At 45.8% G+C, this 59681-nt stretch overlaps 1 long non-coding RNA gene and 1 pseudogene across 1 annotated transcript; both read left to right on the top strand.

Moving 5' to 3' along the window:
* Positions 39393-40351, top strand: Gm6553 (predicted gene 6553; annotated as a pseudogene).
* On the top strand, positions 53120-58391 carry Gm36458. The gene is made up of 2 exons (XR_385166.3): positions 53120-53219; positions 58196-58391. It is a non-coding gene; the product is annotated as a predicted gene, 36458 (long non-coding RNA).
* Positions 58392-59681: the final 1290 nt, after the last annotated feature.

Genomic DNA, 59681 nt, shown 5'->3' with positions numbered 1-59681 from the left:
ATTAAGGGGTTAAGATAGTCTGGGGTTAGTTGATTCCAGATGAGAAATAATTCTCCACAATCATGGAAATGCTGATCAATCAGCCTGATAGGCTTTTAATGTGGATGTGGATATTCTTCCCCCTGGGGTCTCGAGTTCACAATGACAGCCAGTCTCAGTATGGCTATGACCTTTGCGGCTAAACTAAAGTACAACCCGAGCTTTCTTTATGTCTGAACACTAGAAGCGTGGAACTTTTGCTCACTGACTTATGGATTGCTGTCTCAAGGATTAGTGCCCGGTGTGCTCCATACTGAAATATAATCGTTGTAGGAAATCTTAGCTCAGATACTTACCAAAGCCTTCCTGGAGTTTTCCAAGAAGAATCGTTTGGAGATTAAAGATGCCGTCCTCCTCTGGTTGGTAAATGCCCTCCTCCCTATTCCCTTTCTTCAAATCCTTCCAAAAGTGAGAAACACAGACTCTCCTAACCCACAGAAGCAGTTCTGCCCACATTTCCGTAGTAAATATGTGTGGCTGGTAGGCACAGAAAACTGCTATACCAGACAGACCTATTCTCAACGGAATGGGGTGAATACAAAGGGGACAGGCATTGACTTAATTATGTTCAAGGACTGCAGCTGTGGTGTGGGGTCTTTGGTTTGTGACACAGATGGCTTCAGAATATAACCTGAATGAGGAACTGGGACCTGGAGATTTAATCTGCATATCAGGTGGCTTGGTTATGTCTGATTACGTTTTTAATCTACTGTGGTTTGAATCTCTGGTATTTTTTAATATAAGAACAAAACAAAACAAAACTATCTTAAGCATTTCTCTGTGGACAGACACTGTCCTGGATAGTTTTATGTCAACTTGACACACAAATTAGAGTCATCTGAAAGGGGAGAACCGCGACTGAGAGCACGCCTCCATAAGATCAGGCTGTAGAGCATTTTCTTCTTCTTTCTTTTTATTGATTCTTCATGAGTTTCATATCATGCACCCAATCCCACTTATCTCCCTGTCCCCTCACATCTCCCTGTCCCCTCACATCTCCCTGTCCCCTCACATCTCCCTGTCCCCTCACATCTCCCTGTCCCCTCACATCTCCCTGTCCCCTCACATCTCCCTGTCCCCTCACATCTCCCTGTCCCCTCACATCTCCCTGTTCCCTCACATCTCCCTGTCCCCTCACATCTGCCCTTTGCCCTCGCAACCTCCCCCTAAAAGAAAACTGAAAACACACAAAGAAACAAACAAACAAAATAAAAAGCATAGAAAACATCTTGTCGTGGAAGCTGTAGCATGTTACAGTGTGTCCCACGGTCTACCACTCTGTCCAAACATCTTCACTTGTAAATGTTCATTGCATTGAGTCATTGGTCCAATTCAAGGACTCACTGGGACTCCTCTCAGTTATCCTGTGGTTGCCCCGTGTCATGAAGATCCTGCAGCTTTGGATCAGCAGATTGGCCCTTTCCCATGCTCCAACAGTTCACAGAGGATATAAACTTTAAGGTGGGCCAACTCAGAGCCCTGGATTTAGGCCTGAGTGGAGGCTGACCTGAGCAGCCTGCCAGCTTTCCTGAATCTACACAACCAGGGCAAGCTCTCCAGCTTTGCTCTGGCTAAGCCACCCAGTGCTGCCATCAGCAGGAGGCAGGGTCAGCTCTCCTGCTCTCATGTACTAGGGACCAGCTCACCGGCACCCACCCCTCCAAAGCTGTGGGACAATGGGCTATGCACAGACAGCCTAGTCTCCAGTTGAGCTGAGGTCTTGAACTCCAGTGGTATCTGATTGGTGGTACCTACATGGGACAGAAGGCGTTCAGTCATGTCTCCTGAACTCCTGGCTCCTGTCAAAGCTACCCCCACAGCCCCCACAAGAGAGGCATGTGGCTAGCAGTCACTAGACAATGGCCTTCTGGCTAGACTCCTCCGAACAGTTACCTAGCAACAGCAAGATAACAAAGCCCACTATAAGAGGGGCTGTTTGGCCCCTCCTCACTCTCTTTAAGCTTTCTTACTCTCTAGCTCTCCTTCTCTCTCTCTTTCCCTTCCCACCTCTCTCTCTCTCTAAGCTTTTACCTCTCTTACTCTCTAGCCTTTCCCCCCCCCCCTCTTTTCCCCCTTCTCTCCTCATGGCCATGGCCAGCCTCTCCCTCTCTCTTTCCACCTTCTCTCTTTCCCCCTGCCTTTCTACAATAAAGCTCTAAAACTATAGACTGTCTCTGTTCATCAAGGCCCTCCATGCTTGAATGATGGAATAGGCTCAGAAATCAGCCTGCCTCTGCCTCCCAAGTGCCGGGATTAAAGGAATATGCCACCACTGCCCCGCAGGATAGGCTTTTTCTTAACTAGCGGTGTCTAACCTCCCGCCAGGAGGCCTTCCTACATTGTGGCCATGAACCAGACTAAGGACTCTTGCCTGTGTGGGAACCACCCAGCACCCCCTCTCCCTCTCCCTCTGCCTTCTCCTCCTTTCCCCTCTGGGGCGAGTGCTGCCCCGGGGCCCCTATTCTGTTCTCAGCTGCCATATCCAGCGTGGGATGCCGGAGACTGAGAACCTGGTACCTGGGGCTGCCCCTTGTCCACCACTTGCCGTGTGGGGCCAGTGGCCTAACACACCCGGGGCCGCATGGAAAGCGTCCGTCCAACAGTTCTCCCGCATCTGGCGAGACATGGGCACTCTCCTACTCTCCAATTCCCACACACCCATGGCCCCCCGCAGAGAGCCAGCTCCACTGTGCTGCCCATTTGAGGTTTGGAGCCCACTCTCCCAAGTGCTGCGGCCAGGAAGGGGCTAGGCCAGCTCTCCAGCTCACACACCCTCAGGGCTGGCTCACCTGTGCCTTTGGCATCAGGGCCAGCTCCACTGTGTTACCCCATGAGACACAGGGCCCACTCTCCTGGGTGCTAGCTCTCTCCTTCCCATGACCTCAGGGCCAGCTCTCCTAACCACAGGTGGAGGAGCAGATGGAAGGGTATCGCCCCCACTCCCACTCCATCCCACAGTAAAAGAGTGGCTGGGAAGAGACAAGTATATTTTTTAGTTTCCAAGATATGGCGATGTTGTAGAGCTCTTTCTGTTATTGATGTCAAATTCAATTCCACTGGGTCAGAAAACATGTGTAACTAGAATCCTCTATGATGTATGGAGGCTTCTTTTCTAGGCTTGTGCATGGGTTGTCTTAATAAATGTTGTCTGCGACAAGAATGTGTACGATCCTGTTGCTGGGTGGATCATTCTGTAGATGTCAAAACCAAGTTGCTTCTTGGTGTCGCTCAGCTCTTCTCCATGCCTGTGCCAGCTTTTCCCTCACCTGCATCTGTTCATTTCTGAGAAGAGTAAATTGAGGTCTCTGACAGGACCATGGTGAGTCTGTTCTTCCTTCCACATCTGTCAGTTTTTAGATTATGTGTTCCAAGGCTCCCTCTTCCGGATGCTTTAATAGTCATGGTTAAATAGACCTTTTGATAAACTGGTCCCTTTATGATTATGACATTATGTACTTCAGTTCACTGACTTCATTCTGAAATGTACTTTGATATCTATGCAGCCACTTCAATGAGTATGATAGTTTGCAAACATTTTACTCCTATTTGGTCAAATCTAGAAGTCTTCTGATCTTCCCTCCCTCACTCCATCCCTCCCTCTTTCTTCCTTAACCTTGATCTAAAAGACAGACTGACATTGGTCTCCTGTAGTTCAGCTACATGAGACACAGTGGCAGCAAGACAGACTTTTCCAGTCATGGAGCTGCATCTCTGCTGCATATCAACTAGAGGAAGTGGAGATGGCATGTGTGTCTTTAGCTTCACTGAACCCCAAATTATCTTCTTCAAGGGCAGTGAGGCTCTGCAGCTATATAAATGTTCACCCCAATGTCCCACCCATGATTCTGACTATCCCCTAGCCAGGCTGGATCTTTATAGGTATTTTTGGACCATGGTATATTTACAAATTTTAAATATGACCGTGAAAACATGAAATTGCAGCATATACTGGAAAAATCAGAACCTCTGGCAACACTGGACCAGCTTATCTCATGGCAACTGGCTGTTGTATGGCTGGGATCTATCTGTCAACAGCCTTCACATATCTCGTCTGTTCATTTCCATAGTCATGAAGTACAGACCATGAGGACAGCACTCACGATTGAGCAGTGAGAAGTCCCACACTAAGCTGTCTGCTTTAGGCTCCTCACCTGCCTTAACTCTGAAAACCACGATGCAACTTACTGCTTGCTCCTCATAATGGTTTAACTTTTAAAATATTTGTTGAGGACATTTGTATACTGACAAATTAAGAGATTTGAGCCGTAGGATTATAAATCAAGATGGTATGGAAAAAAAAACCTCTCGAGGTAATTTTGAACCTTAAGAAGAATTCCATTTTGACACATGTTTCCCATTAGTTTGGAATGAATTGGAAGCTATGGAGACCAGGTTTGGCATTGTGAGGACTCGGCCTGGTGACCTTCTCCACAGTTTACATCAACCACACAAGCCAACCTCCTGAGCAGTGTTCTAAGGTCATGTGGCCCAACCCAGACTCTTTACAAAGAGAGGAAAGTATGTATTATGAGCCCGCCCCTCCTGCTCAGGCCCCAGTGAATAAATCAGGATATGAGTTGCAGATGCTTTCTTTGTTCCAGACATTTCATCCCCCAGGTGCCAGCTGCCTGTCTACCATCTTCTGGCTTTCATTCTTCATTGGAAACAAAATGGCAGATTTGAACAAACTTTCCCTTGTTCTGTACATGTTGCCTGTGAGAGATGGTTTACTTTGAACACCTGCCTAGATGAATAGCCACATTTCCTAAGCGGAAGGTGCATTGTTGTTTGCTAGTCAGATATAGTGTGTATTTCAACTGAGTAGCAGGAGAGATGCAGGAAGGAGTTGAATTGGTGTGTTCCAGAGAGATTCCAAAGTCAACTTTTTAAATGAATAGACTCCTGACCATGTCTCAAGAGACCTGACAATGGCACACAAATATTCAGGGACTGGGTCAAGAAGGACTCACAAGCCCCTCCATTCAGGTCCCAAAAGCTTCTTTTATCCAGTTTGATATGCACTTATACAGAAATGCTAAAAGGAAAACAAACTGGCACACTCGGGCATAGCTCCGTGGTAGGGCATTTGCCTAACAGACACAAAGTCCTGGCTTCCAACCCCAACATCTCAGAGAATAAAAAGAAGTGGGAGACAATGGGGGTTGGGCAAAAAGGAGAAGTGGCGGGAGGAAGAAGGTGGGAAGGGAAGAGGAAGAGGAAAAGGAAAGATGGGGGGACTGGGTTCTCTAGAGGAACAGAACTTGTAGAATGAGTGTGTGTGTGTGTGTGTGTGTGTGTGTGTGTGTGTGTGTGTATGGATTTATTAGACTGACTTACAGGCTGTGGTCCTGCTAATCCAACAATGGCTTTCTACCAATGGAACGTCCAAGAATGAATTCATTGTTCGGTCCACAAGGCTGGATGTCTCAGCTGCTTTCAGTATATTCTGAAATCGTGAAGGTGTTAGCTCTAATGCCAGTGAAAGAATCAAAGGCAAGCAGTCAAAGAGAGGGCAAACATCCTTCTTTCATGTCTTCACCTAGACTTCCAGCGGAAAGTATGGCCCAGATGAGATGTGGGTCTTCCCACCTCAAAAGATCTGGGTTAAAAGTGTATCTCCCCACCTTAAAGATCTGGATTAGAAATAGAACTTCCCACTTCAAATTAAGTAAAAATCCCTCACAGGTGTGCTCCTCCATTTTTGGGGTTTTAGTTAATTCCAGATGTACATAGATTTAACAACCAAGAATAGGCATCACAGTTGGTGTAAGCCCCCATGACTACAACTCTACTGCTCTGCGTGCTTGCAAAGGTAACACCCCACGGACAATTCCACTGTCAGCTAAAGATAGCAGAATATTTGTGGAGTCCAGAACACTTGTACTACAGATGTAGTAACTGAACTGATTAAATAAATAAATAAACAAATAAATAAATAAATAAATAAATACCTTTACCGGGCAGCCCCGCTAAATCAGAACAGCGCTGCGACTCTCTTCAAGTGGAAAGTCTTCCTCATGGGTTTGCATTTTTTTCTCTTGGGAAGGTTCCACGTGGCTCTGTGACCTTGCCTATGGTCATAGTTCAGAGCATACAGCTTCTCTCTAATAATGTTCTCACAGTTACAACCACTTTGCTTTGTCTGTGTTAAACACACTTTTCCTATCCAAACATCTTTTTCTTCTTCTTACTGCTCTTTGTTTCATAATTCTTAGTATATCCCTGGCTCAAAGCAGTCACAAATAGCCTGTTAAGCTGTCTTGAAATTCTCACTGACAATTACTAGTCTGTTACTTTTTAATCCAGAATGACTTCATTTTCAGGGCATGGTCCAGAGGCAGGCTGATAGTGATGGAGTTAAAATGACCTCCAGTTTAGTTCCTGGTAGTCATTGTTCCTGTGTGATACCTCAAGAGCGGTCTCTCCTGTCTACACTTCCATCCTAGTTTGTTTCCTGTTGCCAAACACCACAACCAAAAGCCATGTGGGAAGGAAAAGGCTCATCTCAGCTTACAGGTTACAGTCCGTCAAGGGAAGCCAAGGCAGAGACACAAGGCAGAAGCCTGGAGATAGGAACTGAAGCAGAGAGCATGGATGAATGCTGTTTACTAGCTTGCTCCAGACTCACATTCAGCTCAGGCCCACCTTCATAGGGATGGAAACGCCCACAGTGAGCTGGACACTCATGTGTACCCATGGAGCATCAGACAAGAAAACGTCCCACAGATAGGCCACAGGCCAATCTAACAGTGACAATTCTTCAACTGAGGTTCCCTTTTCCTAGGAGGGTCAAGTTGACAGTCAAGATCAACCATCACAACCTCCATCAGCGTCCCAGTCTGAACTCCCACCAGAATGGCTCACTAAGCTCAGCTTACAGCATTCTCAAGCTTCTCTGGCTCAAATCTCTAAACTCTTCAACATTCTTCTAAAAGCGGCTTCCAAAGTCCTAAGAAGCAGATAGCTGGGTTTGTGAGCATGGCCCTACCTCTGTCGAACCAACTTTCTGTGTTATTTTTGTTTGTGTCGCTGTGACCAAAATACCTGAGAGAAACAACCTTAGAGAGAAAGAATTTATTTGGGCTCATGGTTTCAGAGGGACTTCAGTCACAGTAGGGATCCCTCGGGACACCAGCGAAGGTAGTAGGTCTTCACGTGGCTGGAGGAGAGAGCTAGGTTGGAATTAGAACCAGGCACTAACACCAAAGACCTATCTCCCTACAGCCAGGTCCTACCTCCTAAAAGCCCCACAGCCTTCACATTAGCACCAAGTGACCAAGAACTCAAGACACAAACAAGCCTATGAGGTACTTTTATTCAAATCCCAGCATTGTCCTTTCAAGCTTGGGGTACAGACACAAGGGGAGTTGCTTTCTCTCGCACCTATGAAAGAAAATTCAAGGGGAAGGAAGAAAAAAGGAGAGAGGAAAGAGGAGGGGAGCAAGGGAGAGAGAGGAACAAAGGGAAGGAGGAAGAAGAAAGGGAGAGAGAGGGGAAGAGAGGGAAAGAGGAAGGCAGACAGGGAAATGGAGTTGGCTTGTGAGGCTTTTAGAAGGAGCTTATTTCAAATTGTCTATTTATATGTAACTTGGAATATATGTACATATTCTGAAGGGATAAGCAGATGTTGGTTTGGCAAATTTGCCATTTTAAAAACCTTAGTCCTGTATGGAGTTCTCTTTAAAGATACAAACATATAAGTAGTACATGGTATTCAAATTCTATAATCCTGGCACCCAAAACGTGAAGGAGTCCAAGACTAGCCTGGGCTACAAAAGACTGTCTCCAAGGGAAAAAAAAAAAAAAAAAAAAAGACATACGCATGAACTGGGACCTAATTTGGAATGCATTGGCCAGAACATTAAAATAAAGGTAGAACTTTTTTCTGAACACAAAGAAAATATTTAGAATAATAAAATTATACTTAGAACAGACAAAAAGAGCCCAGCTGTTACAAATTCAAATTTGAAACACATTACTACTTTAGGATTTTGTTCTTATTGAAGTTCGTAAATTATTTAAAAACCCACGACTAATTACCATTCTCTTTGACAGTGACTTTCTTGCTGGGTTAAAATACAAGTTTGGAGTCATTAAGATGTCTGCAGCAGAGCAGCCAACTCCTGAGAGTTGGGTCTCCCCGCGCTGGCTCCTAGTAGCAGAGGGATCAGCATGCAGTTAGCTAACAAAGCAACCATTGTCCAAACTCCTTCCCCAGTGCTGAGTGAGACAGAGAAAAGCAGCCTGTGCTTCCTACTAGGGCTGCCCTGAGAAGCCCAGGGGTTAGCCTTCTTTGTCAGGCACACAGCGACGCCGTACATGATAGAGATTGTTTACCCTACTGCAACTGGCTGGTACTATTTTAAAATTCTGTAATATCACTCACAGCATCGAAATAAGTCAAAATTTTGTTTCTAAAAAAATGTTTAGACGAGATTGCTGTAGAGGCTGGGAGAATAGTCAAGGTGTTGGCTCTGGCCAGGGCCCTCTTGCTGGGACATCCCAAGGTGGAAGGCATTCCACAGCAGAGGTGAGGGCAGCAGAAAAACTCCTTGTTTTATAAAGGATGTATTGTCACAATAACAGCATGAAGCTATTCATGAGGAAGAGTCCCAATAACCCAAATTATGCCCATTAGATGCCACCTCCGAGGACAACAGGGCTCTGAGGGCATAGTTTCTGGCACATATCTTCAGGGTCACAGTCAAGCCGGCACACGTACTGTGAAACTTTCTGCATTTGCACAAGTCTCTCCTGCCTGCTTGCACAGAAGCACTATGGCTCTCCATGAAAGGAAAAGGAAAGGGGAAGAAAATAAATACTTAAGATGAAGCAAAAGCCAGACTAGGTGCTGCATGTTTTTAATGCCAGTACCTGGGAGGCAGAAGCAGGGGGATCTCTGAGTTCAAGGCCAGTTTGGTCTACAGGGTGAGCTCCAGGAGAGACAGGGCTACACAGAGAGACCTTCTCTCAAAAATGCAAGTGTTTGATATTTGGTTGCATAAAAAGAAAAACCACATACAGTCTTTGGTTTCTCCCCCACCAACCAGAATTGTGGTGCAGCACTTTGGATTCAAGCAACACAATTTGTCATGAAATCTTCAGGTCCCTTCACCAGCGTGTGGCCAGGGCAGGGCAGGGCGGGGCAGGGGCGGGGGCGGGGGCAGGGGCAGGGGCAGGGGGTTGACTTCCACACATTCTGAAGAACTTGAGGGACCCTGAAAACAAACAAGTGAAAAAGCTATAGAGAAGATCGTATTGATATGTATTGATTGATACATATTGATACATATTGATAAGGAGGCAGGATAGATGTCAAGTCTAGGCTCCTTGGACCGCTGCCTCCTGGGACTCTGCACATGGCCCTCAGTCCTTGCCTGTGTAATCTACACAGTGACCCCTAGCTAAAATAAAATATGGGGAAATGGGCATGCAGGATGCTTCCCGCTTTTAATAATATTTACAATAGAAAAAATTGAAACAACCAGCATACAGTATCTCACAGTATCTGAATAAGGTTATTTCCAGGACCTCACAGATACCAAAGTCTAAAGATGCTTGAATCCCTTTCTATAAAGCATGTGTAAGCTGGGCAGTGGTGGTACACACCCTTAATCCCAGCACTTGGGAGGCAGAGGCAATCAGATTTCTGAGTTCAAGGCCAGCCTGGTCTACAGAGTGAGTTCCAGGACAGCCAGGACTACACAGAGAAACCCTGCCTCAAAAAACCAAAATAAATAAATAAATAAATAAAGCAAATGTAGCATTCATATGGAGTCCATGGGCATCGTCCCATGCTCTTTAAGTCACCTCTACTGTTTGTCATACCTAACTGTGGTGGTTTGAATAGGAATGGCCCCATAAATTCAAGTGTTTGAATGCTTGGCCATAGGGAGTGGCACTATTAAGAGGTGTGGCCTTGTTGGTGGAAGTATGCCACTGTGGGGTCGGGTTTTGAGGTCTTACATTTCAAGCTATGCCCAGTGTTACACACAGACTCCTGCTGCCTGCACATCAAGATCTAGAACTCTCGGCTCCAGCACCATGTCTGCCCGCACACTGCCATGTTTCCTGCCATGCTGACAGTGGACTGAACCTCTGAACCTGCAACCCACCCCCAGTTAAATGCTGTCCTTATAGAAGCTGCCTTGGTCATGGTGTCTCTTCACAGCAATGGAAAACCTAAGACACTGATATATAATGTAAATGTTGTGTAGATAAGCTCAACTGCTTAAGGAAAAATGACAAAAAAATATACATTCTTACGATCTTTTTTCAAATACTCTGGATTCACAGCATCTTGAATCTGAGGATGTGGATGGCTAACTCTGTATAAAAATTAAGAAATAATTCAAATGCGCCACACCACCCCGATAAAATATAGGATGTTTGGAATGATGGTGAGCAAAGGCTCTGGGGAGTGGGGAAACCAGAGCATCTGAAGCCTTGAGCAGTGGTGGTCAGTGTAGAAACACAGGGAAGTAGACAGGTGAAAGCCGACATAGCATGCCATGTCCCACGTGCCTTTTGTCACCGTTACCGGTTACAGTGAGCTCAAAGTAGGATTAGCTCCTACATCTGTTCCTGAAGCCACAATGTGCCACCTCACACCGTCTACATTGTTTATTTTCTTCTGATAAATCTGTGCATGTCCCAGGAGTCATGGAGGGCACCCAGCGAGCAAGGAGCCCACTCTCCTTGGTCACAGCACTGCTCATCCTTATGAGCTCTCTAGACTGTATTGACTAAGTGGAGAAGGCACAGTCTGACTGTGCGCGGCTCTATCCCACAGGCTGAAGACCTGATGAGATGCAAGAGGGGAAAGAACAACTGACTAGACTTGTTTCTCCCCCACTCCCTTCCCTTTCCCCCTCTCCTCCTCCCCTCTCTCCCTCTCCCTCCCTGCTTCCTGGCCAGCATGATGTAAATGTCTCAGCTGAGCCACATCCTCTCAGCCAGGATGGATTGAAACTACTAAAACGAGGTATGAGATAAATTCTGGTTGTTCCCTTAGGTTTGTGTCACAGCAGGGAAGTAGACACTCAGCCCCTGCACCTTACATCCTGTGACAACGAGGAATGATGAGCAGATGTCTCTGAAGAGGCACCTGTCAGAATCACCAGGTCTGGACCTGCGGGGATTAGTGCATTTCAGGAAGGAGCTTGAGTTCTGGGGAGACACACTGCCTGTCTATCTATCTGTCCAGCGAGCGAGCAAGCGAGTGCCTGTCCCAGGCCACAGGGTTATTTCTTGCCCCACCCCAGCTCCTCCCCTTCACCCCGGGCCTGTTTAGGCTTTATGTATCTATAGCGGCTGAAGTGACCCCTGGATGCTTTCCTGTGAAATGGAGTGAGTATAAAAACAGGCAGAAAAGGCTTCCTTTCCACTATGGAAAAAAGACATGGGGAGTCATGGCCCCTTGGATCCCTGAAATGAGACGCTTCTGAGTGGTGGGGGGAGGGGTGGTGATGGTGATGGTGGTGATAGAGGAGAGTGAGAGGTGCCAGTGGTGGCGCTGGTGTGCAGATGTGTACATGGTAAAGGACATAACACACACGCCATTTCTATGCAGCTATGTACCCACATGGAGGCACAGGAGGACTTCAAGCTTATCACTGTATAACTCTCCACACTATTCCTTTGAGACAAGGTCTCTCTCTCTCACTGAACCTAGAGCTAGACTAGCTGCCAGCAAAACCCAGCGACCCTCTGTCTCTGCCCCCAGGGCCCCAGGGTTACAGGCACTTGTGCATCATACATGCCTGGCTTTTAGCATGGATGCTGAGGGATGGAACTCAGGTCCTCATGTTTACCCCACAAGCACCCTACCCAACTGATTCATGGCCCCAGGCCCCTGTGGTTTTAATCATCTACAAAGTAGCTATGATGTTCTAGCCATTCCTGGATTTGGGACCAGGAAGCAAACTGTAAACCCACAGAAGGAGTAAAAACAGACTGGTCGGGGAGGGAATTAATAGGCCACAAGATTTTCCCTGGGCAATTTTGAATTCGTGTTTACAGCAAAGCCAGCCCAAGAGGTAGTCGTCTAACTTGCAGCTCCATTGGTCTGGTTGTCAAATTCCTCCTTGTGGTAGGTTGTTCCCAGTATTCAGAGCGGACTTTCCTGCAGGCATGTTCCAGGGTCTTGGGCTACAGGAAGTAACTGGAGCCTCTCCTATGAACATTAGCCACAGGTCATCAAGCTGGCACGGGGCTGCTCTGGGTGCCTCCTGTAAGCTTTCCATGTTCCCCACTTTTTCCAAACTCCAAGTCAAGATTGTCCTGCTCCTCTCGGCTTTCTCCAACATATGGGTTTGGAAATGTAATAAAAAGAAAGGCTGAGGAGACTTTTTTTTTTAAACTGGGGCCCAGCAAGAGCCAGAGGAAATGGAAGGTCGCAGCGTGTTCTGCTCCAGCACGGCTGCGTTACCGTGTCCAAATTAGTCTTTGGCGCTCATAGTATTTAGCTCATTCCCCTGGCCATATTCCGTAGACTCACAGACCTGACTTGTCGACTTGGCGGAAACAACCTACTCTATTCTCTGCTCTCTGCGCCCTCTCCCTCTCCCTCCCCTTCTCCCTCCCCTCCCACTCCTGCTCCTCTCCCCCCTCCCCTTCCCTCTCCTCCCCCCTCTCCAGGGTGTTGTTCAAAGATAATTTGTTTTATTATTCTTTTGTTGTTTTCTCATTTGGGTAAGTAGTCTGGTTGGTGGGTGGGTTGGTTACTTGGTTGGTTTTGAGAACAAACCCTAGTACCCCAGGCACTCACTAACAGAGGCTGACCTTTGAACTCCTGCCCTCCCACTTGCACCTGTCAGAGGCTGGGATTCCACACATGCACCACTGTATGGAGCCCCAGTTGGGTTTTCGTTTGGTTCTGGTTCGTCCGCTATCAGCCAGAGTTAACTACCTCTTCTTCCGCAGGTTTCCTCCTACCTGCAAGGTGTGTAATATATCTCAATTCCTCTTCTGTATAATTAATAAGCTGTCATATTATTGGGCTCCTGGAGAGACATACTTGACTATTCTCCCTAGACCACAACCATGTGGTGCTCAATAGCAATAGTAAGTGTTGTTGCAACACGTCAAAGGTGCAAAAGCTAAGCTTTAGAAAAGCTAAATAGCTCACCTGATTCCATCCAGCTGCGGCCCTAACAGATCTACCACCGTCTTCCTCAGAATTCAACCTCAGGAATAAAACTTGATGTCTTTTCCGTGTTTATTTTTTTATCCTATTCCTGTTTATGGCTTTTCAAAAAAAAAATGAGGAAAAACATAGATCTATCCCAAATAATAGATCTACCCCCTCACAGTGGGAGCAGCCATCCAGCCGTGATTGACTGATTGACGAGAGTGGATTAGTGGTAATCCTGCTCTGCCAAGAGGAAATGACTTGGACACATTTGCTTTTCCAGGCCACTGGGCCTGCTGTAATCTAGATCTGGAAGGTTCCTTAATAGCTCATGTGTCTCAAAAAGACAAGGAATGAATTCCATTTGTTTGTTTGTTACACTAGCATTATCTAACATGCTAAGGGAAAGGAAAAGAACCATCTCAACTCAGCTGGCAATGAGGAAAGTGCAGAGAAGCCAGGAGAGTCAGGCCGGCCTTGGAGGAGTTAGGAGGAGGAGGTGGCTAAGATCAAAATTTGTAGTATACAAGTATGAAGGTCTCAAAGAATTAATAAAATTTTCATATTATTTTTAAAGTAGGAGAGCACTTGACTTGTCACCTATGTGACAAGGAGAGATGGCTCCATAATTAAGAGCACTGTCTGCTCTTCCAAGAGGTCCTAAGTTCAATTCCCAGCAACCACGTGGTGGCTCACCACCATATATAATGGGATTTAATGCCCTCTTCCAGTGTGCAGGCATACATGCAGACAGAACATTGTATACATAAGTAAGTTTTTAAAAAGAAGAGGAAAAAGAGGAGGAAGAAGAAAGAGATAAACACTATGGTCCATACAAGCTGAAGCAGGATGTGCTTGAATGATCCACGCTTTGAGGTACTTAGAGGTCCCCATCTGGTTCCCTTTTGTGTTGTTTAAGTCACCTCTTACCACACTCCTGTGAGTAACCACAGTAAATTCACTGGTTTACTCAGCTAGGCTTGGGTAGAATAATTTCTTTGGTTTACTATGAGCACTCTCTCTACCTTAGGGTTAAAAGATGTTTGCTAATGCCTCCTCCAGAAAACTCACTCCAATGTGCAGAAAGTGAGAGCCATAAGTGGGATGTCTTTATCACACCCCTCCCTTCAAGGCTCAGGAATCTCTGTTTGTTCTGTTGCTATGTATTGAAATGCTAAGTGTGAGCCCCCAAGGCCTGGCTGCCCCAGAGAGTCCACACTAGACCCAAGTGATGCTATGTGACCTTGCCCCCAAGTTATTTCTGATTGGTGAATAAAAATGGCTACAGCCTATAGCTGGGCAGAATTTAGATAGGCAGAGCTTGGAGTTCCCAGGCTTAAGGGTCAGAGGAAACTACAAAGGGAGAGAGAAAAGGGGGAAGAGGCAAGAAAGACACTATGCGTTAGAAGTCATGAAAACATGGCCCTGAGGGCTCCCAGTTAGAATTAAGAACAGCCCACGCCGGGTGTGGTAGCACACGCCTTTAATCCCACACTCCGGAGGCAGAGGCAGGCGGATTTCTGAGTTCGAGGCCAGCCTGAGCTCCAGGACAGCCAGAGCTATACAGAGAAACCCTATCTTGAAAAACCAAAAAAAAAAAAAAAAAAAAAAGAACAGCCCAGATGAAACATAGTAAGTAAGAACTTGGGGTTATCAATAAGACAGATCTTAATAGCATGAAGAGTAGATATCTGCCCAGCATTAGTGATAATAGAGGCTTATTATAAATATAAAGGCCATGTGTGTGTTTTATCCAGGAACTGAATGATCAAAAGAGGGGTAGAAGCCCCTGGTTGAGATTAAATATTTTCTAAAACCAATGACTTCAAGGAAACAGCTTTTTCCAGATGCAAAAGGGTTGATGCACATATGCCAGGAATTCACAGACACTATGAATATCACGGCACACTCAAGGCCTGCACAGCTTCAGACCAGATGGGGTCCCAGCACTGAGAGGCAGACATGGACACAAAATCCCCTCAACAAGAAGCTTTTTGCAATGATGCCTTCTAGGGAAAATAAATCCGTGCTCTCTAATGAAGTCTCACAGAGCCTCATGCTCAGAAGCAGCTGTCAACACAAAACACCATGGTTTTTTGTTTAGTTGCTTGATTGGATAGCTGCGTGCTCATAGTGGGGTAAATGGGATCCACTCCATGAAGGTGCCCCTAAAACTCATGATGGTCCAGAGAATATGTGGCAGTCCTTGAAAATAGCATTGGGGGGACGTGATCATAAACAGGTTGTGGGTCTATCGCATCCCTCTTTGTGGGAGTGATAAGACTTGACGCTAAGGTTTATCTACCTTCCCACAAAGAACTTACCCATGTAAGGTAAATTACATGGCAAAGACACACAGATGCTAATGTCTGTGTTAGCTTCTGGTTTGCTGGAAAAAAAATCGAAAGGGGGATGTTTGAAGTTTCTCTCGGCTGACAGGAGACAAGGGAAAGAAAGCTCAAGTCATATCCGGGCTAAAGAGTCCTCCCTAGGCTCTCAACCCTTGGAACTGACGGGAAGGGTTACATAAAGACGACGAGGAGGAAAGGGGGGCAGAGGTAGGAATGATAGACAATAGCTCTCAGGTCCGACCTTTAATAGAGAGGAGAGGGACATATAGGATTCAGTGCTCAAGTGAGTCCCATAATACTGGTCTAGTACAAGAAACAATTAAATTCAAAGAATACATTGTATCTAATGGCTTGAGATTGGGAAAAACATTTAAACAAGCAATGAGAGAGACTCTCTCCGGTTATTCCTGGGCTACAGGACACAGGATGATGGGATCTAACTGTCATGGGACCAGAAGCACTGGGTGATGTAATTTTCTGTTTTTAATACAAAGACAGCATAACATATAAAGGTCAATAGCCTCCAATTGACTGGTTTGTATGAGCTATTAAGGATACTCAGTTATGCTTCCATGACTACCAGGAACTGAAGTAAAAGGTGGATGAGCGTTACTGAGAGAATTAGGCATGAGCAAGGCAGCGAATGATGCCCAGCTCACTAGGTCAGAGAAGAACACACGCATGGCGGAGCTAAGAGAGGCCGACTGCACAGGGACATACGGACTGATATGAGGCATCAGTAGAATGTGATCTTTGTGAGATAAGAGAGCCTCTGACCATTCTAAATATTGAGACCAATGTATAAATTGAGTTTCTAAAATTTTAAAGCAATCAAGAGAGCATGCAAAAGGAAGGAAAGAATGAAGGGAGGGAGGGAGGGAGGGAGGGAGACAAAGCAGGCTCAGGCAAATGTGCCAAGGTGTGGGTCAAATTGGATTTCCTAAGGAAAAACGTACTAGAAAGCTGCCTGCTGAGCTACCTGGCTTCTAGAAGGCTTCAAGGCCTGAGAACAGTTCCAGGAGACAAAAGTGATAAGTCAGCGCAGGTAAAGTTGTTCTAGGGGGCAGACAGTTAGTGTCTCCATGTTCACTCTATGCGCCTCTATTTCATGAAAGCAAAGGTGATCTGCCTGGCCTGGGGGCCTTTCAGCAGCCAGATTAGTGAAAAGGCAAGGCCCATGGTGCTGGCCTGGAGCCTGTCAGAAGCAGAGCCTCAGCTCTAGCAGAAAGCATGGCAGGCTACAACATAGGCCTATGGGCCTGAGCCAGGCTGAGCTATGCTAGTTAGCCCCACTAAGACCTCCTGGCGTGGGTGGATGCATACCAGTTCTGCATCAGGCCAACAGCTCATTGAAAATGTCAATGGGTCATGGAAGCCTAGACAGGGTAGTGTCCCCCATCACCGTCCCTGCTCATTTGAAGAAACTGAGAGCAGTGATGTGATTGTCTGATGCTGGCTTGGACCTTGCTAACACTGCTTTTCTGGTACCCCCTTAGCGGTCCAACACTAATCGGCACTGGCATGGAGATAGTTGTTACGCTCTCCGGTGGAGTCAGCTGGACAAGCCTAAAGGCTTAAAAGTCACTCATGAGGCAAAAGAGTTTCAAGGAAGCTCTCCTCCTGGAGTCTAGCATTCCTTACCCATACATTAATTTTCCATTCCCGAGTTAGTCTAGTGTATGGATCCACGTGCTCTCTTTCAGTATTTTCCTATTATAAGTGCTTTTTAAAATTGAATTCTGACATGGCTAAAGCCTTCCGCCAGTGTTCCAACAGTCTTAGAAATGTCCTTGAGCAAGATCATGGGCTTGGAATTCAGTAAGATTGTAAAAGCTAAGTCACTCCCTTACACAGGAATTTACCATCACTAAGGAAGAAGGAAGTTTCAGACCAAAGGAGAAACCAGAATAGATACTTAGAACTGTAGCAGAGTTACACCCATACACACATATTTACAATGGCCATTGACCCTGGCTTCTAAGATTAGTGAATCTTAGGTGGAGCCCTTGTTGATCCAGCTGTTATCAATGTATTCTATCCCAGGTGGTTCCCGTTAGACGTTTTGTGTTTGCATTCCTCTGTTTTATGTAAGATTCCAGTTACCTCAATTGTACCTTTCGAATATGTCACCCAACTTCCTTATTGTCCTCTGCATAAAAAGTCTGATGCTCGATTTGAAAATTACACTCAGATTCCACACGATCTCTCCTGTGTGTGTCTGTTTGTCATTCATCCACGCTTTGCCCTGTTCCAAACTGACACAGGGACCCAGAGGGTCTGCGGCAGATAGTAATGGTGAACCTTAGAGATCCTGCCCAACCTCTGTAAATACAACCATCTTACAGACATACAGAAGAGCAGTTAAGGGGTCAAATGAAAGCACCCTGCATGAGTGGGAATCAGCCTTGCTGTATGTTGATGGTGAAAATTGTTGGACGGTGAGCTACACAAACCAAGGAAGCCCTGACACTACTCCTGGTTGCATGCAAGAACTGAACGGTGGGCACCTGCTGCTGAAGACATTACATGCAGTGGCTTTAGAACATGAAGAAGTCAGGTTTAGGTTGCTCTGGAAACTCCTCCTTCTGGCTGGCTTTCATGGTGCCATAAGGTGCCATGGGAGTTACCCAGGGGAGAAACTGTCACCAATCATCCTGTCCAACTACAGACTCTAACATGCTAAGATGTGCCCACTAGTTACAATAGTGGCAACTGTTGATATCTGAGTCGTGATGGGAACAACCAGTTGATTTCTTGTTGAATTCAACAACCATTTCACAGGCAAAAACTCCTATCTGTCATGGCAAAAGCCTATGGTTGGAGGCTGTAATGGCTATTACTAGTTGTCAACTTGACTCTATCTAGAATGAACTACAATCCAGAATTGGAGGGTTCACCTGTGATCCAGACCTTGAGTTTAGAAGACATAAGTTTCTAACCTGGAACTTGGCACAGAAATCTTGAAGAATAGTGGTCATGAAAAGCTTAGACCCAGGCTAAGGTAGTACATGCTTTTAATCCCAGGAGACTGAGGCAAGGAAATCTCTGAGTTAAAGGTCAGCCTGAATACAGCAAGTCCCAGGTCCAGATTAAAGTGGTAAACACGTTTAATCTGGGCCACACCTTCTGCTGGAGGCCTATACAAGGACTCTTCTTCTCTGCTTGCATTTATTTGCCAGCACATCTGCTGGAAGCTACTTCTACAGAAGATCAGCTAAAACAACTAGCCTCGTGGGACTGAGCAATTAATAGATTCTTGGACTTCTCATTCACAGATGCCAGTTGTTGGGTTAGTTGAACTACAGACTATAAGCCATCACAATAAATTCCCTCAATATAGAGAGACATACCATAAATTCTGTAACTCTAGAGAACCCTGACTAATACAGAGAGGCTCATGGGCCCAGTAGGGTGGCCACTGATACTGTTTTGTTAAACAGATGATAGGCCTATCTAATTGTCTTCTAAATATTTGTAATAATTTGGAGTTCTGCTGCTAGCAGTTGGTCAAGGAGACTTCTTTTTGCAATGGTTGGTATACTTTAGAGACTTCTCAAGGCCTTCAGAGGACTGTTGCAGCCGGGTGGTGGTGGCGCATGCCTTTAATCCCAGCACTTGGGAGGCAGAGGCAGGCGAATTTCTGAGTTCCAGGACAGCCTAGTCTACAAAGTGAGTTCCAGGACAGGCAGGGCTATACAGAGAAACCCGGTCTCAGAAAAAAGAAGAAGAAGAAGAAGAAGGAGGAAGAGGAGGAGGAGGAGGAGGAAGAGAAAGAAGAAGAAGAGGAAGAAGAAGAAGAGAAGAAGAAGAAGAAGAAGAAGAAGAAGAAGAAGAAGAAGAAGAAGAAGAAGAAGAAGAAGAAGAAGAAGAAGAAGAAGACTGTTGCTATGAAATAGAGACTCAATGCTTTAGCCATAGACGGAAGGACACAATCAGGTGATATTGCCTCAAGGATCAGAGAACATTGTATAAGAGGAAGCCAAAAGAATATAAAAATGGAGGAAGGGGTACAGTGCTATGTAACCATATCCTCTGGAGGGAGGAGGGAGGCTCATAGAGTCAGGAAATAGATGAAACATGCAAGGCCCAGGAAGTAAATGAAATCTACAAGGCCGAGAGTTCCCTGAAGTTGTAATTCACAAGATCCCTCCATCCCTGAGTTATATAACAGTAATAATTACTGACTGTGATCTGTTGAGATGCCTAAAAGATGTAGGATGGTCCAGGTATAGTTTTAATAAATATTTGGCCACCCATGGGGGGGGGTGCTATTTCATGACATCATCCATGCTAGGTAGGCTGTTCCATGATGCAGCTGCCTATGAGCTATCCATGCTCCTGCTATGTGCCCCTCATTCACTGGTTCACTAAGTAGACTTGGGGGGAATCATTTCCATGGCCTGTTGTCGGCACCCTATCTGGAGTGAATAGATACTTATCAATATCTCCTGAGAGAAGATCAATCAGTGGTGGAGGGGAAGAGGACAGAATGCTGAGAAATAAGAATCATATAGTCCTTGGTGAATTCTGAAGAACTACGTACGTTCAAGATCAAGTTGGCCCTAGCTAGTAAAAATGAAAAATGTTTCTCTCACAACTCAGAAGTTTTATTACCAACCAAGGGCACACAGTTGGGCTCACAGCTTCAAAACATAAATAAAGTAATGATGGCCAGAGAGTTTACCCATCTAGGCTGTCTTCACAGTTCCAAATCACAGGATGCATCTCCCCAGCCCTCTAAGAAAGGAACCTCGGCAACTCAGGGATACACACGACCAAATGGAAACAAAAAGAACGACTTCTTATGATCCTGAGGCCTGTCATTGTGCTCCTGCATTCTCCCTCTAGAACCATAGCACATGCCCGTGGGTTCTTCCCACTCGCACTGTGAGCACACTGTTTTCACTCCATGTTTATGGCAGCAGCCATTGTGATGTCCCTCTCTGTCACACAGTAAGGAACACACTGAGCCTAACACAAGATGCTTATCAAAGCTGGAGCCCAAAGTCTAGTTGGATAAAATATACAAGAGATAGTTTCATCCTGGCCAGCAGAACTAAACACCATTCCTCCAAAAAAGTAAACAACCAAACGCTTTGTTTGTTGAAGACATCCAAAGACAGATTGGTTATTGTATGGCATCAAGCACACAGGCTTCGTGGAAGATCATGATGCTGACCTACCTCATCACAGTGAAAAGTGGCCTTGTGTTCCCTAGGAGGCTGGGTCAGTGTAGTGTCTCGGCTATGTGTGTTAGACAGAACAAAACTGATGACCATGCAGAGAAAGAATTTAAAGTTCTGGCCTAACCCACAACATGCTGTAGCCCAGAGTCACTGAACCCGGGCAGCAGTCTATGCCAGTGAGATGGACCTCCACGCTATCTATCATGTTATGATTTACAACACAGAATTACAGCTGTCCTTCTGCATCTATCACCTTAGCAAGATGCTAAATATATTCTGGTTGGGGCAGTTGATAGTGACTAACTTGATAGCAATAGAAGTATAGAGATAAACAAGCAAATATGTTTGTGGTTAGTTCATTTCCATAGACAAAGTCAATGTTTATGGAAAAAATAAATAAATAAGGAACTGGGTATGGGAATGCATGCCTGTCATCCAAGCAGCTGGGGAGTAGAGGCAGGTCACTCGAGTCCAAATGAAATGTAGAAGCTACCTTCAAATCACTGAAAAGGAGCCCAGTTACCACCAAACCACATGCCAGAGGTTACCCATAGCAAGGTTAGCTGTACAGTTGGGGCACCTAAAAGTGCTTTTTTTTTTTTTAACAGTCAACTAAAAGTCCACAGTTACAAATAAGGGCAGCCACACGCAGGTCACACAGGGTTGCTCTCATGTGAACAAGGTACTCCCTGCACTGGGTGAGCCAAACCTCCACTCTCCAGAAACTGAAGGGCTCAACCACATTCCTAATTGACTGCAGTAGTCTCTGTGAGTTCGATCCCTGCTGGGGCTAGCCTGTCCCTAATTCAAAGCTTTGCTGTGGTTATCACCAAGAGGTCATGGGTAGAGAATATGAAACCAAGTCTCATACTTGATTTTCATCCTATAATTGAACTATAATACAGTTCCGTTCTTTGTTGATGTCAGGATTAGATTTTATGAGTACAACTTAACATTGCTAGTGAAATGTTGGGGGATGGTTTAGTTTACTATGAGATGCTTATTTCTATGCCCAGACATCTACTTGCAGTCCGGATGGTGGCATGGCCAAGCATCTCATGTCTGAATATTATGTAAAAGTTGTTTTCCGGAGCTAGAGAAAGTACCCAAGGAGCTAAAGGGATCTGCAACCCTATAGGTGGAACAACATTATGAACTAACCAGTACCCCAGAGCTCTTGACTCTAGCTGCATATGTATCAAAAGATGGCCTAGTTGGCCATCACTGGAAAGAGAGGCCCATTGGACACACAAACTTTATATGCCCCAGTACAGGGGAACGCCAGGGCCAAAAAAATGGGAATGGGTGGGTAGGGAAGTGGGACTTTTGAGATAGCATTGGAAATGTAATTGAGGAAAATACGTAATAAAAAAATATTTTTAAAAAAAGTTGTTTTCCATCATCTCTGAGTGTTTACTAAAGAGCTGATCAGCCAATTAGCTGGGCAGAGGAGAATAAGGCAGGACTTCCAATCTGAGTCAGGGAGTCCCAGAGAGAGAGAGAGAGAGAGAGAGAGAGAGAGAGAGAGAGAGCATAAGGAGAGGAAGTGGGGGGAGCCAATGAGGAATTGCCATGGGTAGGTCTCCATGACGACACACATGAAGCAGAGCAAGCCAACTCAAGAATCATATTCAAAGTAAAGGACCATATGGCTGGGAAATAGCCTTAGAGGGTTACAATAGCACAGAACCTGCCCACCATAGTGCTTGCAACTTGTTAATAAAAGTACCAGGTTAGCAGGGCGTGGTGGCGCACGCCTTTGATCCCAGCACTTGGAAGGCAGAGGCAGGCAGATTTCTGAGTTCGAGGTCAGCCTGATCTTACAAAGTGAGTTCCAGGACAGCCAGAACTACACAGAGAAACCCTGTCTCAAAAACAAACAAACAAACAAACAAACAAACAAAAAAACCCCAAAAAAGGTACCAGGACCCTGTGTCTTTTTTAAGATTTATTTGTTGTTATATGCAAGTACACTGTAGCTGTCTTCAGACACACCAAAAGAAAGTGTCAGATCTCATTACGGGTGGTTGTGAGCCACCATGTGGCTGCTGGGATTTGAACTCAGGACCTTCAGAAGAGCTGTCAGTGCTCTTAACTGTCGAGTCATCTCACCAGCCCTTCTCTCTGTCTTGATTTGGGAGCTAAAGCATGCTAGAGCCCTACAGTTTTTTGGGAACAAGGAGGGGAACATAGCAAGTGCCCCCAAGAAGTATTTTTACAATGAAGAGCTGGCAATTTACTTGTAAACCACCCATCCAACAGAACTAGAATACAAAATAGGGAACTGACCCATCGTCCCAAGTCCCTTCCTTGCAAAGATCACCTAGAGGCCGTGGATCCTGTTACGTCTTCAAGATGACAATTCCCCATCAGTTCACAATCTCATTTTAAAGCCAAAGTTTATCACAAAGGTTCCCAGATGTTAGAGAACAAAAACTCAAATTTACAATATATTCGTTTCTCTGTGGTAATAAATCCATGCTGTATTTTTGAAGAATTCACTTTAGTCAATGTTTGTATGAAGTCAAGTGAAAAGGTAAGTGCCATTTGAGCGATGGTAAACCTCTGGACAAAGGAAAAAGACTAAAACCAGATCATTCACCTGCTTATCACACTGCAAATAAAGCCCATCGAGGTTCAGATTACCAGTGAATAGGCTACGTGTAAGCACAGGGTGGGTGTCATCTCCAGACAAGGGCTAAAGTCATGGGCGCTGCCCCAAGACATGAGTTCACAAATCCTTGAGTTTATTTACTAGGTTGACAGAAATGTTCCTCTTAGAACTTCCAAATAAATGTTGAAAGTCCTGAAAAGAACCAGGGCTCATTCTCCCTCCTCATTCTCCTCTCAAACACTCTAAGAGCATGTCCTCACATCAAATATAAAGCAAGCTAAACAATCAGGTTCCAATTGACTTCTCTATCTCCCTCACCTGTCCCCCCAATACACAAGCAGGCACACACACACAAGCAAGCGCACACACACACACCTTGTAAAGCTACATACATAAAGAAACATACTAAAAAATACCAAATTGATTATTTAGGTCTGAATAAACAGGAAATATGGAATACTTATCATAATCTTTTAAAGTTTTATGCATATGAGTATTTGCCTGCATGTATGCCTGTGTACCATGTGTGTGCCTCATATGAGCAGAGGCCAAAAGAACATTACTAGATACACTGAAACTGAAGTTACACATGATTATATTATGCTCTGCCATGTAGATCCCGGGAACCCAATCAGGGTCCCTTACAAGAAGAGTAAATATTCTTTTAACAGATGAACCGTCTCTCCAGAGCTTAGGATACTTTTTTTTTTAAAGATTTATTTATTATTATACCTAAGTTCACTGTAGCTGACTTCAGACACACCAGAAGAGGGTGTCAGATCTCATTACGGGTGGTTGTGAGCCACCATGTGGCTGCTGGGATTTGAACTCAGGACCTTTGGAAGAGCAGTCAGTGCCCTTTATCTGCCGAGCCATCTCACCAGCCCAGGACACTTTTTTTTTAATGAAACTACACTAGCATGTTTTTAGATACAGCCAAGTTTTTTCCATCTTAATTATTATGTTTTTCATTTAGTTTCAATAGTAATTGTTCTAGATAGCTTTAACTGTCAACTCAACACAGCCTATATCACCAGAGAAGGCAGTCCCAGTTGAAGGATTACCTAGATCAGACTGGCCTGTGGGCATGTCTGGGGGAATTGTCTTGATGTTAATTGATGTAGAATCACCCAGCCCACTGTGAGTGGCACCATTTCCTAGGCAGGTATTCTTGGGCTATATAAGAAAGCTAGCTATGTATAAGCCTGTCTTCATGAGCCAAGATCCTCCATGGTTCCTGCTGTGAGTAAATTCTCTGATTAAAGGTAATGTTTCATGAAATAGCAAGGTCTGCCTTTAAGTACCTGCTGGAGTTTCTTCCCTGACTTCCCTAAATGATGGAGTCTGGTGTGGGGGTATAAGCCAAATAAATCCTTTCCTCCCCTAAATTGCATTTGGTCAGAGGGTTTTATTATAGCAGAAAGAAAACCAAAACAGAAATCTAAACTTTTAAATGAGAGTGGATGCAGATAGTTTGAATGCCTGCTTACTATTTAAAGATGGTAAGATGATGTCATTTGTAGGTGTATGTGTGTGGGTTAGTCACGTGACTACCTGACAATACATCATTATTTGGTAGGCTCAGCACAGGTGGACTTAGAGTAAATAAGAAACTATTTTCATCTCAGTGGGTAAAGAATGCCTTGCAGATCACAGAGTATTCTGAACACAGGAAAGTGCTAGAAAGACACACTACCTGGAAGAGAAGCATGTGGCTACCTGAGGAAAAGCAGAAGAGGGTACAAAGAGTGGACGCCAGCTCACTGGTCCACTCATCAGCTGATTAGTTACGCTGGGAGAGCTCATTTGTTCATCTCTCATAATTCTGTTTGTGTTACCTGCTACATCAATTTCATCTTACAGCTGTATGACATGACCGCTCATAGAAGCTTATGCTTTTATAAATTCCTATTAGATATAATAAAAATAAGGTTTAGCCGGGTGTGGTGGCGCATGCCTTTGATCCCAGCACTCAGGAGGCAGAGGCAGGCAGATTTCTGAGTTCAAGGCCAGCCTGGTCTACAGAGTGAGTTCCAGGACAGCCAGGGCTATACAGAGAAACCCTGTCCTGGAAAAAAAAAAAAAAAAAAAAGGAATGTTTCAAAGCAAAAACTAATTTAATAATTTGGTACATTTTTAATGACCAATGCTCAATGAAAAAAAAAACTAAGAAATCTCCAGTAATACCCATTTTCAAAACATATTGGCCTCTTCCAACAAAATGAAGAACATACTGGATTTCTAAATAAATCCTGGGCTAAGGCTATAGCACAAAAATGTAGAAAGCCTGCCCCCTGCTGGTCATGTTTTGGTCTAAGGGAAAAAAAGGACAGACAACTTTAGGGTTTCCATGGGCAAGGGCATCTCAACTGGGAGTGGCACACTCCTGTAATCCCAGCCCCTGGGAGCAGAGGCAAGAGGAAATGAAGTTCCTGGACTATATGAGACCCTGTCCAAAGCAAAGGTTGGGGTTACTTATGGACACCGACCTCCAGACACCAACCTGTGTAGGTTGTTGTAAAACAAGAGAACCAGGTACTGACGCAAAAGTAAACTCTAGAGACTCCAAGTAGAGGGTGGAGGGCTCCTAAATTTTCACATGAGCCCAGAGCACATTCTTCATCAGCACGGTCAAGCAAGGGGATGCATGTGGAAGATGGAAGAAAATAAAACAACTTCTCACTCCTCAGCAAACCCAGCAGAGCACTTCTCCAAACCCATGGAGAAAACAAACTCCTTTCCTAGAGAAAAGAAAAGAAATGGAACACACTAGCCCCTCCACTGAGCAGGTAGGGCTCCATGCGGGCTGAGGCTGGATCTAGGCTGATACACTGTGTGGGGCTCAGCTGGCAGACTTCACACAGAAGCCTTGGGCACTGGCTCACTGCTCCCTCCCGGAAATTAGGTGAACATTTAACCACTTAGCTTTTTTTAAGTTCTAATAATTCTATTTCTATTAAATTAAACAGGTTGCCACCAATCATACTTTTTACTCTGTCCAAATGAATTAAAAACAAAACCAATCAGATGGCTGCTACAGTAGCATTGGAAGAAACCAAAATAGTATAGTTTCAATGGATGGTAGATAATAAACTGGTACAAGGATCTGGGCAACAGACTATCATTACCTGCTAAAAGGAAACAAGCTGTCAAAGGGTCAGCATGGTGGGTAAAGACATCTATCAACAAGCCTGAACAACCTGAGTTCAAACCCCAGGACCTCATGGTAGACAGAGAAGACCAAGGGGGCTTCTAACCTACACACTGAAAGAGAGAGGAAGAAAGAGGGGGGGGGGAGAAAAAGAGAGGAAGGGAGAAAGAGCTAGAGAGGAAAGGAGAAAGGAAGAAAGATAGCAAGACATTGAGAAACTTTAAATTTATTCCGTAGAGAGAGATGCATGGCAGAGCCAAGGGGAGTGACAGAATTGTTTTCTTTCTAAGATTCCTTAGAGAGAGGGGAGACAGTAGGTGTATATTTTTCATAACCTCCCCTCTATCTCACTACCCACCAGAGGTAATGGAAATGGAAAGGAAAGGTTATTTATTAGGATGCAGGGGAAGCAGACCTGTTCAGAAATAGTTCTTTGGGGGTCTTCCAATCTTTGTTGTTCTCAGTCAAGTCCACTAGCAAACAACAAATATGAACCAGCAGCTGCAGTCCAGTCTACTCCGCAGACAACACACATGAATCAGCAAGGGCAGTTCAATCCAGAGGAAACCGAGGCTCACTAATTGGTTCTCTACAGAGGTGGTAGGAAGCCAGAGAAACCTCACAAGAAGTTCTTTGGCAAGTTTCTCTCTAACAAGTGAGGCTCAGAAACACAATGTAAGGCGAACCAATACATGCAGGTTGTCAGCAAAGAACAGTAAGGTGGAGCAGGGCAAACCAATGCTCAAGCTCCCACTGGCTGTGGGGTCATATTTATATTCCTTCAAAACATCCTTCACATGGCTGCCATAGCAAAACATGCTGGGTTTTTGTTGTTGTTGTTTGGTTGTTTTTTTTTTGTTTGGTTTTTTGTTGTTTTTGGTTTTTTGAGACATGGTTTCTCTGTATAGCCCTGGCTGTCCTGGAACTCACTTTGTAGACCAGGCTGGCCTCGAACTCAGAAATCTGCCTGCCTCTGCCTCCCGAGTGCTGGGATCAAAGGCATGCGCCACCACACCCAGCTTAAAACATGCTGTTTTTAAGATTTACTTGTTTTATATATATGAGTACACTGTAGCTGTCTTCAGACACAGCAGAAGAGGACATCAGATCCCATTGCAGATGGTTGTGAGCCACCATGTGGTTGCTGGGAATTGAACTCAGGACCTCTGGAAGAGCAGTCAGTACTCTTAACCACTGAACCAGCTCTCCAACCAGCAAAACATCCTTTCACCTGCATTTACTTAAGCAAAACATCCTTTCATGTGTGCCTCAGCAAAACCATTTGACATGACTAACTTGTCAAAGAAACCAGAAGTTTCCCATTTCAGGGGACTGTGTGATTGGACCCCTGAGTTGGTTTGAAGTAGCTGTCTTCATACTGAAGATCTACACTTCTGGAACACTTCTTTGCTGTGTCTCCTGTATTCTTAGGAGACTGACATATTGCCCCCAAATAAGACTGTGCACTACAAAAGACTATATTATAGCCCCCACCCTGGATTCATATTGACTATGAGGGGTTTTGAATTGAACCCATGCTCCAGCACGGCCGAATCTGGAGAGAAAGTGTTTAAGAGACTAAAGGAGAGTCATAAGAGCATAAGTGCATCAGTCTGATATAACCCGTGACCTCAAACAAATTTGAGAGGGCTGGAGAGGTAGCTCAACAGTTACAAGCACTGGCTGCTGGTTCAGTTCTCACTACACATAGGACAGCACAGTCTCTGTGACTCCAGTTCTAGGAGATCTGAGGCCCCTCAGGCTTCTGAGGGCCCCTGCATACACGTGGTACAAATAAACACATGCAAGCAAAGCACCAATGCACAGAAACTAATCTTTTTAAATAATGTATTTAAAGAGATCCCCCCCTTTCACTCATCTGCTCTCCACTCCCTCCTGCTCTCTGCCCTCCTTTGCTCCCCTCCTCTCTCTGATCTCTTTCTCTCCCCTCTCCTCTTCCTCCTTCCCTCTCTCCTCCCCTCCTTTCTTCCCCCTTTCCCTCTCCTCTCCCCTTCCCCTCTCCTTTCTTCTTTCTTCCCTCTCTCCTCTCCTCCCCTCCCCTTGCCTCTCCCCTTCTTTCTTCTCCCATCCCCTTTGCCCTCTCCTCCTTTCCCCTCCCTTATTCTCCCCACACTCTCATAGCTTCCTCACCTTCTGTGAGGACATGAAGGTAAGGTAACTAGTTGGTGGCAAGCCAGGAAGACAGCCTCTTGCGCACGCTCGACTGGCCAGGAAGAACGATGCTGCAACAGGATCCTTCTGCACACGTTTATTGGGAGAGCTTGATTGCAGAGGCGAAGAGGCCTCGAGCCCAGAACTGGTGCTGCTTTTATAGGCCTAGGAGGGGCATGTCTCACACCCGGATTGGTTATGCACTAAGCCTCATTTGCATGTTCCTCATCTGATTGGCTACTCTCTCTCTCTGTACCTCACAGAGCCTCATTATCATACCTCATTTGCATGTCTCACATCTGATTGGTTACTCTCTCAGTACCTTACAGAACCTCATTATCATACCTCATTTGCATGTCTCACATCTGATTGGTTATACTCTCAGTACCTTACAGAACCTCATTATCATGCCTGGGCCAGGCAGTGTCTTTGCAAAAAACTTTACTGCATATGTACACATTGGTTGTTTGTCCAAACTTATGCGTGGTGGCCAGCAGTAGTCAGTGCCACTCTGCAACGGCACATGTGGCTTCCCACAACAGCCCTCTGCAGACACTGACTCAGCCAGAACCTACTGGAGAGATGGCTCAGCAGTTAAGAGCACTGACTGCTCTTCCAGAGGTCCTGAGTTTGATTCCCCAGCAACCCCATGGTGGCTCACAACCATCTGTAATGCAATCTGATGCCCTCTTCTGGTGTGTCTGAAGACAGCTACAGTGTACTCATATACATAAAGTAAATAAATAAATCTTAAAAAAAAAAAAGACCTCGAACAGTCAAACTGAGAGCAAAGAAATGTCCGACAGCTCAAACCCTAATCACTAAGGTACTGTGTTGTGGCAGACTAAACTAGCTTGGTCACTGGTTGATTTCCTGTTGGGAAACAGTCAGTGAAGATCTATGAAGATCCATGATAAAACTGATAGTTATTTATGCTAACCTAAAATGTTATTTTTTTAAAAGGAATACCCTGGTGAATACAAAACAAATAGCAGAGCTTTCTTCCATCTCCAGTTCATCAAAATTAATTGAAATAATATCATTTATCAAATAATTTAATAAGAAAAGAGAGGAGCTGGAGAGATGGCTCAGTGGTTAAGAGCACCGACTGCTTTTCCAAAGGTCCTGAGTTCCAATCCCAGCAAATACATGGTGGCTCACAACCACCCGTAATGAGATCTGAGTTCCTCTTAAAAAAAAAAAAGAAAAAAGAAAAGAAAAAGAAAGAAAAAACAAAATAAAATAAAATAAAATAAAATAAAACAAACATTAAAAAAAAAAGAAAGAAAAGAAAAGAAAGCACATTCCATGAATATAAACCCAATTGTAAACTGCGTGGCTCTGTGTCCCTATTTCACATCCTACATGCCTACATGACAATTAATCAGGACACCTTATTTGATATACATGCTGTTCAGCAGGATCATGAACTCTGAGGCCAGCAGGGCCCATCACGAAGCTCTAGTCATTGTGAAGACCTCTCAGGGCCTGCCACATGGAAAGCTGAAATCGGCTCCAACTGTACTAACACAGTGTATGGAGACGTGGCCATGAGGGATGTGAAGGGTTCAAGTTTCTGCCTTCTTGAAGTTTGTGTTCTAATAGGGAGATAAACAAGCAAAAGAATAGAGGGCCAAGATAATTACATCACCCCTTGAATAATTACATCACTCCCTGAAAGAAATAAACAGCCTAAGTAGGAGGTAGAAGTCGGGGATGATCAGGCAGGAACCTAGAGGCAGAGGCTGATGCTAAGACCATAGAGAGGTGCTGCTTCCTGGTTTGCTTTACATGGCTTTATCAGCTTGCTTTCTTATAGAATCCAGGACCTCCAGCCCAGGGTCGGCACCAGCCAGGCCCTCCCCGCTTGATCACTAATTGAGAAAATGCCTTACAGCTGGTTCTTATGGTGGCAATTCCCCAAGTGAGGCTCCTTCTTTGGTGACTCTAGCTTGCATCAAGGTTATTCAAAATCAGCCAGTGTGATGGGCTAATTGAGCAATTCAGAGAAGAGAAGATGTAGTCTTAGCCAGGAGTATCTCACAGGGCTTAATCAAAGCACCAAGACCAGACCCCAAGAGCCCCACACACGCACACACGTACGCACGCACGCGCATACAGCAGGGTTCAAGGGAATACAGCCTTACACAGTAATCATTTTTGCTATCTAGCTTCTTAGTAGCTTTTATGTGTTCACTCCTGTGCCTTATGTTAAACATAGCAAATCACACCATTTGCTTGAATATGCAGCCATATTATATGCTCAGAACAAAAGGCACACAAGAGAGAAAGAACTTTGTGTTCTGGGCTTTCAGGGAGCAAGCAAGTGGGCAAAAATGTGGAACTGACACATTGCAAATGAAGAGACTACAGGGACAGACAGCATGTATTCAAAATTGCTACATGCTGATTTTGAATTTGAAAGTATTCAAGTTCTTTCACCTACACAAAGCTAAGAAACCTTATTTTTTGTTCCAGAAGCATCACAACAGAAGTTTCACTGCTATAAGTAGGCAGCATGTCATGAAAATAGGTCATGTCTTCTTCTTCTTCTTCTTTTTTTTTAATGGTTTTTTCAAGACAGGGTTTTTCTCTGTGTAGCCCTGGCTGTCCTGGAACTCACTTTGTAGACCAGGCTGGCCTCAAACTCAGAAATCCGCCTGCCTCTGCCTCCCGAGTGCTGGGATCAAAGGCGTGCACCACCATGCCCGGCTGGGTCATGTCTTTTTATTCTTGATATGGGTCTTGATTCACCAATACACACACACACCCTTCCTGTCATATATATTATAGACTATGTCATAGCAGATGTCCTGGTCCTCTGGCTTACAGTCTTTCCACTCCCTCATCCCTGAGCCTCAAGTGTATCTTGGAGTATCTTGCCGTGCTGGTCATTGCGGCCCACTGGTGTTAGAGCAGGATAGACCACTGGCAGCTCATTGTCTAGGGAAAGTAGTACTAAGCAAGCTCTTATTTCCCAATGATCAGAGTAAAGGGAAATAGCAGAACTTTATGTAAAATATGTGATAAAAAGGGTTTTTTGTTGTTGTTATTGTTTTTTGTTTGTTTTGCCAGATGTGGTATTTCCTGCTTTTAATCTCAGCACATCAAAGATAAGAGACAGAAGCAGGCAGATCTTCGAGTTCAAGGCCAGTCTGGTCTACAATGAGTTACAAGCTAGCCAGAGCTACATAGTGAAACCCTTTCTCAAAATAAAACATTTTTTTCTTCCAAAGTCAAGGCAGCATTCTGTTCAGCTCCTGTTTTAAGATGTTATGAGAACTTTATAATTCACATATAAAGCACCTTATGAAGTTTGATTTATGTTAAAAAGTAAATATTTGTTCTTCCTTGGCTTTGTTTCTTGGCTCTCAAAATCCTTGGGATCTCCAGAAATGAGTATCTTATTCCTAAACTCCAGCAAATGAGTATGTGGATTGCCTTTTCTGATAAACAATTGTCAGACTGTGGGAAGTGTCTCTTGAAGATGATATGACTGAAGGCTAGTGAGCCTCGCTATAGGCTAGGAACTTCATACCAAAAATCAGGGCAAGATTAGTGCTGGCACTTTGAACTCTACCCCCTAATCTTCTATGGAAAAAATAGGCAGAAGGGTCAAATGATTACCAATGACCCATGAGTGATGTGATTAGAGTAATGCCTATTAATAAAGTCTCCAAAAGAAGCAATTTAGGTGTGCTTCAAGACAGGTGACCGCGAGGAAGTGCCTGGGGAACCCTCCCCCTGTGCATCTCACCCCAGCTGGCTATCCATCCATCTGTACCCTTTCTGAGACCTTTGGAATGGGTAAATTACCTGTTAATCATTCCTGAGGAGGCAGGCAAATTGGGACCACCAATACCTGTTACTTCTCTCCCCAATGCGATCAAACACCTGACAAGAAACAATTCAAGAGAGATGTGCTTCATGGTTGAAGGGATGGTCCCTCGTATCATGCAGGGGAGGAACAGAACAGTTGCTGGGTGACAGAGCTGGTGGCTGATTCCTCACCTCTATCGTCATTCACCGAGCTGGATGCTGCCTCTGCTGGCCTTCTTCTCTTCCTCCTTTTATTGAGTCTGGGTTCCACCTACATTTAAGGCAACTCTTCTCCCTCAGTTAATGACTTCTGAAAATATCCTCACAGAAAAGTATCTCTCTCTAATGTTCTAGGCATGTCAAAATCCAATCAAGGGACACTCCAAATTAACCATTACACCCAATATACAGATAGCTGCTCTAAAATACACCCACGACCTGGGACTGCAGAGTATCTGCAGTGTTCGCCATCTGGGAGACAGTTATCAGTTATAGAACAAGCAACTGGTTACCCTGGAGAATCTGGTGTCAAAGTTGAGGGCCTTTGGAACATATAAACACAGTTTAGCCCTATATCCCTAATACATACTATATAATTAGATATGCTAATAAAGAATTTATATGACTTCTGGATTTTTTTTTTTTTTTTTTTTTTTTTTTGGTTTTTTGAGACAGGGTTTCTCTGTATAGCCCTGGCTGTCCTGGAACTCATTCTGTAGACCAGGCTAGCCTTGAACTCAGAAATCTGCCTGCCTCTGCCTCCCGAGTGCTGGGATTAAAGGCGTGCGCCACCACGCCCGGCGACTTTTGATTTTAAAAGTAAAATTAAAAAAAAAAAAAAAAACTTCAACTGCCTATTATTTACTAATAACAGAAAGCAACAGAAATGACAGCATGATAAAATTGTTAATGTTCTGACACATATGCACCATGCAGACCTCTTGATAGTTGACAACATTTTTTTATTAACAATCAAAAACACTCTGCACTTACAATAGGAAAATAAACGCTTCTTTGATCAATAATTAAATGAAAACTACCCAGAACCTTCCAGGCCTTTCAGCAAGTGGCAGACATCAGAAGACAGATGTTAGCTTGCTGGGGTCAGTATGATAGCATTTTGCTGTGATTTATTTAAAAATATACCTAACAACTTTCCTAACAGTAGTTTGACTGACATCACAACAGGAAAAAAAACAGCATTTATACCTAGATTTAGATATGACCTACACCAAACACCTAAGTTCTAACTATATGGCTTTGATACTTTTCATAAAGGTGCTCAGCAGAAATTCGGATCTCACTATAGACCAAGAATTTCATATGCAATAAGGCAATTTCTGAACTCCAAAGTTTAATTAACACACAACAGTTCAAGCCGCAGATAGTACCTCAAAGGGAATATTTATTTGCTTCCTTGTTTCCCTCCAGTGTTAATCATGCTAATGTCTGTTAGGTTCAACCACAACTGAAACACATGCTGCTGACACACACACACACACACACACACACACACACACACACACACTCCCTCCTGGAGAAACAATACCCATTTCACACTGTTCTTTCAGAAGAAATGTCAGCAGTTTACTTGCCTCTATTTTAAAAAAGACAAAGCTAAATCATCTAAGCCTCAATATCTACTGGGTGATTTTAGTTTGTAAATTCTCTTGGTCTCCTAAGTCTACACATCAAGGAGGAGACTTACCGGACAGTGTGACCACACCCCACCCCACCCCCATTCTCACCAACAGAGACCCACAGCACAAATAGAGCCTCAGAAATTTCAACATTGAAGTTTTTTAATCTGAAAGCTTAGTAGGAATCAAAAGTTCTATAAACTCAGTAGTCTCTGCAAATCTGCTAGCTCAAGATATCCTCTGACCTAAGTGGCACCACGTGACTCAATTGCTCAGTCACATCACTATTCACATCACTCAGTCGCATACACTGGCTGCTACTCACTCTTAGAAGTCCTTTGTCTGCAGTGACACTCAAAACACCTGACTAGCTTCTACATCAAATGCCAAAAAGTGCTTTGAATTTAAATTCTTTTTGTTTTTTTCACTTTAATCTTCAATATTGAAACTGCTAAGTCACTCCATTTTCCATCAATAAAAAGAAAAATATACTTGAGGGGAAGATTAGAAAATATACTTGGGCCAGGCGGTGGTGGTTGTCATTTTAACTTTGCCCGGCTTCTTCTATTGTTCAAAAAGTACTTTGTTATTTAACAAATAGCCCATTTAATCAAGCCTGGAAATTAGAAGTATACTTCTAATCCCAGTGTGCTTTCTCCATCCCTGTAGGCACATGAGCAGTGTAAAATAAAGGTGCCCACTGGGCAGAACCCTTCCAACCAGCACCGTGATTGTCTAGAAGGGGGGTGGGGGGGGTCAACCAGGAGCCAGGGCAGAGCTGCGTTTGCTAAAGTCCAGGATGCAGCTAAGGGAACCCCATGCATGAAGGGCAATGAGAACCCCAAACACTTTGCAATCGACTTGGTCTCCTTCCTTGATGCAAAGCAGCAGACACAGAGTACTATCTTCTCAGAGGGAGGGCTGAATACGAGCTAACTGCAGGGGAACTCTGGTCCTATTTTGTCTGAGAAACAGACATGAAGACAAGATTTCTGACACCGTGGTCCTGGACCCCACAAAATTATGATCCCATGAGTCACTGGGATGGAAATAACTCAATGTTGTGAGCTTTTGTTCTGCCTTTTCTCATCTTTAAAAACCCTTGAAACAGAAACCGGTCACTGGCTTAGCTCATGACGAGAGAGAAGTCTCAGGTGACTGAGTCTTGGCCTCAGAGGACGTAAGTGGGACAGAGTCTGGAATGAACTGAGCCTGGGCCAAGACGCTCATACATGGTAGCATGAGTCAGCATGTAGGGCTCTAGGTGAAAGTATCTGCAGTATCAGAGAGGTGAAGTCTTACAGAGAGGCCAAAAGGCCAGGAGGGGTGATCAACTGCTGTCCCAGGAGACCACCCTTGAGGAAAAGAAGTTCTGGAATCTAGAGATAAGACTAAACTGTAGGGTCTCAGCATAATGCATACTTTATTGGTAAATTGTCCTGTGATGATAATTTGATTTGATGGCACGTGATTAATCTTGTTGAAAGCAGACTCTGGGATTGAGGTTGCAGACTCTACTCCCATTCCAGACCCAAGCATGTTTGTCTCAAAAAGGTCCCCAAAACCTCTTGTCTGGGGATGAGATGGCTCCCAAAACTCTGAGACAAGATGGGAAAAGAACAACAAAACAGCCCCAAGAGTAAAAGCACCAAGTTCCCGAAGGCACTATGAGGGTAACCTCTTCCAAAAGGGGTTACTATTGCTTATCCCAGGATATAAAATGTCTACAGTAGGAAAGGCAGAAGGTCAGCCACGGGCAGCTCAAACACAGAGTGAAAGTCCACCAGAAACTTCTGACTCCCTCAGCTTCCTGGGTTGGTTCCTGCTGCGTGTCTTGAGACCCGATTTGATGATGTTAGTTTTTGCTTGCTCTTTCAATTAGGTTGCCCAGGCAATGGTGATGATGGTGGTGGTGATGGTGGTGATGATGGTGGTGGTGATGGTGGTGATGATGGTGGTGATGATGATGGTGGTGATGATGGTGATGATGGTGATGATGGTGGTGGTGGTGGTGATGGTGGTGATGATCTCTTCTCTGTCTGCTCCTCACTATCTATTATTTCACTCCTGCCAACTATACACATAATAAACTCACTCATCCAAAAACACAGCTATTATAGATTGTTCTCCAGACCACACAAAACAGTGTCCTTAGAAGCCATTCCTGTTATATTTAGACCCCTGATCTTAGACTTGATAGAGGAAGCAATGGGGTTGGTTGCAATTTTGTCATCATAAAGCCAGTGGATTGCGAAAGAAGATTCTGGACGGAGCATATAAATAACTGAAAAAGGAAGGTAGGATGCACAGCCTTTCAGGGCAGAACGCAGCAGCCTGCCTGGGGAGAAGGCATCAGATACTGGTTGTTGGCTTCTTTGCTTGCTTAGTTTGCATTAATTTATTTAGACACTGTACCCTAGGCTGGTCTGAAATTCACCCCACAACTGAAACATATTGGCCATTCTCCCCCCTTAACCTCCCAAATGTTCCACAGGCCACCTTGCTTGGCCCTTGTTTTTATATATTCTGTAAGTAGCATTTGTGGTGGGAAGAATAGTGGTCTCCAGAGATGCACCTCAAAAAGAGGACTTTCTGTGTGGGTAGGTCATGGATCTTATGATGGAGGAGGCATAGATTAAAGACAACAAAGTCACTAGTGTGCTTGAATCAGGGGGCAGATGGACCCCTGGGAGCACCAATGAGTACTAATGGTCAACAGTGGGAAGCAGTCACAGTGCAAGGAACAGAGGTGCCTCCAACAGCGGGCAAAGGAAAGATTTGCCCCTGAGACCCCCCCCAACCCCCGCCGAAGCATGTGGCCCTGCTGACCGCTGGACTCCAGTATGTGACCCTCGAGTTACGCTTCCGACCCACAGAGCTGTTGGGAGAAATAATGAGGTTTGAAGTCCCTGGACTGTCAACTTGTCTTTCTTTCTCTTCTTCTACCTCTTCCTGCCTTCCCTCCTCATCCTCTCCTCCATTCCTCTTCTTTCTCATTTTCTTTTTTATTTTGTTGAAATGGACTCACCTAGCTCAGGTTGGCCTCAGACTCACTAGATAGCACAAGCTGACTTTGAATCCCCATCCTCTTGGCTCTTCCTCTTGAGTAGTACCATGTACAGTTAGCAGAGACTTTCTGAGCCTACCTTATAGTTCTGGATAGAGACTAAAGGTTTTTATGGTACTCTGAGTCATACAGCTTAGTTCTAGCTAGCTGGAATGGAAGAATGTCTCCCTAATGACAGAGGTGCTAAGAATGATACCAGGGATGGTGGTGATTGCCCTCTCAGACACACTGGCTCTTTAGTTGTTGAAACAGATGGTGAATGCAGGAGACATATTAAGGTTTGGTCTTGTGCTATCTATTGTAATGCTAAGTGTGGGCCCCCATGACCTGGTTGTCTCAGAGATGAGAGAGTCCTCACATACACCTTGGCCCCAAGATATGTCTGATTGGTAAATAAAGTCAATAGTTGGGCAGAAGAGACAGAGGTGGAGTTTAGGTTTCCCAGACATGGGGATTGGAAAAGGACCACAAGGGAGAAGGAAGAAGAAGCCACCATGGTTTAGGACTCAAGAGAACATGGCCCTGAGGGCTGGCCAGTTAGATTAAGAGCAGCACAGATGAAACATAGTAACTAGTAACTTGGGGTTATTGGTAGGAAAGTACATTCTAATAGCATAGAACATAGACAGCTGCCAAGCTTTTGTACTGTTTAAGGCTTACTGTAAATATAAAGGCTGTGTGTGTGTGTGTGTGTGTGTGTGTGTGTGTGTGTGTGTGTGTGTATGTGTGTGTATGTGTGTGTGTGTATGTGTATGTGTGTATGTGTATCTGTGTGTGTGTATGTGTGTATATGTGTGTGTGTGTGGGTGTATGTGTGTGTGTGTGTGTGTGTGTGTGTGTGTGTGTGTGTATGTGTGTGTTTTACCCTAGAAGTAAGCTGTCTAAGGAGAGGTAGAAACCCCAGGTCAGGATTAAATATTTCTACAACAGAGACATTGAGAAATGGGAACTCAAAACTGCACTCCAGAAGGTCCCTACCACATGGAACAAGAGCTGCTGCTGAAGGCCGACACATCTGCAGGAAGGACAGTAGTAGATCAAGTGTTGGCGGCCAAGGCAGGGTCTGCCCACAAGAAAGTGCACATTAGGAGCAGGGGCACAGTGGGCTCTGGGTAGCACATTGCAGGACGTGTCTTATAAACAGCCCTGGCTGCAGCTGACAATTCCAGAAAGGTGCAGGCATAGACAATGCACCAACCTAAGGCAGATGGTCAAGACCAAAGTCTTAAAGTCCAGCTCCTTCCTCTGTAAATGTTAGTCCCTCCCTTCCCTCCTTCTGAGCATCAGAGGATCTTTCTCCCTGGACCCAGACAGAAGACTTAAATTATATTGGCTTCAGCCTTTGCATGATTAAAAGGAATTAAATTAAAATGAAGAATTCACTGATAAAATGTAGTTCCCATCTGGAAACTCCTGCTTGCAGGGCTCAAAACCCAGTGTTCCAGGTCCTATGTAGATAGTGTGAGTATCAGGGAAGAGTCTCAGCAGGAAACATTCTCTTGTGTGTACACACACACACACACACACACACACACACACACACACACACACTTTTGACTGGATAGAATAAATGAAAAGTTCAACTTTAAGTAGCCAAGAAATCTGAAATACTCTTTCAAGTGAATATGAAAATCAGCTTTGAGCTAATGTGTAAAATCTAGCCACACTTAAGAATCTTACCAATGTCATCATTTGAGGGAGGGAATTGTAAACCTTCCTCATGAAATAGTCAGACTGCAGAACCATCTAAGACCGGTTCACACCACAGAACGGTTCACACCACAGAACGGTTCACACCACAGAACGGCCTGCCTGTTTCAATCCAGTCACTGTTTGAAGTGTCTAAAGGTGCAGATATCGTCATGTCATGAACTGTTTTCAGTTCCTTCTTCAGCAACTGGGACATGGCTCTGCCCACTAAGCCTTGGCTTTGAAGCCCCTGATACAAAGTCAAACACAGTTTCCTCTTTCTCAGGGACAAATGAAACAGCAAAACTTGGGGGCCTTCCCCTATGTCCATTCATCCTCTTTCCCCAAACAAATTCTGCTTGGTTCAGATTCTGGCACTGTTTCAGTATTATGTTCTCACTGAATAAATACAGAACTTGTGTGCTTTTTGACAGGAAGGGGGCGTTTTCCTTTTTTCTCAGAGGAAGTAGCACAGTGAGGCCTCCTGGCCTCTCTCTCCTCGCATTGCTTTAGCTCAGTGAGGCTCAGGCCCATGGAGCGCACCAACTGCTCAGCTGCCAGCACTGTGGGGAGACAGCCGTGGGCACCATGCTGACACTGGAGTGTGTGCTGGGCCTTATGGGCAATGCTGTGGCCCTCTGGACCTTCTTTTACCGTCTCAAAGTATGGAAGCCTTATGCTGTCTACCTGTTCAACCTGGTGGTGGCTGACCTGCTGTTGGCCACCAGTCTGCCATTCTTTGCTGCCTTCTATCTGAAGGGCAAGACCTGGAAACTTGGACACATGCCCTGCCAAGTCCTGCTCTTCTTGCTGGCATTCAGCCGTGGTGTGGGAGTAGCCTTCCTGACAACAGTGGCTTTAGACCGGTATCTGCGTGTGGTCCATCCTCGGCTCAGAGTTAACTTGCTGTCTCTGAGGGCAGCTTGGGGCATCTCCAGCCTCATCTGGCTTCTGATGGTTGTTCTCACTCCCCAAAACCTTCTCACTTGCAGGACTACCCAGAATTCCACGGAATGCCCCAGCTTCTACCCCACAGGAGGGGCCAAGGCCATTGCCACCTGCCAAGAGGTACTCTTCTTCCTTCAGGTCCTGCTTCCCTTTGGCCTCATCTCCTTCTGCAACAGTGGGCTCATCAGGACCCTCCAGAAGAGACTCCAAGAGTCTGACAAACAGCCCAGGATCCGGAGGGCCAGGGTGCTGGTTGCCATAGTGCTGCAACTGTTTGGACTGTGCTTCCTGCCTAGTGTCCTGACCAGGGTTCTGGTGCACATCTTTCAGGAATTTAAGAGCTGCAGTGTCCAGCAAGCCATAGTGCGGGCCTCTGACATCGCTGGCAGCCTCACCTGCCTGCACAGTACATTGAGCCCAGCCATTTACTGCTTCTCCAATCCAGCCTTCACCCACTCATACCGGAAGGTGCTCAAAAGCCTTCGAGGCAGGAGGAAGGCAGCAGAGTCACCTAGCGACAACCTCAGGGACTCCTATTCCTGATGACTATTGGAATCCTCAGTTCACCTTTTGTTTGGGAACCACTTTGGATCTAAGTAACAACCCAGTAGTCTCAGGATAAGGAGAAAGAAACTGCACTGCACGAATCCAGACACAGTACGTCACCATGGTGACAAGCTGGGCTCACTTGGATTTCCCCCTGATATTTACAGTGCCCCGTGGCTGATTTGAATCACCAGGACAGAGCCTTCCTCCGTTGCACAGTGGCCGTCCTGATGGAGTTGCCATGTTGCGTTGAGCATCTTTGCACTTCCACACAGGAAGAACTCACTGGCTGCATCAGCAGAGGAGAGTGTTGATGCTGCTCCAGCACCATCTGGTCTTCCCGGTCACGCTCGCTTTCCATGCTTCCATTCCCCAGTGTGCAAACCACTGTCTTCTTGCCCTCCACGGAGCTCAGAACAAGGGAAGCCAGCAACCCCCAGGCTCTGAAGAGGTCACATTCTCTTTTTTTATATAAATTTCTCCTTTGTATAGGCTGTACAGAGTGTCTCAAAAAGTTCAGTGAGCTACCTCCCTCACTTTAAGAAATGTCTGCTAATTGCCTCAAAACTGATCTAGAAGTTTTTGCTTTGCTTTGAATGTCTGACTACTTTTTACTCTCCCTCCCCTGCTTTGGAAGAGATGCCATAACTTTAATCTTCGTCCTGGGGAAAGGTACCTGGAATTGAATTGAGGTGCTTGAGGCAAGCCAGGGAACCTAAGGGCTGGCAGATCATGTCATGGGAGCTGGGGCTGCTCTTGTCTCCTCAGTCCTAGAGCACACAGGCCAAGGGCATCTGTTGAGCAGAGGGAAAGGCAATCTCATCACTTCTTTATCTCTGTTTGTATGCTCACATCTAGAAAGGCAGTTACAGAAATCTCCACAATGCTTGTGGGGGCGCCTACTGCCGTCCTAAATGCTCTTACAATAGCCCTGGCTCTTCACACAGGCATCCTACAGTGTTCCCTGTTTGATGCCAAAGCTGACTGCAATGGCATCACCATGTCTGCTTACAGTGTTCCTTGCCTGCTTGGTAGATTCCTTGTCAGGACCCCACCTGTGACATTATGCAGAAAGGTAGAAAAGTCCCAGAGAGTCCCCAGGGAACAGAGACTCTACAGCAGTATATTGGTTTTCAGGATTTATTTCCTTCTAAGAGAGCAGACTGTCACTGGCCTGAGACAGAACTGCAGCCTGACCAGGGTGTGACTAAACATCTGCTGGGTGGAAGCATTCTGTGCTGTGCCCTCTTTCTTCCCTTTCAACTGAGGGAAATTGGCTCCAGTCTTCTCTCCCCACCCTCAGGCATCAGCAGTTTAAATGATGCTTTGAAAGCCTTCTATTTAGCATAAACATTCCCTATGTTGTGTTGTTATTGATCACATGAGTCTCAGATCTCTCCTACTCTTGGGCCTTTAAGTCTGCTACTGCACTTACACCAGACTGAACATCATGCCATTATCTGGACAGACTCTTCTCTTATGGAGCTGTAAAACAGACCATTGCCACTCCTTGTAAAGCTTTTCTGGGCAGGCGTAGGGAGGCCCAGGATCCAAGCTTTCCCTACCCATCCTCCAGTTTCTTGCCTTGGACTCCTCTCTCACTCCAGCGGTACTGCCTCATCTCTGCCAATTTCTGTCCCTGCCAAATGACACATCAATAAGCTCAGTGGTTTGGGAGACATCCTCAAACAACATCCCTGCCCTCAGGGTCTTATTTTCTGCCCCCACAGCAGGCACAGAGGAGGAAACACTGGTGCCTTAGCACGGACATGCTTAGCTGGACAAGATGGGGAATGACACAGTAGTGACAAAGTCCCTTACCTTAAATCTATTCATGCATAGCCAGGGAGATCATGGCGATAGCATCTTGCTTTATCCCTTAGCTCTGTGACCTGAGACAAGATGCATAACTGATTTTGTCTGTCCCCACCTCCAAGATGAGGGGAAAATATCTATAAGAAATCCTTGCAGGTATTAAACATGGAGAGCTTGTCCTGTCACAACCATTCAGTAGACATTAATTTAATCAGCACTTATTTCTGTTTGCCTTGCTGATTTTCCCATCAGTCTGTGGGCCTTGGAAACATTGTTTTTCACCAGCATGTCTCCAACCAGTTGAACATACAGTTGATGCTCAGTGATGGGAACCTTGTAAGGTTCATTTAAACTAAAGGCTTTCCGTTCCCTTTGCCCACACTTTACAATGAGCATGCCTGGCTTCATCTCTCACATTGGGAAAAAGGATTTTTCTTGCCCAGGGTGGAGAGAGCTGTCCCTAAGGCATTCTCCTGGGTCACAGCTGCATTTGTGTAGAAGACTTAACCTCCCTCTAAACTGTCAGAGGGAGGCACTGACACAAAAGGAAATGGGGGACACTCGTAAACCACAGATCTCAGGGCCCCAGCTATGTCTTGGGTTGCACTGACAGGACCACAGTCTCTTTTTCAGCTAGCATCTCTCCAGGCTACTAGATTTTCAACTTTCTGGCAAAGATGGCACCATAGCTGTTATGGGTTTTGTTGATATTACACCTCTGTCAGATTCCCCTGGTCCTGACATCTTTTGTGACTATTCCCAGCTCCTGCCAGCCTCTGGCCTCCTCAGTCAGGGACATTCCGTTTGTGGAAACTCACCTGGACAACATCCCCAACAGTAGTTGGACACAGCAGGGACTCACCTGATACCCACATCCACTGTGTCCTTACCCACGCTGTTCCCTCACAGCCAAAACATCTGGCTCACTCTTCACCTCTAGTGCTTTGCTAACAGCCCAATTCACAGAGACCACTTCATAAATGAACGGAAAAGGGAGCATATTAGCCCAAGCTAACAATTGAACTCAATTATGTAGCAGGTTGGGGTTTGTTTGTTTTTAGATGTGTTGTGAAAGTCTGACTCCAGAGGCAAACTTAAGACGATCTCTTGGAGAGGCTTTAGGAAGACGCTGATAGAAATGAAAGCTAGTGGTGCTGTTTGCTGAAAGATTCCTTCTATGTGCACATGGTATTTTTGCCAGTAATCTAACTAACACTGGTCTACAGCATATCTGTGGGGACTGTCTTGATGTGGAAGATCCAGCCCATTGTGGGCAGCACTATCCCCTAGGCTGAGGGTTCTGAGAAGTTTTGAGTCATTTCAAAGCCAAATGATGATGAGCAGGGCACAGCAGAATAGTGGACCAAAACATAGGGCTGGTAGAGTTTGGATGAAGACGAGGGATTCATGTTGACACCCCCAGAGGTTTTCATCTGTTAAAGTTCATGACGTCATATGCCATTCATGATTTTATGTGCCATTTCACCTTGACTGCGTCGGTTCAGAGGCTCAGTCACTGTGCTGTGAAGCATTACCACCGTCCATCCCCAGAGCCTTTTCCTCCACAAGCACACGTGGTCAGCCCTCCTTACTTTGAGCCACACTCTCCTCTCTGTGTCTGAATCCAGCTCTCTAGATGCTTCTTACGAGTAGAGAACTATAGTGTGTGTTCCACAAAGGATGCATTCTACGAAGCATGGTATCCTCAGAGCTTACCGGTGAGGTGGCATGCATCAGCTTCCTTTCTTTTCAATAAAAATAAAAACAGGAAAAATAAATCATATCCGTTCCTGCATCTACTGATCGGTTCTTGGGTTGCTCATGCCTTTTGGCTGTTGTGAATGATTTGGTATGAGCACGTGTGCAGATGTCCCTGTAGGGTCTGCTTACAGGGAGGGAGTGAAGTTTCTGTGTTGCATGGTAATTCTCTTTTTAATGTTCTGGGGACTCTGTTTCCCCAGGGGCCACATCACTTTGACACTACCAGCACTTGCTGTACAGGATTCCAAATCTTCACAACCTCACCAGCCCATTATAGGGTAGTTGTAGAAGACAGAAGGCAGAATTTCTTCCTGGGAATCTGAAAATGCTTCTTAAGAAAACATGGACGAAGCTCTCAAAGCCAGCCCTTGGCAATGCCAGTGGGGAACACTGTAGTTATCCTTTACTTACAGTCTCTTCCCATTGTTTTAGTCAATCGGGGCTGATAGAGCAAAACACCCATGGCTGAGGAGGCAAAGTTTGGGGGCTCACAGTGCTGGGAAGAAAGCAAACAACCAGGTTAAGACACTGGCAGAACAGGGTTGGTGAGGGCTGCTCTCAGTTCCAGAGGTGGCATCTTGAAAGTGTGTTTTCTTGTGGTTGGAGGATCCTGGGAACATCTATGAGCCTTGAGTATAAGGGCATTGTGCTGGTTAGTTTTAAGTTTCAACTTGACATAAGTTAGAAATAACTAGGAAGAGAACCTTAATGAAAAATTATCTGGATCATACTGGCCTAAGGACATGCCTGTGGGGATTATCTTGGATGCTTGTTGACATAGGTAGTCCCAGCCCATCGTGGGCACCACCATTCCCTAGGTAGGAGGCTCTGAATGGTATAAGTATGAAGAAAGCTAGCTGAGAGCTAGCAAGGAAGTGAAATCCATGTATTTGTTCTCACTTTACTCTTGACTGGGCATGCCAAGCTTCAAATTACTACCTTGATTTCCCCACAACCCTGGACCATAGCCCGGACTTGTCAGCCAATCAAATCTTTCTACCTAACTTGCTTTTTGTCAGTGTTTCCCACAGCTTCAGAAGTGAAACTAGAGCAGGCAGAGATCTCATGGAACTCTTGGGGGTGCTTTCTTAATGGGTGTCTTCCTCCTGTGCCCTCCTTTCTCACAGCATTGAGGGCTGCATGACAATGAGGCAAAGTGCTCCATTAACAACCACTATCTGGATTTCAAGTTTCCACAGGGTGACATTTATGTTCCTCTCTAGGACAGATCTGTGACTTGAGTCCTACTCCACTCTATGAGTAGAAATGAAACTGTCCTCCAGGGTCCTGCTAGGACTCATAGGCTTTTAAAGACAAGTATTAGGGCATGCATGATAGTGAATTCTAGCAAGCCAGCTAGGATCCACACGGGAGCCATGCTGTCCCCTGTGCTCATGGTCTCCTTTCTCATTCAGGACCTGACTTTGGTCAGGGAATGCGGAAGGAAGGAGTCCAACCATCTCTACCCAAGGGTCTAGTGTGGTGCTAGTGGGCATGACAATTACAAGTTTGATTTCTTTTCAGTTAGTTTCAATCTGTAGAAAAAATACTCTCCCTGGATATTTTGAAGTCCCGTTTCTTTGTGTGAGCCTTTGAGAGGCACTGAAGAGGCTTGGAGGTCCACAGCAACATGTCCTCAAGTGTCTGTGCTGTGGACTGCAAGCGAAGGGCAGCCACCAACTCTGTTTTGCCTTGGAGAGTGTGTTACAATGTGCTTGAAAGCGAACAAGAGGCTGGAGTGTGGCTCAATCAAAGAGTGCTGCCCTAGGGTATGTTGGGCTCTGAATATGATTTCCAACACCACAAACTCTTCATCCATTATATTTTTAGAGGTGATTCTGTAGCCCCCATGTGTGAAATCCATGATATCCATCAGGGTTCATCCACAGTCACTTTGGTAATAGGTTAGCTCACTGAGGGATGTCCTGGACTCCATTCTACAACTGCCAGAGGTGTCACCAAGCAGAAACACCCAGATGAGAGCAAGAGTGCCCAGGGAATGACACACGGGAGCCAGTGTGACTGTCTGCCATCCCGAGATTGATCTACCTCCCTTAGCAGAATAATGGAGACTTAATCTAGGGGTGTAGGATGAGTAGTACTAAGACTACCTAGTACTAAGTGCTTAGTACATAGACTAAGGGATCATAGACTAGGGACGGCGGTTCAAGCATTGTGAGAGGGGAGGTGCCTCTCGCCCAAGTCAGTCACCATTGCCTGTTCCCCACTGTCAGTACATATATCCTCATAGCCTTCTTCAGAGATACAATAATTTCACATCTCACACATGACTTTGGGGATTATTTTCTTTATCAGTCTCTGTATGACCTGGACCAGCAGGTCTCTCTTCAGTGACAGGGTCCCAAGTGTAAGGACTAGGAGATTAGAAGATAAGAAGTTGGATAAGGTTGGGATTGGGAAGTCTTGCATAACCTGTGTCTTATGCCAAACTGGCTTATTAAGAAGTACAGCTTCTTATGTACTATTTCCTGGGAGAAAAGGGGCGGTGTCAGCTGAAAGCTATCACACAGTGGAGTGAAATCAGCAAGAGGTTAACCAAGCATCCCCGTACAGAGGGAAAACAAGATATCTCAAGGGTGTCATCGGCTGAGCACAGAGGCCTTGGGGCTGATAACTCAGGTGTCTTCAGGGAGAAAAGCCAAGTTCCCAAGAACCAAAACTTTAAACTCCCTCAAGGCCCCCAGCTCTAGAACGGCCTTGCCAGGTCTGGCTCTGGACAAGTACAGAGAACAAGGTTCCGTCTGTCCTTTCTGCAGAGTTCCTGAGAAAGCCTTGTATCAGTCTGGCTTTCAATACCTGCAAGGTACCCCGGGCCCCACACACTTCCCAGAGAGCCCCATCATGGCTTAACACCTTTCAGGCAGTGTGTTGGCTTAGAAATAACAAAAAACTTCAGTCTTCATTCTTCTTGAGTTTCATGTGTTTAGCAAATTGTATCTTATATCTTGGGTATCCTAGGTTTGGGGCTAATATCCACTTATCAGTGAGTACATATTGTGTGAGTTCCTTTGTGAATGTGTTACCTCACTCAGGATGATGCCCTCCAGGCCCATCCATTTGCCTAGGAATTTCATAAATTCATTCTTTTTAATAGCTGAGTAGTACTCCATTGTGTAGATGTACCACATTTTCTGTATCCATTCCTCTGTTGAGGGACATCTGGGTTCTTTCCAGCTTCTGGCTATTATAAATAAGGCTGCTATGAACATAGTGGAGCATGTGTCCTTCTTACCAGTTGGGGCATCTTCTGGATATATGCCCAGGAGAGGTATTGCTGGATCCTCCGGTAGTACTATGTCCAATTTTCTGAGGAACCGCCAGACTGATTTCCAGAGTGGTCGTACAAGCCTGCAATCCCACCAACAATGGAGGAGTGTTCCTCTTTCTCCACATCCACGCCAGCATCTGCTGTCACCTGAATTTTTGATCTTAGCCATTCTGACTGGTGTGAGGTGGAATCTCAGAGTTGTTTTGATTTGCATTTCCCTGATGATTAAGGATGTTGAACATTTTTTCAGGTGCTTCTCTGCCATTCGGTATTCCTCAGGTGAGAATTCTTTGTTCAGTTCTGAGCCCCATTTTTTAATGGGGTTATTTGATTTTCTGAAGTCCACCTTCTTGAGTTCTTTATATATGTTGGATATTAGTCCCCTATCTGATTTAGGATAGGTAAAGATCCTTTCCCAATCTGTTGGTGGTCTTTTTGTCTTATTGACGGTGTCTTTTGCCTTGCAGAAACTTTGGAGTTTCATTAGGTCCCATTTGTCAATTCTCGATCTTACAGCACAAGCCATTGCTGTTCTGTTCAGGAATTTTTCCCCTGTGCCCATATCTTCAAGGCTTTTCCCCACTTTCTCCTCTATAAGTTTCACTATGCCCCTCCTTAGAATTGGGAACAAAACACCCATGGAAGGAGTTACAGAGACAAAGTTTGGAGCTGAGATGAAAGGATGGACCATGTAGAGACTGCCATATCCAGGGATCCACCCCATAATCAACATCCAAATGCTGACACCATTGCATACACTAGCAAGATCTTATCGAAAGGACCCAGATGTAGCTGTCTCTTGTGAGACTATGCCGGGGCCTAGCAAATACAGAAGTGGATGCTCACAGTCAGCTAATGGATGGATCACAGGGCTCCCAATGGAGGAGCTAGAGAAAGTAGCCAAGGAGCTAAAGGGATCTGCAACCCTATAGGTGGAACAACATTATGAACTAACCAGTACCCCGGAGCTCTTGACTCTAGCTGCATATGTATCAAAAGATGGCCTAGTCGGCCATCACTGGAAAGAGAGGCCCATTGGACATGCAAACTTTATATGCCCCAGTACAGGGGAACGCCAGGGCCAAAAAGGGGGAGTGGGTGGGTAGGGGAGTGGGGGTGGGTGGGTATAGGAGTCTTTTGGTATAGCATTGGAAATGTAAATGAGCTAAATACCTAATAAAAATGGAAAAAAAAAAAAAACAAAAAAAACCTGGGGACTGAGAACAGACTGAGTCCCAGGACTGGGAAGGGTGATCTCTTTCTGTTCCAGTTTCTGCAGTGTCACTTTGCATTACAAAGGACATCTTTCAAAGGAGCTGGCAGAAGGCAATTCACCTCTTTCAGTGATACAACCATCTGTGGTGAGGCAGGGAGGTGCTGCAGAGCCAAACTGAAGGGCTAAAAGGATCAGAGAATCTGGGTGGGGGGTGGGGGTGGGGTTAGCTCAGGGCTGCATGTCCCTGAGCACCTTGTTGGGGGTGAAGGGTGACTTCTTAGTCACTAATGGCCCAGTGCCTGTCCCTACTCTACATGACCTTGTAGCCCTCCTTCCTCTGGGGTCAACAGCCCCCCTCAGATGCAGGCAGAAAGGCCTAGATGGTGCTCAGAGCTCCACTGGCCAGGGCTCTCTCCAGTGTGAAATTAAAAATTTGTGCATCTAAGCCCTTCCACCCAAGGAACAACTAGAGTTAACACCTTGGGTTCCAAGGATGCTGCCACACACTGGTCATCTCAAGGCTTTTCACCTGTGCAGGTCTATCGTGACATTTATGATTCTCAGCTTCTGCCAGTGTGGACCATCAGAGCACAGATTCCATGTTCTGCTCAGAACTCAGGGCTAGCAGTCGCTTGTCCAGGCTGCAGAAGGAACCAGAAGCAAACACTGGCTAGCAGCCTCACCTGGGGGCCCTGTCTAGTGCAGTGTCTGGCTTCTGAGAGAGCTAGCAAAGGAAAAGACCAGAGAAGCCTATCAGGGTTGAGCAGGGAAGTGTCGAGTATGTGGACTTACTGCCCTCTAGTGTCAGACTTTAGCAACTGCATACAGACACAACTTGCATAAGGTATGGTGGCCATGTTTCCAGAAAGGGCTCTCCCACACTCCCCTGGAATGGTGGAGGATATGTGTGTGTGTTTGTGTGTATGTGTGTGATGTGTGTTGAGGGCATGTGGAGTTAGCCATGCCCTACATCAGGGGTGGGGTGAGGTGGGGTGGGGTGGGGGGGCAGGCAGGGTGGGAGGCACCTTCCAGATACTGGTTTCTCAGAAGCCAAGCGTCCAAATTTGGGCAGCCTGTCCTGACCCCTACGAATGACAACAGTTGAGGCTCAGCTGTGAGACAGGGAGACTCGTCCATGTGAACTTAGCTTTGTCCCCGTTCCACATGGTAAACAGGGGATGTCCTGTTTGAAAAGGGCTTGGGGACCATTTGTATTTAGGGCTGGGGCAGGGGGCTGTAGTGTTTTACCATGGTTTCTTCTCTTTGAGACAAACTCTCACTGCATAGCTCAGGCTGGCCAGAAGCCTAAGGTCCTCTATAAGCACACACCACCATGTCTACCACTGCCTTACTGTCATGGCATGGCTCCCAAGAGATCAAACTCAGAGACTGCTCCTGTCTGGCGCCAAGGACTTTACGGCTTTGGGATTTTTGAGAGATTTTCTGGATTCCAACGGCAGAGTCCGATAGCAGTTCAGATGTCTTAGTTTGGGTGAGGAGTCTAGTTCTCATCTCGGGTGAATGAAGTTAAATATTCTTTTCTTCTGAGGGCACACTCACCTTTTCAGTGGCAAGTCAGGACCGAGAAGCAAATCCTGCTGGATCCACTCTCTAGGTCCCTAGTTTTAATCACAGGCATGGGACGTGGCAGCCTGTGGGGTCAGTCCAGCCTGCCTATGGCCAGGGTTTCCAATTGTGTCGCAAGTCCCATACTCTGGGGTGGAGTACAGGAGGACCAAAATCAGTGGCAGACGGGGACTCCCAACAGCACTTTCCCCCAAGCTGCTGAACCTGGTGCTGTGGTGAGAACTGGCTTCTTGCCTAAGCTCAAGTGGGATGAGAAGAACACATTGATGATGCTCTCTGTGCCTGCTTACCCATCATTCCTCGCCGGAGCAGGGTGGCAAACATCCACACTGGACAGACGTCACATGGGAGTGTTTTTCAATTCTACATTTTGCTGTTTTATCGCGAGTCTTGCTGTGTTGCTCAGGTTGGCCTTAAACTCTTTGGTTCAGGTGATCCTCCTGCCTCAGGCTCTCAAGTGACTGGGACTACATCCGGGTGCCTTTGTGGTCTGCTCATCTATTTTCACCTTAGATCATGGGTTTCTAGCCAAGAAAGGGGGTCAGGTCGATAAGAGGATAAAGGTGCTGAGTCAGCTGTTGGAGGGGCAGGACCAGGCATGGTTTGTGCTCTGCTTCCTCCTCTGCCCCAATGCCAGCAGCTCCCTCTGCTCCCCGCCCCTCCCTGCGGGCTGCCCCCTCCCTCTCTGTATTTCACTCACTCGGTGGTTGTTCTGCCCTCTCCTTGCAAATAGGCACCAATTTCTTGAGAGGTAGAACCACATTTATGACAGGACAGACAGAACTCCCAGGTCAGGTGACTTTTACACCATGTGACCTGGAAGAGTCTCACCCTGGGCCACCCTGGCAATGACTGTTGAGTGGTGTCTGGCCTGCTTTGCAGATGAGATTTATTCATTATGTGGGGAAGGTCATGGGCCTTAACTACTAGAATCCGTGATCCTCAAATTCAGGTGACTCTTCAGTTCCAGAGTGAGGTGGGCCACTCTGAGAAGACTTGATCTCAGCAGCTGTTGGTGCCCTGTTGTGCTTGGAGAAAAGCAATCGGTAGAGTCCAGTCTGCAGTTGGCAACTTGTGATACCTTGGAGGTGGGTGTTGCTTAGATGCGGCTGAGCTGAGGAGGGCAGGTGTCTTGACAAAATAACACAAGAAACAGTGACAGTCCAGGATAAGCCTACCTTCTATTCCCAGCCTTGCAGACCCACGCAGAACTCTTCTGCTGGGAACACAGAGCCACTTGTTGGGGTTGGGCGGGGACAAGTCTCTTACATGCTGCAATCACAGCTGCTTTGATTCTTGACTAACTTTCTAAGGACACCTGTGGAGCAGACAGTATTGGCTTGTCTCTATGCAAGGGCAGGTGAGCTACCTGTCCAGTGTCTTTCTTTATAGGCAATGCTCATTTCAGTGTTAATTATGGGAGGGTTTGCTTACAGCCCCGCTCAGGAATCTTGGGATCATTGAACATACGGCGTTCGTGCTCTTATAAGCTGTGTGGTCCCTTCCCCAGTGGTTGTGAGACTTTGTTAGCATCTTCAGGACTGGCAGGCTCAGTTATTGGCCTGTAAATGGGGCAAAGATCAAGAAACCACAGTACTTCATACCCGATTCCTCTAACCTAGAAAGCACAGAGGCCCGCAGCTGGAAGCAGACCTGCACTTGACTGTGTGGGACTCCATTGGTGGAATGGAACTGCCAACTTTCCCCCCCCCCCGCCCCCCCCTTCAACACCAAATCCCTAGAACCAGCATGTATGTCAGGTTGGGGGACAAAGAGGGGTTGAGGTGAAGACTGGAGTGGGAGGACAGAGGATCTTTCCATGTCTTCCATGTATCTGAGGGGAAGAAGCTGTTTTTAGTGACTTTGCTGTCATGCTGAAATCTCTTTAGGGAGCTCTGGTGTTCCTGCCTGCTCAGAGCTCCAACAGGGCTGGAAAAATCCGCCATGGTGGGAAGCCTGGCCCATGGGCTTGTATGACAGCCAAGCATACATCTGTGTTTGTGTGGTACATGCAGGACACGGTTCAGGACGGTAAGCAGAGGACATACAGGTACTGCCTATTGACATAAACTCCCTAGGAATTCACCAACCAAGAAGTTAGATCAAATAGTCAAAGACTAACAGTGTAGATTCATTTTCACCTAATTTAAGGAAGGAAGGACCCATGAGGGCAGGGGACAAAGCAACTCTTCATCACTTGTTTTGATACACAGCATAATGTCAGTGCTCCCAGCTTAACACAGGAGAGCACATCTCATATGTGTAGATTTAAAAGCATGTGTACATAAATGTGCTTCTATTCCCAGGCTTGCAGACCCACGCAGAACTCTTCTGCTGGGAAAGCAGAGCCACTTGTTGGGGTTGGGCAGGGGGCAAGTCTCTTACATGCTGCAATCACAGCTGCATATACATGCATACTCGCTTGCATTTATGCAAATATGCCAACTCATACCTCTCTACGCATACATGCCAACATAATATACACATAAGTGTGCACATATTCTCATACATTCACGGGTATGCGTTTTATATATAACCACTACTTCCCCCCCTGCTCTGAAATTATAGTGGATGGTGTTCTGACTCATTTTCTCACGAGGTATACATATATAAATGCACACAGACACATATACACAACATTTTCAAGTGGATAGATCCCTGATGCTCTAAATTACAAATGCATGTATACACAAATAAGTGTGTGTGTGTGTGTGTGTGTGCAAGGCTCTTAAGTGGAGAGGCCAGTGCTATGCCTCCTCCCCACGAAGTTCAGTGGCAGCAGAGATTCACAGTCACCTAGAGTCAGAGGAGAAGACAGAGGAACTAAGGAGCGTTCTGTGAACTGTTATTAGCAACACAGAAAGTGCAAAGGGTCTCATTATCCCAGAAAAATATTACACTTCATAAAATCCATGTTTATTCAAAAAATCTCATGGGAAAGTTTGGAAAGCATAATAAATATCTTCTAATCCATTTTCAATGTCCCGTTTTCCTCCTTCTGAGTGGTAATTTGGAAGTATCTGATAGCTAAAACCCTTTTCCAATGTAGAGTCTGCATAGCTTTCGGAACTGGATCTGGAAGAGATGGAACTCAGAGATTGCCTCAGGCCTTCTGATGATGTCCTGGGTAAACTCAGCCTGGCAGCCGACATGGAAGAAGTGGGCATGGATTCCCCAGAGAATTTCAACCCAGACTGGTAGGGTGTAACTTTGTCCTCATTTCCCAATGGGAGTGGCAGGTCTCATCCTGACCTTCCTCTCCAGGGTCTCCAATGACTCCCATTGGAACATAGTCACTGTTGTGTTTTATAAAAAGAGAAGGATTATCTTTGGTGGAAGTGGGGTATGGTGTGGGAGAAGGGGCTGCCTCTGTGGGCCCATGCTGAGGCATCCCTTCCCCCTGAGGTACTACCATACAGTCTAGAGTTTATTTAGGGCATGGGCAGGGAAGGTGAGGGAGTAGAGACAGAGAAGGAGAGAGAGAAAGAGGAGAAAGAGAGAGAGAGAGAGAAAGAGGAGAAAGAGAGAGAGAGAGAGTAGAGGAGTAGAGGCCGGCTGTGAGCACATGGAGACAGAGGGGGGAGGAGAATGGGGAGAGAGGGGGAAGAGGGTAAGGGGCAAGAGCAAGAGAAGAAAAAAAGGGGGGGCAAGCAGCCTCTTTTATAGTGAGTCAGGCATACCTGGCTGTTGCCAGGGAACTGTGGGACAGAGGCCTAGACACAATGCCAACACACATGTGCTCACTCTCTGTCAAGTCTTAGCTACATGTACATTTATACTGTGAGGACTCATGTTGTGTAGAGGAAGAGAATCTTTTTTTAAAATTTTATTTATTTAATGTATGTGAGTACACTGCCTCTGTCTTCAGACACACCAGAAGAGGGCATCAGATCCCATTACAAATGCTTGTGAGCCACCATGTGGTTATGGGGATTGAACTCAGGACCTCTGGAAGAGCAGCCAGTCCTCTTAACTGCTGAGTCATCTCTTCAGCCTGAGGGAGAGGTTCTTTAGAGATCATTCATGATGTCTGGCAGGCATATGAAGAGGGGAATGGCCAGATAACAACTTTAAAATATTTATTGCTACGTGTATTTGTGTGTACATGTGCGAATTTATGTGTACCACAGGAATGCAGGAGCCTGAGAAAGCCAGAAGGCATCAGATGCCCTGGAACTGGAGAGGCAAGTGGTTGTGAGCTGCCTGATGTGGGTGCTGAGAACCAAGCTCAGGTCCTCGGCAGAAGCAGTAAGAACTCTTAATCCCGGAGCAAAGTCTCTGGCCCCCAGAGAACTTCATAATAACTGCAATGGAATGGATCTACAACAATGGCTTCCTGGGTCCCTCTGACCTGCTCTGAGACAGCCACTCAACTTCATCTTCTCTCTCCCACATCTCAAGAGTTTAGCTTCCCGTTTGTCTCCCCCCCCCCCCCCCCCAGGGTATTATTCCACCAGAAGGTGGCACTACAGGCATCTCACAGGTACAGTGTCACCAGTCTCTCAGTTGTCACAGTAAGGCTGGCAGCTGGAATACAAAATGATTTGTAAGGAGTGGGGCATTCCTGCCGGCTTTGACTGCTAAAGCCAGTCTCTCCATGCTCTTTATAGTCTTTCTTAAGTTGAATTTCCCTGGAGCAGAATATGGGAGATGAGACATTGCTGTTGGCTCCCCTTCACCCTGTTCGTTGCTTTGTATCATTTGATTTGTGTATGTTCTCTGGCCGGAGGGACACGGCATTCTGTGTATGGCCAGCCAGCAGACACTGAGCCATTCAGATAGTCTAAGTTACTGAACCCAACCATTCACACACCCAAAGCCACATTGTATCACTATGCTCCTCCCCGGTTACTTCTCTATCAGATACAAAATAACGGCACTGAGATGTTTTCAGCAAGTCTCTGTGACCACTTTCCGGTGAACACCAGAAGGCAGCGTTACTGATGCTTAGAGGGGTGCTGGGTGATAAAGCAGAGCTGTGTCTCTATCATGAATGGCCCCCTGGGTGTGGGCATTTTCGTGGGGCTTTAGTGTATGTGCTTGTGTGTGTATATGTGTGTTTAGACAGGGTTTAGCATTTACTATGCAGATCAACCTGACTATGAATTCATAAAGAGCCACCTGCCTCTGCCTCCTAAGTGCTGGAATTAAAGGCGTGTGCCACCAGGCTTTATTTAAAAAACTAAAATGCTTATAAAGAATTTAAGGGAGCCTCAAGCATGATGCTGGGGTATAGCTTGGTGGTAGAAATATATGTTAAGCTGGGCGGTGGTGGCACAGGCCTTTAATCCCAGCACTTGGGAGGCAGAGGCAGGTGGATTTCTGAGTTCGAGGCCAGCCTGTCTACAGAGTGAGTTCCAGGACAGCCAGGGATATACAGAGAAACCTTGTCTCAGGAAAAACAACAACAAAAAAAAAAGAGAGAGAGAGAAAGAAAGAAGGAAATACATGTTTAGCATGCATGAAGCCCTGGGTTCCATCTGCAGCACCCAGCACAAATAGGGGAAACATATTCTTTGTGTGTGTAGAGGATGTAGGTATCTGTTCAGGTGGATTTGTGAATGTGTATATGTGGCTACACATACATATGTGTGTGTGTGTGTGCGTGTGTGTGTGTGTGTGTGTGTGGCGGGTAGAAGTTCATATCAGGTGTTTCCTGGATTGCTCTCCACGTTATTTTTTGAGATGGTTTATCTCCCTGTACCCAGAGCTCCTTGACTCAGCTAGATTGGCAGGTCAATGGGCATCACTACATCTAGCTTCTAGAAGAATCTGGATCCAGCCCCTTCTGCATATGTGCCAGACACTTTATCAACTACATTATCTTTGAGCTCTCTAAATCTATTCTTAAATGTGGTTGTATTTCAAAAGACAAGAGGAAAGAGTGGAAAATTCCAGTACGCATCAGCCCTCACCTTGCTGGGGGCTGCTGGAAGAGACTGGTCCTGCATGCTGGGTCTAGATATGGTAAGTCCGAAGCAGAGCTGTTGGTGGCCCAGCAGGGCGATGAAGTCAGCTCATGTCAGCAGTAATGACAGTCACAGATCCTGGGAGGGACTGAAGATTCCTCCCTAACCGCTGGCCAAGGCCAATGTGACTTCCTGGCTATCACCTTGGACAGCTTCCAGAATCACGACTTCCAAAGGCTTCTTACTAGGGTCCGGGTTGCAAAGATGAGCCTCTGGAAAAACGTCCAACTCATGACCTGTGTCCCATATAACCTCTGTCCTGCATCCAGAAGCCTCGTTGAAATTCCACTCACCTCCAAAGAGCTTTGACTGGGACCAAAGACTTCTGTGGTATTGGAGGTTGGGTCTGCAAGCCTTTTTCTCCCTTTCTCTCCACAGCTTAGAAAGAGCAGAGTGAACACAGGCCTCATTCCCCAGAAGAAAACAAAAGCAGGAGAAGCGTGATTAGTAGGACCCCAGTAAGCATGATTAGTTGGACCTCAGTAAGCATGATTAGTAGGACCTCAGTAAGCATGATTAGTAGGACCTCAGTAAGCATGATTAGTAGGACCTCAGTAAGCATGATTAGTAGGACCTCAGTAAGCATGATTAGTAGGACCCGTGTCACTCTCAATGTCAATGAGCCAAGACAACAACTCCAGCAGAGATTTTCTTAGTCAGACCGCCAACTATTTACATTTTTCTTATCTTTTTCTGCCAGAGAGCTGAGATCTGTGTTTCTCTGTACATCCTCCTAGATGGCTCCCCGACTTCTGCAGACCCAGAACCTCAGAGAACCCTGCAGAGGCTTCAGGAGCCAATGTTTAGGATGGGGTAGTCACTCTCTAAGTTATAAGCTCCAGGTTCTCTGTAGGGTAGTAAGGCCTGCTTTGGCTCATTCCAACCTTTGGTTCTGCCCAGCCAGGTTCCTAACAGTCCTTGCCAAACTGTTGAGGGTTAGCAAGAGGCCAGATGTTCTGCCTAGCTTTGAGGAGGGGAGGCAGGGCAGCGAGGGGGAGCCAGCATGTTCAGCTACTTTGCAGGCTAAGCTTGGGTCACATATTACCCTTGGGGAATGAGGCCTGTCCTGCTGCCAGCCCTGAGTTCCCAGACTTGATTCTCCTGATGTTCTCCACCATTCCATTCCCCACCACTGGTCTTGTGCAGACATGTTCTTCCCTCCATTCTCACCAGTCTTTCATGGAGGTAGCATCTCTCCTCTGAGGGAAATGAAACCCCAGGGCCTTGACATACTCAGACACACTCTCATGCAATCACAAGGTATACTGGTTGTCTTTCAAGAATGGCTTGGGACCACTTTGCCAAGAACAGACATGCAGAGAGAGCCAGTCAGTCTATTCTGTGACCTTTTTAACATCATAAGCTCAAAATCTTCCATCCAGGATGTGGAGATCACACTTGGGGCAGGGCAACAGGGCCTGTGAAGAGGCCTGATGCCATCCCATGTCCTTTTTCTCTGAATGGGTGGGGGTCCTCCAGGGTAGTCCTCATCCCTCAAATTTCAAGTCTCTATAAGACTTCGTGCTTCCTTTCCCACTGAGGCCTGAGAAGGCAGCCTAGCTAGAAGAACATACCCTGCATACAGGCAACAGCTTTTAGAATAGCCCCTATCACTATCACTCAGGAACCACATGAAGACCAAGCTACACATCTGCTATATATGTGCAGGGAGGCCTAGGGCCAGCCTGTGTATGTTTTTTGGTTTGTGGTTCAGACCCTGAGAGCCCCAAGGGTCCAGGTTAGTTGATGCTGGTGGTCTTCCTGTGGAGTTCTGATCCCCTTAGGGGCTGCAATCCTTCCTCCTATTCTTCTGTAAGAGTCCCCAAGCTCCATCCACTGTTTGGTTGTGGATGTTTGCATCTGTCTGATCCACAGCTGTTGGAGCCTCTCAGAGGACATGATAGTCTCCTGTCTGCAAGCATAACAGAGACAACTTATAGCAAGTCCTTGTTTGGCATTGAGAGGACCCTAGTATTTGGAAAAGTCAGTCCAAAAAGTAGGAACTCGGGTTCAGGGTGACTGACTGACAAGACCGAAGCCCTGCCGAGCATGTGGCTTTGGGGTGTGTCTACCTAAGCTACCTCCCTTCCTCCTGGGTACCATGCAGGGTGCCATGTCTAGTCTCTGCTGTCATGGACTCCCTGTGATCCTGTGTTCTCTACAGACCGGGAGCAAATGATCTCTCTTTCCTCCCTCTTTTCCAGACTGATGGAAGGGCAGAGACACAGAAAGTGCTTCTCAGAAGGCAGCTCAATATGGCGGCTGGTGTTGCTCCTACAAATGCACCTCCTTGTATCCTGAAGCCTTGGAGGCCATTGTCACAGTTCAGGACAGTGACCCATCCCTTCCCAAATCAGCCAGAATTAAATGGCCTGAAATCTTCGAGGCCCCAGGAACATACACTTCTAGATCAGCACTTACTTCTCTTCTTTTAACACAGCTTCTCATGTCTTTGACCACACAGGCCATCCCTGTCAGGGTTAGATCCTGAGCTCAGGGATTGAGCTCTGGGAAGCACTGGCCTCTCTGTCATAATTGCTCCTCCTCTCTGGGAACACAGACCCATGCATCAACCCCCACTTTGCAGCAGCAGGCTTGAGTCCTATAATTATAAGCATGATGAAGTCTGTCTCAGCTGGAGCCAGATGGGAACTATGCTATGAAAGCTCCTAATTACACATCTCTGCAAGGAGAACCAGGTGGGTGCGGATTGTAACGATGCCTATTGAGGAATGACAACCCTGATATGCCTATTGAGGAATGACAACCCTGATACACAACATGGCAACATACGGCTCTGGTGCTGGGAAGTTCTCGGGAGGTGCTTCCCTGCATTGGCTGCAAGGAACCCACAGAGCTGGGTCCCCAGCGTAAAGAGGAAACACAACAGTAGCCTGGAAGCTGAGTCTCTTCTATTGAGAAAGACATGGGTGTTATGCATCAGAGTCATTCCTAAAGGGAAAAAAAATCAGGTTAATGGGCTCTGGGACCAAGTTTTCTCCGTGACAGTGAACTGGTACAAGTGTATGCACACATTCAACACAAACACACATACCTCATTGCTCACTCACTGTAAAACAGTCACTTACATATACGAGTGTTACCCTGTTGTCACTTGCAGCCACATACCTACATGTACTTAAGAACCTTAAGGAGCGTCTATGTCTGGTCCAAGTCACATGACTGGCGAAGAGTAGAGGCAAAGCTTCAAATAACACTGCAAGCAGTGTGACCACCATACTACACAGTCCCCAAGAATCATTCGTGTCTGGCTCCATTAAAATTGTTCAGGTTTCACAGTGAGACAGAGAAGCCTGACACTCTGATATGGTCATTTTTCTGGCCTCTATATAATAGGCATGAAATAACCTACACAGAGTGTGATGGTTTGTATATGCTTGGCCCAGGGAGTGGCACTATTAGAGTGTGGCCCTGTTGGAGGAGGTGTGTCACTGTGGGTGTGGGCTTTAACACCCTCATCCTAGCTGCCTGGAAGCCAGACTCCTCATAGCAGCCTTCAGATGAAGATGTAGAACTCTCAGCTCCTCCTGCACCATTCCTGCCTGGATGCTGCCATGTTCTCACCTTGATGATAATGGACTGAACCTCTGAACCTCTAAGCCAGATCCAATTAAATGTTGTCCTTATAAGAGTTGCCTTATAAGGTCATGGTGTCTGTTCACAGCAGTA

This window comes from Mus musculus, chromosome 17 (genome assembly GCF_000001635.26).
Source record: "Mus musculus strain C57BL/6J chromosome 17, GRCm38.p6 C57BL/6J".
NCBI classification, from domain to species: Eukaryota; Metazoa; Chordata; class Mammalia; order Rodentia; family Muridae; genus Mus; species Mus musculus.
The sequence above is the reverse complement of the archived record's forward strand: the minus strand, read 5'-3'. Positions and strand labels throughout refer to the sequence as shown.